The 70,216-nt window shown below is 47.5% G+C and overlaps 1 protein-coding gene across 1 annotated transcript; it reads left to right on the plus strand.

The window, feature by feature from the left end:
- Positions 1–1,678: 1,678 nt before the first annotated feature.
- UACA (uveal autoantigen with coiled-coil domains and ankyrin repeats) lies at positions 1,679–36,222 on the plus strand. Its single transcript, XM_064455979.1, has 19 exons — positions 1,679–1,855; positions 17,332–17,465; positions 17,966–18,054; positions 19,201–19,265; positions 20,229–20,286; positions 20,811–20,881; positions 20,988–21,094; positions 22,023–22,204; positions 22,619–22,656; positions 23,068–23,154; positions 24,308–24,415; positions 25,537–25,569; positions 26,058–26,156; positions 26,354–26,390; positions 27,281–27,333; positions 28,725–31,415; positions 32,427–32,579; positions 33,568–33,633; positions 34,371–36,222. The coding sequence occupies exons 1-19, from the start codon at positions 1,799–1,801 to the stop codon at positions 34,440–34,442; spliced, it is 4,200 nt and encodes a 1,399-aa protein (XP_064312049.1). The 5' UTR covers positions 1,679–1,798; the 3' UTR covers positions 34,443–36,222.
- The last annotated feature ends 33,994 nt before the right edge of the window (positions 36,223–70,216 follow it).

The following is a 70,216-nucleotide window of genomic DNA, read 5'->3' on the forward strand; positions in this document are numbered from 1 at the left end:
AAGAGGTGTCGGCTCCTGCTCTGAGGAGATGCTGGGGTCTTGGAGTTTCTGTCAGTGCCTTGAAAGCGTGGAGGCATCCACGGGGGAAAGGAGAGAGGCTGCCTGAAAGCACGGCTCTGAAGAAGAGAACACCGAAACCAGTAAATGGCATTCAGGGCATGGATGACTTTTCTCCAAAGAGTTTAAATCTGGGCTTAATCCCTTTTAGATGTGGTTAGGCTGGGGGTTAGACTCGTCTGGGGAAGGTTTTCATTTCGGAGCATGCTGATACTTCCCAGTGACCCTGCTGTGCACAAAATGACAGTATGTGTTTGAAGACACCAGGTATCTTTGCCTCTAAACAGGCCATCTACAGAGAAACCGAAGTGTTTGAATACACGGTTGGCCTGAACTGATTAAAAAGCAGTGACATTTACCTAGAGCTCAGCTTGTGTTAGAGAGATGTATCGATTGAATAGCTCCAGTCCTGCTGTAATAAGCAAGGTTTTAGAGTTTAAACACAATCCATGGGTTGTAATTAAACAGTCTCAAAACTCTGCGTGACTTTAAACTTCCCAGTGCTGTGGCATTGTGTGTGACAGGGCTGTGAGTAATGTGATGAAAAGGAGATGTTAAATAGACTTTGGGCTGAACAAAGCAGTGACCAAAACGAGCAAACTGCCACCCTCAGACATTCCTTACGCAGAAGCGGGGAGTTAATTACGTTGTTTTAAATGCTGCCTCTACTCAGCTTGTAAGATCTCTTGTGAATAAACGCCTTCTTTATTAAGGGGGGGGGATGTTTGCGAGGCCAGCGATCAGTTTGCATTTTCCACTCCTGGCCAGCGTCTGCCTGACTCCTGCCCTCTCCCTCCTGCCACCAGGCCTGGGTGCTCCGTCCGCCCGTGCGTCCAGCTCGGGGCTCCTCAGCACGGCACAGACACGGGGCTGTGGGAGCGGGGCCAGAGGGGGCACAGAAATGCTCCGGGGGCTGGAGCCCCCCTGCTGCGAGGCCGGGCTGGGAGAGCTGGGGTTGTGCAGCTGGGGAAGGGGAGGCTGCGGGGAGACCTTATTGTGGCCTTCCTGTGCTTAAAGGGGGGCTGTGGGAAGGATGGGGGCGACCTCTTTAGCAAGGCCTGCTGTGACAGGACAAGGGGTGATGGCTTTAAACTAAAGAAGGGGAGATTTAGACCGGATATAAGGAAGAAATTTTTCACAATGAGGGTGGTGAAGTGCTGGAATGGGTTGCCCAGAGAGGTAGTGGAGGCCACAACCCTAGAGACACTCAAGGCCAGGCTGAACGGGGCTCTGAGCAACCTGGTCTAGTTGAAGATGTCCCTGCTCACTGCAGGGGGGTTGGACTGGATGGGCTTTGGGGGTCGCTTCCAACCCAAACCATTCCATGATGGAGGCGATGCCTCCCCGGGGGAGAGCGACCGCCCTCTCTGTGGTACCCCTGAGAGGCCGTCCGGGCGCCAGAGCGGCGCACCGCCTGCCCCTGTCCCTACCCCGCCCGCGGCGCGCCCCCTGGCGGCCGGGCGGCTCCGCGCGGGATAAAGCTCCGCCCCCATGACGGATCATTGAAAATCCCTATTCCAAAACGAGGAAGTCCCACCCCCTGCTCCTCCCGCTGATTGGCTGCGGCGCCCGCTCAGGCGGTGATTGGCTACGAGTGCCGGGTGGGCGGGGCGGCGGGGTAGGGGTGCCGCGGCGGGCGGGGGCTGGCGCGTCCCGGCCGTGGCGGCGGCGGCGGGTGCGAGGCAGCGTTCGCATCGAGGGGGCGCCGGGGCCGCCCGCCCGCCTCGCCCGGGGCCGCACCATGAAGAGCCTCAAGTCCCGCCTGAAGAAGCACGAAGCGGTCATCGGGGGCAGCGTGGTGCGTGGCGGGGGAGGAGGGGGAGGAGGGGGAGGAGGGGGAGGAGGGGGAGGAGGGGCCCCCTCACTGGGGGCTCCTGTGAGGGCGGATGGGGCCGGGGCGTGCTGGGCCCTGGGGCTGGAGCCGTGGGGCTGAGCTCTGCTGGCGGGCAGCTCCCTGGGGAGGGGGGCAGGGAGCGCTGGGTGTGTGTGTGGGAGCTTGGAGGTAAGGGTGGGCTGAGGGGCGAGGTCTGGGGGCTCCGGGGGGTGCCTGGGAGCTGGGCATTGCATGAGGCAGAGCACAGGGGGTCCCGACTCCCTGGGGAGCCGGGGCTTTGCTGGGGGCAGAGGGCGTGCGAGAGCTGGGGTAACCTGTGGAGGGGCGAGTCTGTGGAGAGCGAACTCTTCTGGGGCAGGTGGGGAGCCCTGGCACTCGGGGGAGGTGGGTTTCAGTGGGTTGGGGGTCTGCTGGAGGGTTGGAGGTCCCTTGAGGTGTGAGGGTGAGGGCTTAAAGGGCAGGTGGTGATACCCTGGCGTGGTCTTTGCGTGGGGAGGAGGCACGGCGGGGGGGTCTCTGGTGGTCTTTGCGTGGGGAGGAGGCACGGCGGGGGGGGGTCTCTGGTGGTCTTTGCGTGGGGAGGAGGCACGGCGGGGGGGTCTCTGGTGGTCTTTGCGTGGGGAGGAGGCACGGCGGGGGGGTCTCTGGTGGTCTTTGCGTGGGGAGGAGGCACGGCGGGGGGGTCTCTGGTGGTCTTTGCGTGGGGAGGAGGCACGGCGGGGGGGTCTCTGGTGGTCTTTGCGTGGGGAGGAGGCACGGCGGGGGGGGTCTCTGGTGGTCTTTGCTTGGGGAGGAGGCACGGCGGGGGGGTCTCTGGTGGTCTTTGCGTGGGGAGGAGGCACGGCGGGGGGGGGTCTCTGGTGGTCTTTGCGGGGGGTGGTAGTCTCTGAGCGCTGGCGTGAGGAAATGCGATATGAGAACATGCACTACTCCTCGTACCCAGTCCCGTGTTCAGGCTGCCCTGGATGAAGTGCAGCTCGGAAAACAAGCGTGCAACTGCATGTTACCTCTGCCTTCAGTTTTGCTTTTTGGCCCCAGCAGAAATTAACACCTTTTTTTTTTTTTTTCCATAAGAGCCTTGGGAGCCAGTGCTGAGCTCCGACTGGCAACCTGCCCCGGGGCTTGCCGAGATAGGCGTGCATGGCGTTGTCAGTAACTTGTTCAACTTCAGTAATTTCTGTGGCAAAATCAGAGCGCTTATCCCTGTGCACCAAAGGAGGATTTACTTAGAAAGTGGACAGAAAGCTTTCAGAGTGGTTAGTGACTTTATGCAGTTGTGATTTCTGATCATCCAGTGTGGGAATAGCGGGTCTGGGGGAGTTGCAGCCTCTGGAAATGAGGCACCTTTGTGACGGTGCAATTGTCTGTGTCTTGTTCACTATGGCTCCCAAAACTCAGGCTGCTGTTAACTGGCTTTAAATGACCTTACTGGCTTTCATTTCGTACTTCATCCATCCCTGCAGATGACTTTTGATGAGAGAGGTCTTTAACTGAAGACAGCTTTATTCGGACATTACTTTGTGTGGTAAATCATCTTTAATTGTGACCGTGCAGTAAACGCTTCCCTGGGAGTCTGCTATGGCAGTTGTACTCCTAAGCTTCCTGCGCTGATTTGCTGAACTTGCCGCTGGCGACATGGAATAGCGGAAAAGAGCAGCTTAATGTGATACACTGACTTTTATCAGTCATCTTTTGAGATATTAGCTATCTTTAAAATACTCCTGCACATTTGTCTTGGATCTGAAACTTACCTGAAAATAATAGCTCATTTGAAAGATATGTAGATATTCAGGCTTGTAAAGTGCTGACTGAACTCGTCTGACAAAATAACAGCTCTGTGTGGAAGTGTATCACCGTGCTGAGCACCTCACTGTGCAAAGGAGTGATTCAGAAGTCTGTTATGATAATTTGTAATGTGTAGGCTGGCACTGGTTTATGTTATTCATTAGTCCTCCTAAACTTTAGAACTGTTTGTTATTTCAAAGTAAGCCTATAATAATTACATTTCAACAAATGCTTACAGCATCCGTATTTGTTTTTGAATAGACGTGGAGATTTTTCACTTCCGTAGGTGAAGGCTCAACAAGCCTCCCTTTCAAAGTGGGTTTGAGCAGTCTTCATACTTCTAAGAGCCAAAGCTTATTCTAAAAATATATGGAGGGAGATTACATTCCCTGAGATCCTTCTAAAACCTGGGGTTTGTACCCATGGCTTATTTCCCGTTTATTACATATTTTGGTATGTGATCACTGGCTAATCAAACACCAACTTATAACCTTCTGTATGGGGGGTGGAAATTCAATGGCATGGGTGGGTGTTAATAGTGAGGCTGAAGGGTGGATGCTTGGGTGAAGCTGGGTCCCTGTTTTGAACTGCTGGGGAGGGAAGGGAAGTGGGTGGGAATCCTGCCAGTGTGAGCTTTATAGATCCTGCTTGAAATGGGTGTAAAAGGGTTGCCTGTTTGAGAAAGTTCATCCCTCCCTCCTGTCCCCACCCAGTGCTATTTCCCTGGGGTGGAGAGAAACTTAATCCCTTCATCGCACTTCTGACAATTTTCCTCCAGGTTAAGGTAATAGTAACGTGCCCTGTGTCTTCTGGTGGTGATCTTTTGGAAGTGGCTTTATTACCTGTCTCGTGATGGAGCCATGAAAAGCAGCAGAAAGTAAAAATGATATTCCACAATTATCCCTAATGTTTTGGCTGAAAATGGAATTACCTGGTTTTGCCAAGTCCAGCTGGCTGATGGTGCTTGGAAAATAATCTGTGCAGCCTGTTGGGTAACTTCAGCGCTCTGGATAGTGAGATAAATGCTTGCTGTTTGCAGTGGTGCGGGCTGGAAACTTTTAACACTGGGTTCTGTGGAGCATGAAGCCCTGAGGGCATGGTCCTCACTTCCAGAGGTGATGCCTTGCTCACCAACATTTACAAGATAGATTTTAATGAATGTAGTCGATCCTATTGGGTGCCCACAGCAGCATGTGCTGCTAGGATTTCTGAGATTCCAAAATACGGGCTGATCTTATCAGCGTGCGCTTGTGATCTAGTTTGTGTGTAGGAAATGTGTTCTGCCGGTCAAGTTAGAGGTTCTGTCTGTAGCTGTATGACAAGAAGCGAATACAGAATGCTCACGGGTTGGTTTTTCTTGAAGATGGTTGGGGAAAGGTTGGTTTATTGTTCTACAAAGTTATTTTTGTTTCTGACCTTTGCTAATCGATTCCCGCTAGTGAGATTCTGTTGTCCTCTGGGTGGGGGGAAAGGTTGCCTGCTTATTTCTTTAACACTTGGAAAATAGCTGTGGAGGTGCTCTGTGAAGCTTGAGGTGCATTGTCTTATTGATGTGGGGGTTCTAACCTTTCTGTCCTTTGTGACGAGGCCTGGATTTTGGGGAAGGGGGCTTCTGGACTGCTTGCCAGAGGATGGCTGCTTACTGTGAAACATGGGATCCTTGGGAGCGCGTCGAGCGCAGCTGAAGCTGTATTGTGGAGCAGCGGCAGGTCTGCATCTCTCCGGAGTTGTTTGCATGTGAAGATGGGATGTCGAAGGCAGAGGTGGTGTGAGATATGCACGCGCTTCAGAGATCAGCAGCGCTGCCTGGAGCACCTGCTAGTAATGAGAATGAGCAGATGTAAAACTATGTGGAAACTTCTGTCAACCCTTTCTCCCCTGGGAGAAGTGATGGTGGCTTTTTTTTTAATTAAGACAAACTGAACATCGCACATAATTAGCGGAAACCATTGTGCAAGAAACAAAGGTAGATGTCTGAGCACTTGCCCTGTGATGATGATCTGTGATTATTAAATTACTATCTGAACAAGTTCTGTAGCTAGTGACAGCTGACCTCCTTCAAGGCTGTGTTAACGCTTCTTTTCCTGTAGAGACTGCCCAGTTCTGTTGAATGATGGCTCCTCCACTCCATAAGGCGTGGGACTCTGTGGGTTGGCCCAATACACGAGTAAACAGCTCCTACTGCCCTGTCAGCAGCAGAGCGGGGAGGTATCACCTCGTGTTCTGACCCGACTGCTTTTAGTAGGGGAATGGAAGAATACTGTCTGTTGTCTGAATGTGCTAATCGGCAACCCTACATCTTAGTACGAACAGTAGAATAACTGCTAAAAATTATTTGTAGCACCAGTGTGCTGTAGGATACACATGAGTAACTGAAGGAATTAAGTAAAAAAATAGATGTTTGGTACCCTAGTTTTAACCAAAGGTTCCAGATCACTTCTGTGTTGAATTTCTTAAAAGAAAAATCTTGTGCTGCTGGCGGTGCGCGTCGGTTCGTAAGTAAACAAGATTTTCATGGCATTTTGTCGCGACTGCTCTGTGCAAAGACAAAACAGTTTGTGCCAGCCACGCTGATCACAGGCTGTGACCTATCAGCAGAATTTTTCCAGCGTTGCTGCTGTTGACAGGAGCAAAACTACCATTCCCTCTCGCCTGCCTCCCTCGTCTCTGCTGTGGGCAGCCTACAGTGACTTTACGATGCCATCTTCAGGCAGCGCAGCCAAGGCTCAGCAGCACTCTAATATTCAAATGTCAAATCCCAGACTGACTGTGGTTACTCTTTAGAGTATGTTTGGGTTCCAGGAAGCTTTATTAAGGCTTGTGCTAATGTGTGTGTTCCTTGAAAAAATAAAAATCTTTGTGATTCATTTGCATTTAGTTGAATAGAATTAGGCGCTTGTTTGTGTGATGGTTGTGGTTGATGTTGAAGAAACACGAGGTTAGTCAAGACAGGCAATTAGTGGTTCAGCAAAAGCTTTGCGGTGCAGCCTGTTTACAGGTGCATTGTAATTGTCAGGCTCCTTAAAAAGGAGTATTTATCTATGCTTTATCACTTCTGGAATGTAGCAATTAAAAGTATTTTAAAAATGGGAGGTACAGTAAGTGCCTGCATGCAAGCTAAATATCCTTAGCTGATTTGCAGGCATAGTTTTGCAGATAAGGCTGTTTGGTTATCTGGTTTAAGTTCACCTGACCTTTTGCTCAGATATAGCTTATATAGTACTTTGTCAGTATTTAAATATTAAGGATTTGCTCGCTAATAAATATTGTAACATCTGAGAGACTGATACTGTCTCTGTATTTTCATTACTTAGTGGTGGCCTAACAGGATCGGGTCGGGCTGTGACGTGGTATTCCCTTCTCCGTGCATACATATGTGCTTGAGGCTGCTTCCCTGCATGCTGAATGCAATAGTCACGTCGTGCTTCATCACCCCCTGATATTTTCTGATGCTTTGTTATTAATCAATGGAAGTATCCAAATCAATCGGTCCTTGCCTGAGAGCTTGTCATTTCAAACTAATGGTTTGCCTCATGTCCGAGGAAGGCAGTGTGATAATGCTGCTTTTAGTGGCAGATGAAGGCAGATGGACTCTGACCTCGCTGCCACTTTCTCCCCATTTAAAGGGGAAATACTTTCTCCTGGGCACTTGCGGGGCAAAGCTGGGCTGCAGCAGGACCTGGGCTTCTGGGGCTCCCCGTTATTTTGAGGTGAAAGCTGTGAAGCTCTCGATGCCATAAAAAGGTGTAATGTTCTTTGGTGCGTGCAAGTCTGGCTCCAGTTACTGTAAAATGTACTTAACAGACTGTTTTAAAATGCAGCTCTAAAAGCACTGTTTGTTTCCAGAGTGCATAAGTAGTTCTGATCGCTTCTATTAGTGTCCAGGTTGATCTGGATGTCAGGGCTGAGAATTCGAGGACATTTTATCAGTAAAGTGCACTTGAATTGTATGTTGGCAATGAGGCATGAGGAAGTTGTGGTTCAAAACAATCCTAGCAGACTTTGCATCCTTCAGGAGCTGTATGCGGAGTTCTTTGACGCGTCCGCTCTACCTTGTGCGCTGTTGTAGGTGATGCGGGTGGTTTCTTCCCCCTACCCCAGCCATGTGGAAGAGAGTATCTGGCTGTGCAGGTGGGTCCATGCCGCTCCTTGCAGGTGGACATGTACTGTTTGACACAGGTGTAGACCCCTCATAATGGCTTTGAGAGGAGTATTTGATGTGTCGCAGGGATAGCTAGAAGTAGATTTGAATACTTTCTTGACCTTGATGGGATATGCTAACTCGTAGTAGGAAGGAAAATGCCCTAAGTATAAGGTGAAATCAGGAATGTTTATGATGAGTTTTTCGATGGTTACTGTTTGTTTTGCTTTAACCTGTTTGAGGAGACTGTTACCTGTATTAATTACAGGATGCAGTTACATACAAACAAGCTGTGCAGCAGCACAGCTGTTAATGTGGATTCTTGAGACGAGCACTTTGGGAGCAGCGCAGCACCGGAGTGGCCCTAGGAAGGCTGTTATTTTTGATCACTGTTTAGGCTAAGCCTCGCCCACTCTGTAGCATTCAGTGACTTTTCTGTAGATGGAGAAATTGCAGTAATTGAGGTGATAACATAACGTGCTGCGTGCGGGAACCTGCTGGGTGGACCAAGAACACTGTGTTCAAGCTAGGTCTGAATTTTTCCTTATGTAGACTAAACAGTACATCTTACTCCTGCAGTTTTAAACTCCAGAATGTTTTTGTGTGAATACAGACATATCCTGATAAGCGAGATACACTTATAAAATATAAAATGTCACTTCCCCCCTACACATCTGAGCTAATGCTTTCCCAAACCTGGTATCCGCAGTATTTTCCAGGCATCTGCAGATAAGCCAGAGTCTGCAAGATAGATGGTTATTAGCTGATGTGCATCTGGACTGTAGGGGGAAGCTACAGCTGGTGCATATCTTTAAAAAAAAAAAAATCCTTTCAGTAGTCTGACATGTCCTTTCATTTTGCCGGTCTGTGCGGTCTTTAAATATGTCAAACTACTTCAAAAGTGATCGTCTTGTGCCGTAAAATCGCAGGGCGTGGCTGTTCAGATGTTAGTTTGGATTGCAAATGGACTCTGACCTCCGTAGAACAAGCAGGAAAATGAAATGTGCAGGCTGATAGATGTGCCGGGCCTGCCCTTCTCATCTCTGCTCGGTTTACATGACATGTACATTTTTCAAGTAACTCCTTTGTCAGTGCAAGTCCACCTTCCTCTGCAGGAAAACTCCATGAGACCTAAACTGGGGAAATTAATGTGTTGTTAGAAAGAATGGCCTAAAATTAATAATTCTTGTCACTTCTTTGTCAAGAATTGTCCTATCTAATGGCCCTCACAGACTTTAGGAACTGCAGTATGTGTTTTATAACTACTTCCATGAAAGTGTGATGTTATTGTTTTTGTCCAGAGAATTTGTAAGACCGTTGGCGTATTTGTGGGCACTTGCTGTAAGTGGCGATGGCAGTGTTTTACCAGAGCTCTTTGCTCTCAGTGTGTTTTATGTGCTTATGTCACCCGCTAATGGCATTAGAGGGAGATGTGTCCCCTTGGGTTTTTTCCATTAATAGGATTATCTGCCTAGCCCAGCACTGATGGGGAGATGTGTTCGCTTTCACAGGTTTATGTCAGCTTTCAGGCTGAAAGGTTTAAGAACAGCTTTGAATTACAACGGGTATTTCTGAAGCGAGTTTAATGACTGCTAAAGATTGTCCATGTTTTATTTAAATATGGTGTTAATTTACATAGTGGTGTTCTGCAGCTCTGTAGGCAAAAGTGTTTAGAGACTCTGGATGAGGAGTTCCCAGCTCAGGCGGGAGTTCCCTGAGCAGGACTTCTATTTCAGCAACAAGTTTACTTGTCACAATTTGCTTCACTGCAATATTAAGCCCAGTATTTCTTGTCCCCCTGGCTTTGTATTGTCTTTGTGAAAAGGTCAGTGCCTTCTCAAATGGGAGTCGTACCTCACGGATTGTGTGCAGGCTGGTGACCAGAAATCTCTTTTGGGCTCTTTGCTGGCATGAAAAGTCTTGGAACTTCCCTTCTGGCTGCTAGAATTTCCCTCCGGAGACTATTTGGGTTGAGAAAAATCCCAGAAGAGCTGCTGGGACTAAAGGGTCATGGATTGTTGCTTTCCAGAGGTCTTCAGGGTTGGGTTCTTCATTTGTCTGTCCTGTTTGGGCCCCCATAACCCCAGTATTGTTCTCTCCTCTTGTGTCTCAGGCTCACTAATAAAGCACTCTCTTTGCTCGGAGCTCCTCAGTGGGGACACCAGGCTGGGTGGTCAGTGTGCAGTAATACTGTGCATGGCTTCAGGGACTCTGCCTGTCTTTTGGTTGGTTGAGAGGGAGAAGATGCCTAGTGGCTTCAAGCTCATGTTCCATAAGTATGGTGCTATGTTTGTTTATAAATATATATCCTATAACAATAATATTTAAACATTAACTTTGCTAGTTGCTTCTCAGGCAGTCAGCAGTGTACAGATACATATGTATTTTATATATTTTTTTGCAGCCTGTGAGAACTACCCTTGCTGATAGCACCCTGTGGCTTTCATTGCCAGCAACGGTGCGCCCTTTCCACTGCCTTCAGTAACTAGAACATCTCGTCTTGCTTTGCTCAGAGTAATTAGTCTGGGTACTGACTGTGCCCTGAGTGTAAATACCTCTAGTGGCCCTCATTAATGCTCTCACTGCTCTCATCTTTAAATACTTAATTGTAATGACGGTTGAGGACATCACAAACAGGCTTGTTTGCAAAGGCTGTAGTTTTAAAGAGCCTCCTATAAACTTTGGCTCTGACCTATGCTGTGTGTGCTCTTCTCGGCAGACGACCGAGTGGCAATATTGTTTATCTGCTGGTTGAGAGTACTGCGGTGTGCAGCACAGGAGGATGTATGATGTTACGTGATGTCCAAAGATACCTACAAGATGAGAACTGCAGATAGGGGGAGTAGCTTGACTTCTGATCTGCTCAATATCTGGTAAGATGAGGGGTTTTGGGTTTGGAGAGAATAGAAGTAGATAATTGTTCATGCAACATGTAGTGAAGTTGTACAGCCCTTTACCAAAGGGTGCTGAGGATGCGGAAAGCTTACCTGGACCTGAGGAAAAACTGGGGAAGTTAATAGAGCAATTCATTCAGAATTATTAAGCACGTGGATAGAATCCCTCTAGCCCAGGAAGTTTAAATCATTGATTGAAAGCTAGGAGAGCTTTTGGAAAAGTATTCTGTGCTTGGGCAGTTTCTGTTCTTTTTCTGAGCATGCTGGCATGTACATGTGTATCTGCACCGCTCCTGATGGCGTTACGCTACCAGATGGACGTACCTGCTCAGTACAGAGCCCTTGAACTGAGACAGACTAGATACGAGCTGATAGGAGCAAGTACTGCGTTTGGTCCTCGCCAGGTGCTGGAGAGGGGATACTCCCTTATCTTTGGAGACCTGGAGTTGGGAAGAGTTCCTGGCAGGCTGAGCATAGGTGAAAGAGGTGCCCTGGGGGTACAGAAAATGGGCAATATTGGCCTCAGCTAGGCATCTGGGGAACGATTGGCAGCATCTCCAGAGGTCTGCACTGCTGGTGTACCTGGTGATGGCCTTGTTCTGAAACAACAAATCTGAATTGGGTTCCAAACTTTGGTTACACTGAAAGAATGCAACGCAGGCATGCTTCATTAGTTTCTGCCCTTCAGCTCTCTGAGATTCAGCTGCTGTGGAGAACAATTTAATTGGGGTGAGTTTGTAGCCGGGCTGTGTTTACCAAAGCTGCTCAGTGCTGATGGAGCCATGAAAGCTGTTTTTCCTGACAACTGCTGTCTGTGCTTAGTCTGAGCTGGGCAGGAGTGGGGAATGCAGCTTAGCAATCCTAAATCTTGTGGTCTACTGTCTTGGGAGGATCTCCAGCATGAAGGGGCTGCCGGATGAGTGCAGCTCGTGAGTCATGAGGAATGTCTGCAGGCAGATAAAAATGGAGAGAAGTGAAACATTTGGGACAAATAAATCAAAGCCTGTTCACCTGGAAGGTGTAGGCTTACCTACATGGTTTCTCACCAAAGTGATTTCAGTTCAGTGGGTTTTTATTTCTGCTGTTGCTGTCGCTTGTGAAGTGTATTTACTTTTTTCCCCCAAAATGCCATTTTTGGCTTGAGGAGACAGACTCGGTTCTGGTCAGGAGATAACTGGAGATGACACAGTCATTGCAGTGTTTTCGAGCGGCTAATTGCAGAGAAGCCTTGGGAGGTTCTCTGAGAAACACGTTAGTGCTGCGAGGCAAAGGGCTGGTGCTCACAGCAAGTGATGTGGAATAGTTTAGCAGTTACTGGGAAAGAGCGAGTTTGTGCAGATATGAGTGAGTGATTTTAAAAATCTCTTTCCTGAGAAGACCCAATTATTAGGTTATTTGCAGTCTCTTGTGTGTGTCCTCCAGGGTGTGTGCGTGGCGTTTTTCTGGCTATGCACCATGTTTCTCTTCTGCAGACAAAACAGCACATTGCTTGTCGTGTTGACCTAGTCCTCTAAATTTGGCACTCGGGAGATCTCCATTTAAATTTAAAACTTGTGAGAGTCTACATCTTCCCTGCTGTTAATCATTATGCTGTCTATTTAATGTTTTGACAGCCTCTGTGACTCCTCTCATTTAACATGTTGGGAGACAGACTGGCAGCAGCAGTAAGCTGAAACCAGGTTCCATTCAGAATGGGTTTCATCACTGTAAAAGGAGATTTTTTTTTTAAAAACAGAGGCATGTGTGTTTTCTAATTTAAAATCGGTTACATTTCTGTCAAAATAGGATCATGCATTCCATCTGCTCGGCAGTTGTAACTGTCTGAAGTCTGATCGTGAGTCTGGCTTCGGCTTTGGTGCGGTGGAATGGGAAAAAATTACTCCTGCGAGTATTTCAGTCCTCCTCTGTTATTAGTGGCGATAAGTATGACCTTTGTTAATGTCAGTGGACAGTTAATTTGACTAATGTTTGTTATTTTAAAGTGAGTGTTTGCATGTCTGCAGAACATAACAGCACCGTAGTAAAGTTTCGTGCATGCTTGTCTTGTTAGTTAACATCAAATCTAAAATGCGTTACTCAGGGCATGAGCATGCGGGGAATGTATTAATAGCTATTGCTTTCTATCGCTTGGCTATCAAGTACTGGATTATCAGAAAATAGATCTGGGCTGATGAGACTGTCTACGTATTGTTTACAAGATATTTTAGATCTGGGCAATATTTACTTGTGAGTCTGAGTCACTCTGGCAGTCTGTCGCAACACAGAAACAAAAGCTCCAAAGCTCCAGGAGGGTTTTCTTGGGGATTGCTGGGGAGGGACAGGCTGAGCAGGCGCCGGCCCCGCGAAGGGCTTCGCCGGCCGGGCAGCCTCTGGCCAGGGGGAGCCTGTGTTTTTTTGAGAGTTATGAAGTCTGAAGATGATCCTGAAGATGGGGAAAATATACTTGGGGATCCAAGCTAAGTGAAGGATGGAGCAAAATGAATTCAGGGCGGTGCAGAGAATACGTTTCTTGAAGCAGCCTGCGTGAACTCTGGCTCGGCGCTTTGTGAGCTGCAGTGGTTTGTAACTTGATGCGAGATAAATTGGTTGCTTCTGGCAGCAAGGAGCTGCGCTTCTATGATGACTTCTTGGTTCTCTTGTGCAGCTAAAGACACAGTGGGTATCTTAGATTTCATATCGATGGCAGTAGGTTACAACTGCAAAAATGTGAAAGACTGAATTTTGTAAATGTTTTGTAACTGTTCCTTTTTAATCAATGAGAGTCATGTCTGGCTTTAACAGCGCTTCCTGTGAGGAATTTTCTTTAAATGTTAAATGCTTGAGTGGCAATTTTTGATTTAGTACATCCTAAGTAAATTGTATATACTTCCTAAGTGTTACAAGTAAAGGAAAAATGTTTCTATTAAGGTGATAGTAACTTAAAAAATGCTCTTGTTAATCAGAAGATCTACAAAATAGGAAGGAGGAATGCTTGATGAAGGGTTTTCTGTAGATTTGAGTTTGTGCTAGCAAGTATAAGCTGCAAGTATGAAACTCAGCAATCTGAACCTGCTTGCAAACACGCAAGATGCGATCGCCTTCCTCTAAGGATGTGAAATGTGTCATATGCAAAAGAACTTAGGGGGAGCAGAGCTTGCTGCTATGTATGTATAGTTGCTAAGGTATTTAAAAATAAAACACGAAACTTGCATAGTAAGGTAGCTTATAGCTGAGGAAGCTTTGCGAGCTGTGGGGGGATACCATCGCAATGCTTGCTGTGAGCAGCCGTGTCGCCAGCGTGAAGGCCTCGTCGTGCCAGCCAGGCCTCATCATTACAACTCCATGGGGCAAACCATTCTACAGATGCAGGGTGGTGGCAGTGGGGTTTTGTTTTTGTTGTTTGGGGTTTTTTTGTACCTCCTCTTTTACCTGGCAAACCCTGGCTCTGGCGCAAGGCGAGACCTTGCTTGCTGCAGCTCTGGGCTCTGACCCCTTTGAGAACTGGCAAAGGGGCATTGGCTCTTTCCATTGCGGGTCTTCCAGTCCTTATGTGAAATCTTGAAAAATTTCCATCTTTGCTAGTAAGACAGTCCTAGGGAGAAGGTAGTTCTGTTTTGATAGAATGCAACTATTTTTTAACATGAAGGTTGTGCGTAGCTTTTGGGTTTTATCCACTATTGTTCTTGCTTTCACATGAAGACTACTCAGACTTCCGCGTAGTGGGTTTGGTGCTCTTAAGGAGGCGGAGGAGTGTGCGATGAACCCAGCCAGCATGAAGGGTACGGGATTGATAGGCTGCTTTCTCACTTAAAGAAACAAAAATGTTCTCAGCTCCTCTGTTTTGGAAAGTATTATGTTTACCGGTTTTAATGCTCTTTATTCAGTGAGGCATGGAACTTCTGATCCACAGTGCTAAGTAACTTCATGCACCTACAGGCTGCTTATGTCTCCCCATTATAAGCAAGTTCTTTTGCTGTGTAGAGTTAGATTTGAATATAATACTCCTTTATAAGCCTTTTCTTCTGTTAAAAGCTTCTTGAATATCAAGTCATCAGCGTCCAGCTTAGCTGTGAGGTTTCTGTCTCAGAACAGAATTTCCCGAAGAGTGTAAAGCAATTCAGAAAGGATGGTTTGGCAATGAAGAGAGCAGGCTCCGTGTTTTGGGGTGGGATGCTTGGCCTGTGCCCAGAAATTCTAAATTTGAAGTAAACAAGGAAAAAGTGGGGGCGACAAATGTCTGAGAGTGAATATGTGGTGGTCTATTTATAACCGACTTGTACTCTCTTTGCACTGTACATTGCTTTGGTAATTGCAGACAACTTAAAGCTATAAACTTTGAACTTTTCTTCTGCAGCTCAACAGATGTTCATCTCCTGAATATCACACTTAGCTAGATTTTCACCCTTTGAACAGTCTGACAGAGTCAGGAAAAACTGTGTCCTCTTGCATATTTTTAGTGCCTCCATTTGATGTTAAAATATGAAAACTGCTTGGGACCTGCTGGAGCTGGGTCAGATCTATTTTTAAGAGTGGCCAGATTCAATGAGTTGAAAATTCAAGCACATTTCTGTACTGATGTTGTGTGTGCGCGCACACTGACTCGCAGCGTTTCAGCATTTGGATTCGTGCCGTGTGGGGTTGAGGTCCGGTCCGGCGTTGGATCGGATCCGCTGCCATCCCCCGCTGCGTGCTTGTGCCTTTCCTTCCTTGGTACCTGGCTGCGGGCCGATCAGGGCAGCGAGCTGGTTCAACGGCAGTTCTCTCCGTAGATGTTTTCTTACGGATCAGCTTGCTGGGCAGCTGCAGGGTGAGCGTGCTCTCCTGGCCGGAGGCACACGAAGCGGAGGGAGAGTGGCTGGGGAGGGGAGGGAGGCTCTTCTTGGCAGCAGCCTGCTCTTACGAGGGTTGGGAAGTGGCGTCAAACTCGGCACCCCTGTGAGAGGGTGAAAGAATGTTTTGAGGAAAAGCAACTTGTTGGTAAGGTGAAAATAAGAGTCTCTGCCTTTTGGTTTTCTGATGTTCTTTCATCAGTTTTAGTTATGCGTTGGGCATGAAAAACTAACTTTCAGGAAAGCTGGGAAGCTCAGCTGTTCTTGATAAATGTGAACTTAAGGGAGGGCTAAATTTAGTACATATTTCATGTGTTGCTGACTGTTGAATTCATGAAAACTGAAGCCTGCCATTGATCACATCTTGTAACTGTCCTGTTCAAAATATCTCTCAAAGCTTGGTCTCACCTGTTGAGTTCTCTGGCACCTTTACTCTGTCAGGGTTGATAGAGAGGAAAATTGTAGCAGCTGTGTTTTATCTGCTCACTTCCTTTTGAAACAGTTTGGGTTTTTAATGAATACTGAAAAGCTTATGCTGGAGATGATTACGTAGATTGGAAGTTGTAGCAGTACTATTTTGGGGTCTGTTACTTGCAGTTCCTCACTTATCTGTTCCTTTGTGTTGCATCTTGTTAATTTGTAATTTTTGAGGCATGGACCGATAATTAATATATAGAAATGAAATTATTGCCTTATTTAGAGAGTTACAATTCAGATGTTTGACTGTTTCAGTTGGCAGGGACCTACAATGATCATCCGGTCCACCTGCCAAACAAGATGAACAAGAAACTCTCCAGTTTTCAAACAGTTAATCGAGTTAATTGCTTTGTTGTTGTGAGAGGACAGTTGATGTGACTTCCCTAAAGGGAATGAGACAAAGAGACGGCTTTTCACATACATAGGTGCTAGAGAGAAAAGTGGGGGACAGTTCGTAATGTGCGTAGTGGAGAGACTAAAATGTGATAACTAGGCATTAGGGAAAATGCAGGTCCCCTCGGACATTGCAGTTTCCTTTCCTTTCCCTTTCCTTCAGCGGAGCTGTTGAGAGTTAGACGAGCACCAGGACAACAGCGCAGAGCTATAGCTGGTCTTGTGAGGGGTTCCCTGTCTGCGTGACTTCTGACATCCCTTCTGAACACACCAAGATGGTTTTGAGATGTTACAAGTTGCTCTTCTATAACGTGTGTATGTGTGAAGTACACATGCTAGCCCTTCTGTCGTTGTGTGATGTCCTTAGTTTATCACAGCCCCGTGTAGCGGTGTTTCATGTTTGTTGATCTACCACCGTGGGGGGAGAGGCGTATTTTTTTTGGTCAGGATCAAAGTATCCATGATGTGAGAAGAGAAAGTAAAGATGAAGTGAAAAGATAGCTTGTCCGGGCAGCCTCACATGGCAGGCAGAGGGACCAGAAGGAGGTGTCTAAAGACAACCTAGTACGAGAAACTGTTTGCAAGCTTTTTATTTGAAAATGAGGATAGGGATCTACTGTGCGTGGCTTTAGTTTTAGTCTTACTAGACAGAACAAAGCAGAAAGAGGAAAACCAGAGAGGCTCAATCCTAAAGGTCTCCTTTAGGACCAAAATGACTTAACCAGAGCACCGTACATCCCATGTGAACAGCCTGACTGAAATGCTGCAGTGTTGTTATACACAAATAACTAAGCATCTTAACAGGTACAACTCTGTAAACCGAGATAGTTTTGTTCCTCCCCCACTGCCAATTGCATACGATTCAGCCCCTTATTGCAGTTGCTTTAGCAGATCAATACTGTACCAAAAGCTGACTTTCTTTTCTAATTCTCTCATATTCAGCTGAACACAGACTGGAACAAATATGATGACAGGTTAATGAAAGCAGCTGAAAGGGGCGATGTGGAAAAAGTTTCATCAATCCTTGCCAAAAAAGGAGTCAGTCCTACTAAACTGGATGTGGAAGGGAGATCTGCGTAAGTAACTTCTGATATTCCAGTAGTGCTGTTGGGAAGCTACTGAAAGTTACTCAATTCCTAAATCTTGCTGCTCTAAAAACTCCTTTTAATATCTAAATCTATGTAATACATCATGTTAGATTCCAGCCTCATCTAAACTAGGATAGCAGATATCTAGAATGCCAAATGCTCATTAAAAAAAATCTTCACTTCAAAGTGAAGATCAGCATTTACATACTTGCTTCTGCCATATTTGAATGTTAGAGAAATGGAAAGCGCATTGGTTTTTCACCTGGCTCACTGATTCAGGGTAAATAATGGCTACTTCTCCAAAAAGTCATCTTGTTCCTTAAAATAAAATCTGCAAAACACTCAACTGGATTTGGAAGCGGTCCAAAGCTGGATTTGTACTGTGTAATGCTTTCAGTATGCAGCTGCTTGCTTTGACTTTCCTGGTTAATATTACCATTTTTGTCTATAACACAGATGTGCTTAAGCAAGGTATTTTCTACTTTTAGATTCCATGTTGTAGCGTCAAAGGGAAACCTGGATTGCTTGAACACCATCCTTATTCACGGAGTTGATATCACAGCCACTGATGCTGCAGGTAGGCTTCCTCAAACGTCCAAGTGCGACTTGCAGAGGTTCTCAGCTTGGTTTTGGTTGTGGAGTGGGATTAAGCTAAACTATAGGGTGGATGTTCTGCCTTTCATGGACATCCCTGTGGTTGGCAGAAAAGCTATCCTCTGTGTGACTTGTTGCCGAACTTAGCGGAAACTGGTTGTGGCCAGTAATACAGGTTCATGAGCGCCCCTGACGTGCAGCAGGACTCGTGAACTTCGGCTTTGTGCTGCTGTAACCTTGTATATAGCCTCCTCCAGTCTCTCTGGTGAGATCAGTATTTCTGGTTGAGAATAACAATATAAAAACTGTTTTAAATGAATTTGTGTTCGCTTAAATACTAAGGGTATTTCAGAGACTTGTAAGGTACGGTACGCGATGAGGATTAGAATGAAATGATATGGTAGGTGTTCATGTACCCATATCAAGCCCTTCAGAGTGCCTCTGCACTACCTTCTTGGTTTACGTGTGTGAGACTGGAGTTTATGTGAGGGTTATGAAAGAGGTAATTAAAAATGGATGCTAATTTTGCCTCACATGGCTTACCTTTATACATTTAACAAATGCTGCCTTGTTTTCAACTTCCTTACAGAAATAATCTAGCCTCCTTTCATATGACAGATTTTTTTAAAGACATATATGGAGTTGTTTGCAGTATTTTGAGATTAATTTTGCTGTTCATGAACTTGAATCCTTGGTTGCAGTTTGTCTAAAATAAGACTATTTAGCAGATAGTGAAGTATATATGAGATGACTTAGTTATAGCACCAGTGGCAATAAGGAGGGGAAGTGACCATTGTACCTAAACTGACGTGGGTGTTGATCTGAACTGTCTCCTGTTGTGTGGCATTAGCCTGCAAGGCTGATTTCACGTGTCTTGATGTTTCATACATCTAACGCATGAGCAGTAATGAAGCATATGGAATTATGGAGGAGGCAGAAGACCTTTTTTTTGTTGAGATGAAATAGGCTGCTAGTGCTTTAGTGAAGTACAACTTGATTTCTTATGAATTAGTGTTATGTGATTGCTCATAGACTTTGAGAAACAGCACAGGCGTGTTGAGTTTGGGTGGTATTTCTAAATGTATGTTCAAAATGGATCCTCAGTCGATGTTAATTTCTCTCTTTTTAGGTAGAAACGCATTGCACCTAGCTGCAAAATACGGACATGCTTTATGTTTGCAGAAGCTGTTGCAGGTATTGAAAAATCCAGCCTGTCTATTGTTATGGCCTTTATTCTTGAGAAGACAAAAGGTGCTTTTAAATATACTGACTCGAAATTGGGATATGCCAGTCATCTCTCTCTTTTTTTTTTTAATTACATTATTTTTTCAAAATAAGACAGTCATGGGGAAAAGGCCCTTTCGTATTAACAGGTTGTGGCTGAGAGAGTGCTAAAATAAAGAAAAGCATCTTTTCCTTTCTTCACGTAGGCAATCAAATCAAGCTGCAGTTTCTACTTAAAGAAAGTGGAGTTGAGTGTCTCTTAAAGCCTGGTGCTCCTTTTCTGAATACATTTGCATGTAGGAACAGTAACCCTGAAAGGTCTGCTCGAAAGTAGTGTTTTCTTCAAAAGATGGGCATTTAGCTCTGTAATGTTTCATTAATGAAACAAGAGTGGGGGGTTGTCTTAGGTTTGTGTGATATTTGTTTTTTCTTCATTTACTGCTGGTCAGCTTATGCTCTTTTGATTTTGTTTGTTTTGTTTTTTTTTTAATTTCTAATGGTATTTTTTCATCTTCTGTTTATTTGATGCGGGTCTCCATGCAGCTATAAATGGCACATTTTCTGTGGAGTGCCAGAACTAGTAGTGATACTGGTAGCGACGGACTAATGACAAGTAGTAGAGAATCTTAGCCCTAGTGGATGAATGTTTGAAAGTGTTTGGGAAGTCTGTGGTGAATTGCACGTGCTCTTTGCACGGTCTTAATTTACTTCTACAACTTTTGATCGATGTGTTTCAAGCATTAAAGTGCACGTACCCATAGCTCTTCCTTTCATGTGTCATGGATTTCCTGTGTCATGTATATTTGCAAACTACAAACTTAATTTTTTTCTCCTTAAATCATTTTTATTGCTTTAATTAAAACCTCAAAATATTTAATGTTTTGTAAGCGCAGTCTGATTCCGAACTGATAACGGGGGTTACTATTTTAACAGTACAACTGTCCAACGGAGAACGTGGATCTCCAAGGAAGAACAGCTCTTCACGATGCAGGTAAAAGGTTTTGCTTTTCTGGCAGCTGGAGTATGATGTCTAGATTTAATTGATGGATTAACTTTCAGATGGGCCAAATTCTTCTCTCTTAATTTTGGTGACAGAAGTAGGAGAAAACATTTTATGTTATGACACTTGTCCTCAGTAACAAACTTGTAACAGACTTAGCAGAGGTTGTAGGTCTGAAAGTCTCTTCTGATGCTCATAAATTGTCTAGTGACATCTTAAGCAATACTGTGAGCAGTATTGCTTACAGAGCAATATGTAATGATGTTAGTACATTAAGATACCTTTAATTCAGATTGTCTGAAGCCTTGTTTTGCTATGTGGTGCCTTGGACAGGGGTGTTCGATTCCATTCACGTGCTTTTGGGACGGTTGTGAGAGAACTAAGTTGTAGAGCCTTGTTGTACTTTAACTGAGTTGTACTAATTTTTGTGAAATAAATACACCCAAGGAGGTATTTGAGGTTACACGAAGGCTGTTTTCAGCAGTATAACTTGGTCTGTCTTTGTCTCTTGAAAGCTATGTCGGACTGTTCCTCTAGCATACAACTACTGTGTGATCATGGGGCCTCAGTGAATTCAAAAGATGGAGTAAGTTGCCACTCACAGCCCTCTCCGGTACAAACCCTATTAGAGGTCTTGTGCCTTCTCTGCTTTCTCTCCCTTTCCTTACTTCTTTCCCCCTTCCTTTCTTCAGGACGGGAGGACGCCACTAGTGCTGGCCACTCAGATGTGTCGTCCCACAGTGTGTCAGCTTCTGATAGACAGAGGAGCAGATGTTAATGCAAGGGACAAACAAAACAGGTAATGCCTGCAGAGGGTTGTCAGGATGCCTGCTGCGTGCAAAGGCTAGAAAGCTATCCCTTGGCTCTCAGGCTGCAGAATAAATATGCTAAATTCAGTGGAAAAGAACCTGGATTTAGTTCGCAAGTAGATGTGCCGGTTCAGTAACACAGATAAGCATGGCCTTTTTTTATTGCTTGTTCTTGCATCTAAAACACGTACAGGCTTTTTACTGCCAGCAGAGAAACTGCAGCTGGTTGCTTTAAGGGTTTGTCTGTCCAAAGCTGCATCTTGCACCCTTTGGGATCAATATGCAAGATGGGTCGTGGCAAAAGTGGTACTCTGTCAAGAAGTACTTGAGTCGCACTGGAGCTCCGAAGGGACCTTGAAGCGTTTGCTTCTATATTCATGGAAGGGCACTGGGGGGAAGGGTTTTCTGTTTGTTGCTGCTACTCCTGCCAGTTATTTTTTGGAGGATGACTGCCTGGTGGCCAATGGACATGAGGCAGCTGTGGGACAAAGCGTGGGAGCTTGCATTGTGTGCTGTGAAGCTGGCAAGTGGTTGGAAGGCATTGCCAGGGCTCCCAAGCACTTGCGTCTCCCAGCATTGCCTAAACTTCTTGTCTTGTGTTTGTTGTGTCTATTGAGATTTGTATCTACATAGAGAGGAAGCCAAAAGTCGCATGAGTCTTTCAAAGGCAGCAGGTTTATGCTGGGTTTCATGAAAATACTGCTGTTGTAGTGTCTAAATATTTGTTGAAAAGCGAACAAAAACATTGACTAAATGACTTTTTAAAGCTTAGTGTCCCCTCTTGATAGAGGAAAGATTCCTTGACTCAAGTTTCCATGATTAGACCAAAGTGTACAAAGGATTATTTCTGTAAGTGATTGCTCCGTTACAGCGTGAGATCCCCGAGTCTCTGAATGCAATCTTTCTCCCCGTCCTCAGGACTGCCTTAATGTTAGGCTGTGAATACGGCTGCAAGGATGCAGTAGAAGTTTTGCTCAAAAATGGTGCGGATGTTAGTTTGACTGATGGCCTCGGTCATGACTGTGCTTACTATGCCAGAATTGGTGACAATATTGACATTTTGGCTTTAATAAAAGCTGCTGTTGAGGATTCCAGCAAAGGTACGAAGAACATGGCTATAACAATCTTTCTTTCACTTGAACTGTCTTTCGGAGGGCAGCTGTAGTCCTTTGAACAAAAAGGCGATAAACTGCCTGGTTGGGAGGGGAAAGAAAGCTTTTGGGTTTTGTTTGGGTTCAGTAAAGCTTTTAAGATTAATGCAGGCTCTGATGCCTTGAGGTAATAACACTGCTGAACCTGGGGTCGCGGTATTGATCATAGGAGTTATTTAGCCTGATTTATAGAAAAGCTTTGTTCTTGCAAATGTTTCCATGTCTGATTAACTGGGGCGGTGGTGAATCTGTTTCTTGAAATGTCCTCCCAAGATCAAAACTTGATAGAATTAGCTGAATGTGGTGCATGAGTCTGAAAGAGATGCATTTTTTTAACTTCCTGTTTTTGTGGTGCTTTTCCAGCAAGAGACACCTTGAAGAAAGGGCAGCCTGAACGAAAGGTAAGGCTGCTTATACAAAGGACCTCCTAAGGTGGTGTGTCACTGGTGTTGAGAGGGTGATTAAGACTGAGTTATGATGCAAAACTAGTTCAGTATTTTTTGAATTCTTAACTTCATATGTAGCTGAGAAGATTCCCTCTGTAATCAGATGGTGTGTCTATTTCTATTTGAAAAATACTCGATGATCTGCATATTCAGGGTTAGAGTTTTGACAAGCATCCCACTTAGTGTCTGAATGAGCTCATGAGTGACTTCTTAGTGAGAAGCAGTCTGTCAAAATGAATGTTGGTAGTGTTGCCCCCCAGTGGAAGCTGAAATGGAGGCTGAGAGCAGCCCGCTGTCCCCAGAAATGGATGTCTGCAGGACACAACAGGAATAATATAAATTAATACTTTACTGTTGCAATAATAGATTACTAATATACCGCAGAAGTGGAATCGGCTGCACGGGCAGGAGGAGGTGAATGTCAAGCTGTATCAGAAGGAACATAGTGCTCAGGTAAGCGAGAAGGATTCCTGTGACTTGCGTATTCCCATGTGCATAATGAACCAGACATGCTAAAGACAAGATGTGCCTGTAAGTAAGCATTACTGATTCCATTAAGAAAGGTCATATATTGCTGTTTACTTAAAACTTAATTGCGTGACTGTGTAATGTGGCAATTATGCAGATAAGCTGTGAACTTCAGCAAAAAGAAATACTTGTTTGTGTAATAAGTAGTTGCAAGTCTCTTCATGTCTTAACTTTTCCTATCTCCTAACCTTCTGTCTAGTACTTTTGCCTGCAGTAAAATCATAGGGTCACAAATGAGGAAGATTTATTTTATTAACATTAAGTGTTGTACTAAAAATACCCTGTGTCATAATTGTTCTATTAACCAGTATTAATTTTCTCATCTCGTTACTATGTCATTACAGTTTTCAAAAAGGTAAACAACGTTTAAGCTATGGGGAACAAACCACTGAGAAATTGAGGCCTTCGTTCTGAAATGCTTTGTAATAAAAGGATAAAGATCTCTAAATGCAACTTCTCTGGTTTGAGCTAAAGTAGTTACCACAGTTAAGAAGGCGATGATCAGGCAAGAGTTAAACATGCTTTATTGTTTGCATGTGAGCACTGAACTGACTGACAGCGCAAAGACCTCTATCGTTTTCATGTGTTGGAGTCACACGTTACTAGGGCGATCCTCGTGGCTGCCGGAACAGTTAGCACGTTTAGAGGTTGTTACGCTTCCGTGCTCTTAAGGCTTTTTCATTACACCTTTGGCTGCAGTGGTTGGGTGTCAGGAACTCTTTTGACATTAGTTACTTTTACTTGTTAATAGACAGCAGATAAGCAGCCTCTTGAGTGCTGTCAGCATTGAATGTAATCTTACTCTGCTCATACTTTCAAAACCTGTATGTATGCTGCTATGGCAATGAGCTAGCTGGAGTCAAAAATCTTCAACACTCTGGAGCTTGTGCTTCTGTAAACCTTCAGAGTGAAACAGACCTGGAGTAAGGCCACAAAATCATTAGGGGTCTTGTTAGGTGAGGCTTGGTGTCTTTAGTATCTGTTAAAATTGTTGATTCAGATTCTTTAGTTCTCCCAATCTGTGTGTAGCGTGGTGGGTTTTTTATTTTATTAATTTTTCTTTTACTTACTTTTTAAGGAATTGGAGTTAGAAAATCAAGATTTGAAAGATCGAATGAGAGAAGCGCAAGAGGGGCAAAGGATGCTGCTGGATAGAATCAGTGGGCTACAGCTGCAACTGAACGAGGTAAACCTACTATTGGAATAACCTGTCTTGAAAGCTGTAATAACCACCTGGCACTGGCAGTGAAGGCTGGTAGAGGTAGAAAGGAAAGCACGTGTGATTAAGGTGCTGTCTTCACTGCTTTCCTGTGAATTCACAGAATCCTTTAAGTTGGAAGAGGCCTTGAGATCCTCAAGTCCAAGAATTATTTCTATGTGTCACTGTCATTTTCTGCTGCAGAAGCCTTTGGTCTTGTAGTAGTATTCAAAATGTGAGGCGACATGTTAAAACATCATTCACTGATACTCATAAACCTGAGCAATAATGTTTATGGCCCTACTTTGCAATGTAACATGAACCATGGGATGTTCTGCTATGTTGTAATTTAGAGAGTAAACTTCATCTGCATGATTAAATGTAGGTGGTGTGTGTCAGTACTTTACCTTAACCAGTTCTTATTTTCCAGCTGCTGTTGTAAGTGGAAACACAGAAAAATCTTCAATTGGCAAAAATAGAAACAAGGGTTTTCAATAGGGAATTTCTCACCCAAATTTGAAAGCATGTTTTTAAAAGTTCCCTCTTCTCAGAGGTCTAAATGACCAGCATAATTGAAGAGGAAAATAAAAACAGGATTTACTTTTTTCTTTGCGGAGACTCACGTTTGTTCATTCACTGTATTTTTGCAGAGGTGCATTTAAAAAGTGTATGCAGCTTCCCCTAAATGTAGCACATGGATAGAAAGACTATTTCTTCTCGTAATCATTGGCTTGTCTGAACTTGTCTCTTAAGCATTGCCTTCCTAAACAAACAAAAACCACAAACTGCTCACTTAATGCTCACTTTCCAAAATCGCCAAACTTCTACTGAAATCTGTACTTTCTGCCCCAGTAGAGTATGATTTAGATACTAGAAAACTGGAATATCTTTCCAATTATGCAAGTCAAGAGGCATGGCGCTGTCAAACATCCTTAACTTCTGCTTATTTTTTTCTCTTGCCGGAGGTTAGATGGGAAATGGAAGGGCAGCAGTCAGAAGCACGTAGCATTAGAAACTGGGGTAGACTCGTCAGCTAGTGAACTGTGTATGAGCCCCTGAAACATTATTGGAAAATGATTTGTGGGGGGATTTTTTTGTTATTTTTGCAGGAGCAAATGTTTGCAGATGATCTTGAAAATGAGGTACGATACATCACCTTAAAGTGTAATAGAACTATGAAATAGGGGAAGTGACTCTTGCATTTAAGTAATGGTATTTAAAACTGTCAAGAAAAGCTATACCTATAAATGCTAATGAAATACCTATTGATATGTACTCAGTTTATACAGCATTTCTATTGCTACAAATAATACATGTAATACCTATGGCTCATTTAAAGCAAGTGTAATATTAAAAGTATCTCTTTAATGACTTTCGGTAATGCAAGGCTAATAAATGCAAATAAATTAAACAATAGCAAATTATGTTGGTGCATATTCACTTGACTGATGCTTCAGGACTCCTCTGTAGAATAGCAGTGTTGTGCAAGAGCTTCAGAATCAAAACTTTCGGTGTCCTTTCAGTGCTGATCTTGGTTGAAGTTCTCCCTAAACTTTTTTGAGATTGCTTGAGATCTTATAAATCTGGCCATTCTTGTGGCTTTGGCTATTTGGCACTCTTTCTCTTTCAGAAAGATGAGTTGAAGAAAATCCTAACTACCAAGGAAAAGCAGCAGGAAGAAAGCTTAAGAACTATTGAAGCTCTCAAAGCTAAGCTCAAATATTATGAAGTATGTTAATTGATTTGAAATGTAATGTAGCAATTGATATTTACAGTAGTAAATACTTAGGCAATTTTAAATTGTTGAAAGTCTTAAATAGCTATCTCGTTGTAAAAGCTTGCCCTGCCCTTTAATCCCTAGCTTAACATGTAATAAAACTTTGAAATGAATTTTCAGTTTTATTTTTGTTTCTTGTTTTCTTTTAGGCTGACTTTGTGGGATCTGGAAGTAACTTCGGTAACAGTAAGTATATTTAATTCTTAGAACTAGCCATGCGTGACACAGTGTTAAAATACAGAGGTGAAGGGTAGAGTTTTTTCTGTCATCTCTTCCTTTTGTTGGTCTTCACTACAGCCAAGCCGAAGGTGTGTGCCCACGCCTCAAAGCGCAGACCTGAGTGCTAGGGCACTATTGATCAGTCTCGCTTACGAGCGACTGGTCTTGTGAAGGAAAGGTGCATTGTAACCCTGCACATCTTCTAATGATGTGAAAAACAAGCTGAGCAAGGCCCGTGCTCCAGGCTGAGTCTTCCCCTTTCCGTTCTTCATATCTTAAACAACGCTCACATCTAGCTTGTGACAAGAAAACTATGGTCATCGTGAAAGCTTGAGCGTAGGCAGGTTTGAAAGTTACTTCAAACACAAGATCTCAGTTTACACTTGTATTGGCAACAAATCTGTTTGCAGAAACTGAGGTCTTTTGCATCCAACTTGGTTACAGGCCTGTCTTGCACTTGTGTAACTTAAAATACTACTCTGTCATGAGCTGTCGCGAGAGCTGCTGGACTGCCTGTTGGGAAGGATCGCTTGTTTGGAGTGCAAGCAGGTGCTTTTCCCTGGAGTGTTCATGTGCAGGCCTGCAGCCAGCTCCAGGTGGCTTTCACAACTGCCAGGCTCTGTATTGTTATGCAAAGCATAGTAGGGGTATTTTTTTGGTTAGTGGGAGTTTACCCAGACTTCCTATGTGACTTAATTAAGGAGGAGTTGCTTTAATACCAAGTACTTAAACACCAGCCTGCAGCTTAGTGCAGTCCCATTGAACAGAATAAAATTAGGAAGGAAAATCATAGTTCTTGTGATGATGTTTTACTGTTTTTAAACAGAGACTAAGTGCTGTTTGCTTTGCCAATCTAGGGAAAGAAGATTTATTACTTAAGCAAGGCCAAGCGTTTGCTGTGGAATCACAGGTAATAAATATTTTGCCACTTGAGAGAATTCTAAGATAGTTATGCTTGGGAAAACTAAATATAAATGTACATATATTAAACATTGCTTCTGAATGCAAGATTTTCTGTAACACTTGCTTTATTTTTAACTGCTGGTGCCCTCTAGAGTTACGTATGTGACATAGCTCTAAATGCTGGGAAAATGTCAAAACTAAACGGTCTGTTATGAACATTCTTAAAGCTGGATCAAAAGGCAGAGTAAAGTGCAACTGGTTGTTCACCTCCAGAATTTTTTCCTATTTTAAATTCAGCTAAAACTTAGAAGACTTTATTTTCCTGCCAGCTATATAATAATTAGCTGCTGACTTTGTTTGCTGATAGATAGCTACCTTTTAAAGCCCCAATTCAGATATTAACAAGGTCTGTCAGGCTCTTACAGTGAATCATATGTGACAAGGATTGGTCCTAACTGACAAACTGTTCTAACACTTGAGTATTTCAGCTGGAATGCTTCCAGGTGTGAGTGACAGCTAGAAATAAATCTCAACATCCTATGCTTTCTTGCCAGATTTCACCAATATTTGTATGTTCTGCTGGTAACATAGAAATCCAGTCTCTTCTGCCATGTTTTACATCGTTATCCAAATGGTCTTAGGATTTTCTTTGTTCTTAGTTGAAGTTTAAAATTAGTTGATGTGCAATTCTTAAAAAAAAAAAAAGGGAAGCCAACCAAAAAACCCCAAACCATGTCCCAAGGCAGGAATTAAGTGGCTCTAAGCTAGTTACGACTGGAAGCTACGTACTGCTCTCTGGACCTTGGAACGCGATTGAGATCGTTGGAGCCAGCCTGTGCCATGTAATAGCCATCACGGCTCGTAGGGAAGTGAAGGTTGGCCGTGAAGACCACGTGGCAGGGGAGCAAAACTGTTTTTTGAGAGATTCTTTACTGGACAGTAAATTAGATGACTGTTTTCTTCAGTCTTTTCAGAGAGAAGGTTCTGTTAGCCATGACATACTCTGTTCTGGTTCCTTTTAAAATTTCTTTCACATGCTTGAGGCACAGGGGAAATATCTTAATTTATTGAATTTCTTCTAGCAGATGAGTGATTAAATATGAATAACAAGGGAAAGGAATGTACTGTACCTGCACTCCACTGTCAGTAGGGTCCAATTGATTGGGAAACAGTAATGTAGGGCTATATCAAGATTTTTACTGTTATAGGCTGAAATACTCGGGTTCTATAATATGGGCAAGAGTAGATGAGTGTGTTTCTAAGGAAAAAAGATCTCTCGGACAAATTTTGTGCTCATATCAACATAGGTTTGAGACAGTTGTACATATGAGCCGTCATAGACACGTGGCTTGTCAAACTTGTAAACAGGTATTCATTTGCGTGCCGATTTACCTCCAGTCCAGGTCTATGCTGAGACCCCTGGAGCTCTCCTTGCCTAACCAATCATCCAGTTCAGAGAAGGAGACTTTAAAGAAAGAGCTTGACAACGTGAGGACCTGCTATGGTGCAGCAAAAGAAGAAATTAGCAAACTGCAGAGAGAACTGTCTCACAAGGCATCTGAATGTAAAGCTCTGGCATTGGAGTGTGAAAGAACCAAGGCGGAATCTGACGGACAGATAAAACAACTGGAAGATGCTTTAAAAGATGTACAGAAAAGGATGTTTGACTCCGAAGGCAAAGTTAAGCAAATGCAGACCCACTTTCTTGCTCTGAAAGATCACCTGACTAGTGAAGCTGCTTCGGGAAACAGTAAGCTAACAGAGGAGCTGAAGGATCAGTTGAAAGAAATGAAAACAAAATATGAAGGAGCCTCTGCTGAGGTGGGAAAACTAAGGAACCAGATTAAGCAGAATGAATTGCTGGTGGCAGAATTTAAGAGAGATGAAGGAAGGCTAGTGGAGGAAAATAAAAGGTTGCAGAAGGAACTTGTTAAGTTGGAGATGGAGCGAGATAAAAGGGGAAGAAATGTCATGGAGTTAGAAGGGCAGCTCAAAGAAACAGCAGCAAAGTTAGCCCACTCTGTAACTTCAGAGAAATTTGAAAACATGAAGAGTTTGTTATCAAACGAAGTGAATGAGAAAGCGAGGAAGTTAGCAGAGATGGAAGGAGAGCACGAAAAACTGCAGGCAGAGATTCTGCTTTTAAAGAGGGAATCTGAGAGTCAGAAAGCTAAACTTGCTCAGCACATAAAGCCAGAAGACCACGAACAAATGAAGAGCGGGTTTGAGCAAAGGAAAGAGGAACTTGGGAAGACAATTTCTGAATTATCACAGAAGAATCAGTCTCTGCAGAAGGAACTTGAAAGATTGCAGATCGATAACAAGATGCTTAAGCAGCAAATCCAAATGCTAAAAACTGAAATTAAAAGCCAGAACGTGCCTTTAAAAATTCACGAAGAATTGAAGAAAACAAATGATCTGACTGTTGGTGACCTGACCAAAAAGCTTTTTGAAACAACAAAAAAGTACAACGAAAGCAAAGCGGAAGCTGAAAAGCTGCTGGCAGAGAAGAATAACTTAAGTGAGACTATCAGCCACTTCCAAGCTGTGTACCTGTCTCCAGAGCAGCACAAAAAAGAAGTGGAAGCTTTAAAATCTAATGGCGTTGAACTTGAAAAGCAGCTTGCTGAGCTTCAGCAGAAATATGATGATGAACAAGCAAAAGTGTGCAAACTAGTCTCTGAAAACACAGTCATGAGTGAGACTCTCAGGGATCAGTACGTGTTGGCTACAACACATGAAGAGATTAAAACGGTCATGAATAACACACTAGAAAAGACTAACAGGGAGCTGTCAGATCTGAAGGGAAAAACTGAAGAGATAAAGCAGGAATTCATGAGGGTAAATGAAGAAAATGGAACTTTGAAAAACAAAGTGAAACTCCTACAGAATCAATTACAAACCGAGTATATAAGTTTAAAAGATCATGAAACTACAGTGACTACTTTAAATAAAAGCATGCAAGAACTTCAGGAGAACAATGTCACCATTATGGCTGAGTATAAGAGGGGTCAAGAAGAAATTCTACAGTTGCATGCAGAAATTGAAGCCCAAAAGAAGGAGCTTGACACAATTCAAGAATGCATTAAGTCAAAATATGCCCCGGTTGCCTCCTTTGAAGACAGAGAACAAAGCTTTGAAGCCACAGTGAAAGAACTAAAAGCACAGCTGCAGGAGCAAGTGCAGAAGCGCAGAGAAAGCGAGGAGGAAATCAAGAAGTGCAAACAGGAGAACGAAAAGCTCAAAAATGGCGTGCTGTCCATCCAAAACGACTTGCAGCAGAACTATATCCTTGCTGAGAAGTCCCGTGAAATGGAAAAAATGTTTGCAAGCAAAATGGAGGAGTTGAATAAGCAATTGAGAGAATTGCTGCAGAAATACACAGGCCAAAAAGGAGAGAAGGAAGACCTGCAAGAAAGTACTGAGCAGCCCGTAATGATGCAGGCTCAGCATCTTTCAGCAGAACAAATTGAAGCCTTGAAGAAGGCTCTTGGCCACACTATAGAGGATCTAAAGGAAGCCCTCAGAAGCAAGAAGGAATGTTACGACAAAGAAACACTAAAAGTAGGAGAACTACAGCAGGAGTTGTCAGATCTAAAAAAATCTTCAATACCTTTGGTAGAATATACACAAATGAAGGAAATGCTGGAACAAGAAATTGTAGCAATCAAAAACAGCTTGAAAGAAAAGGAAGACGAAAACAAAGTTAAAAATGAGGAAATCGTGAAGTTGCAGTCTGAGATTCAGCTTACTCAACAAGCTTTAACAGACCTGGAGAGCAAAGAAGTGATTGATCTGTCAGAATACAAATCCATGAAGAGTGCTCTGGAGGCCCAGATTAATAGCATAGCTGAAAATCTGTCCAATCTGAATAAAAAGTATGAGGAAGCATGTGAGGAGGCTTTGCAAGCGAAGAAGAGCGAGCTTTCTTTAAAGGATGAAAAGGAGATGCTTCAGTTACGGAGTTGCAGTATCGAGCAAGAAATCAAAGACCAGAAAGAAAGGTGCGATAAATCATTGACAACGATTATTGACTTGCAGAAGAGAATACAGGAATCTGCAAAGCAGGTGGAAGCCAAGGATAACAAGGTAGGATGTGTCAGTTAATGCTCTTGACATCAGTTTAGCAGTAAAGACCTAGACTTCAGATATAGCTACTTAGGTTTTCAAGCATGACTTTGTACTGAGCATGAGGTACCCAGGACTGGCCCAAATCTGCCAAGAGGAAGGCCCATTTGGTAGCATTACACCCAGTTTTTCTAATTCCTCGTATGTTTCAGGCATCACTTGTTGTATTTAAACTCTAGAACTTCCAAGCAGAGGTTCAGACTTCTGGGGCGTGTAAGCTCATTCTTCCAGCGATTTGGTGACTTGAATGTTTTCAGTTCACCTTTAAATACAAAAAAATATTCCTGGCTTAGTTTCCCTGTGTTGATAGACTACTTGTGCACTCTCTGTGTGAAAGAGGTTGTTTGCCCCATGTGAGGAAAATTTTGTGACCAGTTGGCTTTTGAAATGCCTCAGCGGGGCTTATTATTGATCTTAAATACATCTGATTCACTTTAGCAGATTGTTAGTATGAAAATGCTTTCTCACAGTAAAATCTAGGAGTAAGAAACAGCACTAACTCTGAATCTGGAAGATATTTGACAGAGATTTAGGCAGGTTATGTTGTTGAGAGCTATGCTTTGTGTTAAATGTTTGCTGTTGGTGTTCCTCCTTTAGGTAGGTTATATTTGCATGTATGTTAGAGCTGTATTTGTTTGGCATCTGTGGCCTGCCGTCTGACTGTTCATTGTCCTCTTTAGAAACTGGACCTAGAATATCTTTAGAGCATAAGTTGTTTGTTGCTGGCTGACCTCCAGGGTCCGTGCCTCCACAGGTTTCAGTGCAAGGAAGCAGAATGTGAACCAGTGATAGCATGCCATGGAAAAGAAGTCCTCTGTATTTGCAAAGCCTCGTAGCCAGTGTGATGGCAAGCTGGGACAAAGACCCTTCGATGCTTGCTGGTCTTCATCAGACTTCAAAAAATGTTAGAGATTAGTTTTTGGTAATTGAGAAATCCTTAAATGAGGTTTTTGTGTGCTTTTCTTTTACAAGATAACCGAGCTGCTTAATGATGTAGAGCGGTTAAAACAAGCTCTTAATGGCTTGTCTCAACTTACTTACACCACTGGGATACCCTCAAAGAGGCAGAACCAGCAGGTTGAAATGCTCCAGAACCAAGTGAAAACACTGCAACAACAGCTAGCTGTAAGTAATCACGTGAGGTGGTGTCTGACATGCAGTAGCATTGCTTACACTTTTTTTTCTTTAAAGAAAGTCACTGGAGCACTGGGTGACTGCAGGCTTAGACTTCAAAAGTAGAGCTCCCTCAGCACTCTCGGGCAGATCTCATCCGGCCCATAGACTCATGTGTGTCTAGGTGGTGTAGTGGGTCGCTAACCATTTCCTCTGGACTCTGGGGGCTCTGTTCTGCTCCTCATCCGTGTCTTCCAGATCAGGGGGGTGTGTACCTGGAGAGCAAATGGTCTTACTATTAAAGACTGATGCAAAGAAGGCATTAAGTACCTCAGCCCTTTCCTCATCCTTTGTTGCTATGTTTCCTCACGTATCTATTAAAGGCAAAACCCACCAGTTATGTATTTTTTTTCCTTGAAAGAGAGTGAGGTGGTCCTTTCTTAATGGATTTGACTGTGTTCCCTTTTCTGCAAGCACTGTGAAGTCTATTGCTTATCATTAAGTACTAACAGTAAAGGGGAACGCTCTATGGTAAGTACCGTGGGTTTGTGCCCACATGCGATTGTGGCCCATCACTTCACTCAAGCTCATAATTAAAGCCACGTATGTGAGCAAAGTTAGCTCTTCGTAAATCTATACAGAAGTAGGGTATGTTTTTAACAGTATTTGCAGGGCTGACCACAAAGCGTTGGTAACATTGGGTGATCTTAACCAAATAGCTAACCCTGTTGATGAAACCAGTTTCTTACCTCAGCACCTGGGCTGGCACACTAGGTCTGCCTGTCTCTGATAGCCTTTTTGCTTTGCTGCAAGTAAGCAATGAAGTGAAGCAGTGACTTTTTTCTCGATTAATGGAGGGGATATAGCCACCCTTAACCTTGAAATTCTGCTTTGGCTAGTCTGTAAGTGCACAAACCCAAGCCCACAAAGCTGGAAATAGGCAAGAGTAGATGTTAGAAACTTGTTGACTTCACCTCCTCTTCCTGTCTTCTTTTTATAGGATGCTAAAAGGCAGCATCAAGAGGTAGTTTCAGTTTATCGGACACATCTTCTTAGTGCTGTACAGGTATGATAGTCCCAAGTTGAGATTGTTTTATTCTGTCATATCGATGTAGAGATTATTAAGACATGTTTCTAACTGCCACACTGGAAGACCTCAAACTTGAAACTAGCACATAAGGTACCTGTTTTCACGTTGAGAATTTTAATTGAGAACGGACCGATCCAACAAAAAAGCAAACACGCCGCAGCTGTACTCTTATCGTACCATCTTCTTACCACCATTTGTCTACGTGTTACTATACAGAACGGTCACCTGCTTCGAAGGGTGATGGTGTCTGGTGATGGGAGCATGTTGTTAATTCTGTATCATCCCAGGTAACGCTGGAGAGAAATTGAGTAGAAGTTGGAAGCTTATCGCAGCCTTCTCCAGTGGCTCTCGCTGCACAAGGAGCTGAGCGGCTAATTCAAGTCTTGTGACTTCAGATACTTAAGCATGCAGAAGAGGGAGCGTTACTACAGCAGCAGGCTGTGGAGTCCTGGGGATGGGAAGAGTAACTTTTCCCACATCCTATTTTCATAAAGGAAACTGCTGTGACAGGCAGACCCTTCTTTCTGTCATGAGGAAAAAAAAATAGCAGGATTCCTGAAGTATTTTAGATTTTTCCCAGTGTGGTGAAAATACAGCAATGGGTTAAGATTTTTGGGTAATTTGAAGAATCTCCTGATGTTAGTTAGTAATGGATGGTTGACACTTTATGGGACTCTTAATTTTTCTTCTAACTGAGTGTTTGCTTGCTCTAGGGTCACATGGATGAAGATGTGCAAGCTGCTTTACTACAGATCATCCGAATGAGGCAGGGACTTGTTTGCTGACGTGCTTAGTGCCATTGCTCATGAAGGCTGCTGCGTCTTGTAGGAGTGCTGTGATTACGGTAGTGATAACCTTCACGAGATTTATGTCATTATGATAACATAGCTGCAGTTAGAACCTTCAAATATGAAACAACTTACAGAGCTGAAATATTTTCTCCTTGTAAAACAGGAAAATAAGGCTAAGTTTCAGATCTGACACTTCTTTCATTAGATTAATAAAAGATGTAGAACGTCTCTTAAATTTGGTGTGCAAGCTGACTGTCAAAATGATGACATAGTAGTTAAATTATTTTAATGTCTGATTGACCACTTATTAAAGTAAGGCCTATACCCAGAATCTTCAATTTGTCCTATGACTTGAACTCTCGTGGGATGGTTAAAAATAAAACTATGCTCCAATGAGCTTGGCTAAGTATTGTAGCTGTCTATCTCCTTTAATGACTGGGAGAAAGTGGCTGTTTTGTCACAAGCTGATCGAGACATACTACATGCTTAGCAAGTCGGCTGCAAAGGTAGATGAAAGGGATTTAGGTGTATGTTGTAACTTGGCTGGCCAAGTTACAGACTTATATTTAAATATAAGCTTAAGATGTAGTGCCTTTGCTTTATGCAAGACTTAAAATTCAGGTTTCCCATCAAAACACTAACTTTTTATGTTTGCCTCCCTTCCCTTCTCCCCCAGGATTTTTCCTGAATGCTTTTTAGTATTGATTACTGTAGGCTAAAATAGTGGGACTGGAGTGTCATGGTTTGTAGAGCAGCATTTTGATCGAAATGCAATAGTCCTACTTCTGTATAATTTCATTCTTCATTAAGCCTAACATGGGTGTAGACTGAGCAGCTCATTAAGCTGCACACTAGGTAATTCTGGTATTGGATTTTCAAACACTATCTCATGGAAGTTTAAGGTATTTTCCTCTTAGCTGTAAATTATGTACTATAATCTTATTTATGGGGAAAGATGCAAAAAGTAAGGATTAATGAAACGAGAATTTTTATTTGCTTGGAATCTACCTGTTAAACAAGACAGGACTTCATTTTTAACTGAAGGGTGGCGTTCCCATAAGTAAGTTTTATGAAAGAAAACACGAAATTTGGGGCTATTCAAGGGAAGCAATTGAAAAAATGAGCCTGATAAGGTATGTGGCTGTTTGTAAGAGCAAACAGTGTAAGTGCCAGCTTCGGTCTGTGTGGTGGAGAGCGTTTTCGTGTAACTAGCAATTAGGAATCTGGCATCCTGATGCGAAAGAGACAAACTTCCTCTTCCATGTTCCTGAAGAATAAGGACTTGAGTCAGAGTGCTGACTTCTCTGCTTCGTGTTAACTGGACTTCCCAACAAGCTGAACCTCACAGGCTTGGGTCTCGCTTTTTTAGTAGTGTTATGTTTGTTTCCTTTTTTGTCCCTTTTTGGGCTCTCTTGTAGAAGTGAAGAGACGGCTGCCACAGAGGAGGAGACAGACCTAGTGATGAATGTGCAAGGCAGTTTTTATTATATAAATACACTTAATATATTTACTTAATATGTGTCTGTAGTTAAACAGATCTACTGCTGCTTTCCTTTAATTTCTTAGAGGAGTATTACAGAAAACATCTCAGTATGTATACGTTACTTTTTAGCCCATTCTTTTATGGTTACATTACTTGAAACTCTTATTAGAGAGAGTTTGTTTTGAGATACTAACTCTTTTGATATTGTATGTTTCCTTATTGAGGAAGCTCTATGTATGGTTTTCTAAATTTCTCCCATATTACATTATCAATAAAATGTTTTCTTCTTTTTTTATTGTAGTGGTCAATTCTGTAAAAGGTAAAGAAATGTAAGTAGTTTGGTGAACTAGCCTGGATAGTGAAGGATACTAAACTCACTTGAGTGCTCTCGAATACCAGGTAACACATTGTTTTTTTTAGATGCCCATGGGGACTACTGGGTTTTTTCTTTATTTCCAGAGTTTATGGTTGGTAAAATTGTGGTGAGGTTGATCGAGACTCAAAGCTTCAACCAGGTAGTTCTTCAGAGTGGGCTCTCTGGCCACTTGTACTCCCAGCAGGGCAAGCTGGCTCTTACGTCAGTCATTGGGTTTGGGGGTGAGCCACTGGAGTTTACCACCGCTTTTAATGAAAGCATATTCACTTAATAGCTCACACTGCTTAGCATGAAATCAGGTCACAACCTTCGCAGAATAGTTTCTTGGCACTACCAAAATCCATGTGTTTGGTGGAACTTGAAAGTGAAGGGTGCTCTAATTCCACTATTAGCTTAATTTAATTTTCGGTGGTTTGGATTATCTCATCCAGCCCGTGGGACACCAAAATGAGTCAGGTGGTTACGTTAAGGTAGGAACAGTGTAAGTGAAACTTCACTGTATTTAAACAATGACTGGAAGGATGGTTTATTCCTTGGGCCTTTGAAGGAGTTGCCTGCGTTCTGAGGTAGAAAGCAGAGGCTCTTTAAGGTTCTTGTAAACCTCTAATTTGACTTTGGGGGAAGAAAAAAGTATATGAGTATATATGCATTTGAGTTTTCTCTGAAGAGGAACTTGCACTTAGGTAGACCTGTTTCAAGATTTGATAGGTGTAAACCTTCCCTCTGCCAGGAAATACGCTCTGTCAGCTAATCTACAGGGTATTATAAAGTGCTTTTCACTGATATTTCTGATAGCTTTATATATTCAGGTGTGCTGTATGGGTGTTTTGATCTCTAACCATGCTTTTTCTGCAGAGTAAGGCTAATTATTTAAAAGCTTTTTCAATTATATTTACATCTTTTATTTTTTAGTGGACGAAGTAATTTCTTTCTGCTAGAGTATTTTACTTTTTATGAGGGGGGGAAGATGAACGTGCCACTTAAACACCAGCTTGAACCATCTTCAAAAGCAAGTGGCTAGTTGAAAGTGTTGCTGTTATTCCATTCCTCGGCCCATACCACAACGGCTACCTGGAAATGCTGAGGTTGTACACTTGGTTCTTTTATTGTGTTGAGACTTGATTATTGTATTAAAGCCAAATTAAAGTGGCTCAGATCTGAGGTTTCTCATTATGTTGAACGACTTCAAGGTCACTTTTTTTTGCAACTTCAACCCAATGCCATGTTACTTGAAGCATGCATATGAGTACTGGCTTCACCCACAGCAGCACATAGATATTTTTAAAGGAATAATTAAAATTGCCATCTTTCTTTGAAATGTGAATTGGTAGCTGGGGTTGGGAAGTTGGATTTTGGTTTTAGCTTTTGTTTTTGGTACTTAAAATGTTTCCTTAATACTCCTCTGTACTTCCTGTTAATATCGTACTAAACAGGAGATAATTGTTAAGAAGTTGCTACTTGATGGGGGGGGAAGGAAAACCCACCAAACCCAGCTGTGCATATTCTGGAGTAACATTTCAGTTGCACGTCAGCAAGTGGCTTCCTTCTGGGGGAGCGGTGCCCCAGAGCTTTTGCCAGCTTGGTGGCACTAGGCTGTTGTGGAACTGTAATTGTGTTTACCTTCCCCTTTGCGTAGCACTGCCCTTGGGAAGGAAGTCCTACCTGGACTTTCAGGTACGTCCCGGGGGAGAAAGTCCTACTTTAGAAGTAAATGCAAGATAAAGAAATGAGATACTAAATCTAAAGTTCCTTGGGAACGCTGTAATTCAGTATTTCATGTAATACACGGTAGCTCAGCCTCTCTTTTTACCTTGGTGTTGGTGATACTATAAAATCATAGCGTGCAAGAATAAGCTTAACGTTTTGAGTTTTAATAGGTGTGGATCGTTTAAATACTGTACAAATGGGGACGTCTTGAGGCTCAGAGTGAATGAACACGTCCCTTGGCAACGCTGCGTATAAGTTTGGGGTTTTTTTGGCTCAAGTGACTCATGAAGGTGAAGGTAAAATCTGGGCTGTGCCTGCATATCCGTGAGGTCCCCGTGGCAGTCATAATCCATATGTTTGGTAAAATCAGCCGCGAGGTACCACTTGCCTAGTGAAGGAAGCTTTCGGTGTTCGTGCATTCGTGGACAAACATCGCTGGTAAATGAAAGGAAGAAATGGGAGGTCACAAAAATGTCAAATGTAAATGAAATGCATCTGAGAGGTTTGAGGGATGCTTCACAAGGGGTGTTTTGTGAGCTGTTCCATGAAACAGTAAAGCAACTCTAACGAGGTAACGCGGCTTATCGTTGATTGCTGGCACAATGTTCCTATTATGTAATAGCACTTTATAAAGTGAGTATGTGACTTCTTTTTGTTTTGAGTAACTGACTTGGAAATACCTCTGAATCCTGGAAAGTTTATAGAGATTACTGGTTTTTTTAATCTAATGCTTGTATTGCTCTGCCAACTCAGAAAATTAACTTTTAATAGAAAAAACATACATGTAATTCAGTCACAGCTATTAGATCAGATGGATTTTACATTAAGTGAAAAAGATGTTGAGCATTTAAGGGCCATTAAATTGTGAAGCTTTTTATTGTTGCACTTGTAGCCTTCAAGCCAGCGCTCCGCTGTGAAGAATATTTATTTTTACATTTGCAAAGTATGCGAGATGATGGGAAGGGAATACATTTTAAAGGAAAACAGGACACGAAAATGCGATGTTTTTCCACTCTGTGAACAGCTAGTTTTATTTCATAATAATTAGTTTTACACTTCATTAAATGTTGGGCTTTTTGCTTACATGCTCTTAGAATACAGTGGAGAAGACTTTAACTTGACGCCCTGCTGAGAATTTTAAGAGTTCTATAATATAATGGGGATATTTCAAAGGAAGACAGGATCCTTTTAAAGGTTCCTCATCTTGAGGGTCAGGTGTCGTATGAGAATTACTTTGGGTGTGAAGACGCTTCTAGTCGGTGTCTGGTCTCGCCATGCTCCTTGCTGGAGCTGAGGTCTTGTAACACAGCGATCAGCTGGCGAGTATAGGTCAAGTGAAGCCGTAGTGTGATCTGGTCGCGACAGACTTGGGCAAGTGTCTCTGCCTGCAGGCACGAAGGGGCTTGATGGGGAGGAATACAAATGCCTTTGGTTAAAAAAAACCCCCATAAATAGTTGTTTATAAACATCACGGCTGTGACAAAGGGTGACCGCCTGACCACGCAGATGTATTCCAGCTGGCAAATTCCTCAGAAAGAAGTAGTGGAGGATTTTTTTTGAGGGAAGTAAGGATGGGAGAGGTAAAGTAGATGATCTTTTTGTCAGTGAGAAATTCACTAGGAAAAAGTAGGAAGAGAAACTTTGTGGGGGGAAAAAAGTGCCAGTTGTGGGATACCAGAATAAAAACCCTTCCAGAATGTGAAAATGGCTTGAGCTTCAGGGAAACAGCCAAAGCTGGGGCGTGGTTTTTGTGTGTGTGTATAGGAAGCCAAGGGATGAAAAGGAATACATGATGCAAGTAAGAGTAATGGACAGGTTCTTAAAAGAAATGGGTTGAGAAATACCCATTAAGTATTTATGGGCCTGACTTGAAATTATGAAACTGGAATATGTTCCAGCTGGTGAGCTGTTACAGGAATATACTGGAAATGGCAGAATGGGTGGTGAGGTATGATATTAAAGCTACCAGTGCATGGCCTAAAATCAGAGAGAACATTGCCCTCTAGGCTTGAAAGCTACAACGAGGAGAGAGCTGACTGTGGGTGGACCCTAGCGAGTTACATCACATTTTGAAAAGCTTTAATTTTAGCTCAGGAATGAATTAAAAGGCAGTGGGCCTTCCCCGCTCTGACTGCATCCGTGCAGTCGCAGCTGAGATGAACCTGTGAAGATGCTGGTTGCTGTTGGTAGTGCTTGGGTCAGGAGATAAGAGACCTGTCAAGCTGTATTTAAGAAGTTGGCAGACCGCATCTCTTGGAGCAGGACACGGTGTCGGCTTGTTTAGTGGGGAAATGCAACATTGCTACTCGTGTGGTAAAGATGGAAAAACATGGAAATTCTCAGCTGAGTTTTGCCCAGTAATATGTGAAGAACTACCGAAGTCTTCAATTCCTTTCAGTGAGACAGGGAAGTACACGCACTTCTGCCATTTGTATTTCAAATCTGAAGTGAAAATTACTCCAGAAGACCTGCTTCTGCTCAGAGGATGCTGAAATGATGTACGCATGAGCACTTTCTAGTGCTGGTATGGCATGTGTTGAAAACAGCTACAGAACAAATCAGCCTGTGTCAGGGAGTGTGCTTGGTTGAGGCATAAAGCTGGCGAGCTTAATTCCTTGGAGATGTGTTCCTGGCTGGCTGTGCGGCCTGATGAGGCACAGAGCTCCCCTCTCCGACAGCGGCAGTTCTGCGGCGCGCAAATGGCCTCACGCCTGCAGCGCTTCTTGCAGCGGCGCCTGCATTTGTCGTGCCTTCTAATGGGCGAGGAATTGGAAAGGGCAGATTGCAGTTTGAAACGGAGCGGGGAGGAAGCATACTGCTGAAGTGGGAGCTGCTTTCTCACCTTGTGTGCCCCTACAGAAACCAGACGTCTAGGACAGTTATTTGCTGCTGGATGGACAGACTTGGGGTCTTGAAGCTTTTGCAGCGGACTGCAAGGGAAAGTGCCCGCAGAAGTGCACGTTCAAAGGGTAGGTGATAGGTATAAGACCTTTAAATGCTGATCTTACAAGAGCTATGCATTCCAGCATCAACTGGATTCCAGCTGTAGGGCCTGTATTTTCAAATGGTAATATTCACGTTGTCCTCTGCCCAGAAGAAAATGACCATTTAGGAATCCTGGGCTGTTGGCAGCTTGCTCTGATCTGAAGCTCAGGGTTGCCAGATCCCTATAAATCTGAATAAAAGACAACTGTGTGTATGCATCGCAGCTCTCAAGTCTGACACTCTCAAGCTGTTGGAGGTTTTTCTGGAGGTGCTGTGTTGATATCTTCCACACGTACAAGGAGTGGGTGTGATGCACTCGGAAAACATGGGACCTCTGGTGTTCATGTGTATTTTTGTACAAGGAATCCGAGGCAGAAATAAATACAGTAACCCTCTCCCAGCAGTCTCCTCCCAGCCATGGCCAGTTAAGTCTCTCACTTCCTACTGTTGCTAGAAAGTGAAGAAAATCAGTGGGCACTTAAGAAATGGCACACGGTGATAGGAGGGAGTTCTCTGGTGAAAAGCAGAAACTTGCAGGAGGTTAGGGTGGATGGGAGAGCAGGGCAGGGTTCTCTTAGGGTTTCAGATTTACCTGGGGAGAGTGAAGGAAGTACAAAAATACATTAATTTAGGTACCTTCGAAGAATCCTGGCACTCTTCTGCTATTTTTTTCTCTCTTCTGAAGGAGAGTATAAAAAGAGCAGAGGGAGGAGGATGCAATTCCCCTGTGCCCAGGAGAGAGGACTCCTGCCACTCCCCAGTTCTTCCCCTGGGTAGCTGTGGGGAGGGGGCGGCTGGTAGGAAGAGGGACAGGCAATTGCTCACCCCTCCAAGAGGGTCCTCAGGGGAGGAGGAACTCCACTCTGGTTAAAGATTTGCCCCAGCTGAATGGATGAAGACTTGCTTCTCAGACCCACTTCAACAGATCACCAGCTTCAGCTTGCACAAGTCTGTCTTGTTCTGTTTTAGAGATGGTTCCTCTGAATCCCAGAGTCGAGGCTGTCGGCAGGCGTTCGCTGCTGTCCTTGCCAGAAATGTGACCTTGGAAAGCTGAGGTGAGATTATTTAAACACCCCCACAACACACACCAGCACAATCCCCCTGGCCCTGGCCCACACACCGAACCCTGGCTGGCTGAGGGTTTACTTGTGGCATCTGGTAGAGCATGTGATTTAAAACTTCCCGGGTCACCTTTGCAGTATCTCAGATGCAGTTGATGGGGAATCCAGGGACACATTTTAAAGTAAATTACATGGAACAAATAAACCAATCTGCTTCTAAAGTGCTCTTGTGCCTTTGAAAACACTGACTATCTGCTGCGGTTTTTAAGGGTATTTTTATTCGTTCTAATTGAGTTGACCTTAAAAAAAAAAAAAAAAAAAGAAAAAGGCAACAACTGAACCAAAAAAAAGCCACCCCAGTGATGTGGGTGTCTGCTTAGGAGATGTTTGTTTTTAATCTACGCCAGCCTGCTCAGACAGCCGCAGTGGTGAGGACGCTGCAATTACTCCTTTGCCAAAGGCTTTGCTGCACCCCAGGGTCGGAGCTCTGGTGGCAGCCAGCGCCGCTGCTGCGGTGTGCGCTTGGCCAAGAACAAGCACGGAAAAGTCTCTTTGGAGCGACTTTGGGCAGTTTGTCCGTTTGCTAGCCGGGACAGAAAGGGAGCCCCTGGGAGCATCGGGCTGGTCAGGGCAACCTGGTCTCCTCCTCTTTCTCTTCCTGCCTTTTATATCCAAGCCTGCTCTTAGCCTCCTTGCTCTGAGGCAGAGGTCCGCCGTTCGCTGATGTATGTGCTTGTTATCGATGTCTCTTGGGCTTAGGCAGAATTCATAGCAATGGCTTTGTGCTGTGGGCTGTGTTTCAAGTGTTCCCGGCTGTGGGCTAGCGATCATTAACAACGTGCCTGTGTGCCATCAGATCACCTGGCAGTACAAATTTGTCTACCTCAAGCATGATCCTGTCATCATATTTGTCAGACTAGCTAGAACAGGCAGTCCTGAGCTCATGCTGGCTTTGTGGTTTTGCTGCCAGCTGTGGGATAACAGATGGTACCTGCTCTGGCATAACCTCGTCTCTGCAATCAGATAACGCTAGGCTGAGGACAGAGGTTACCTGATCTGGCACAGAGCCTGCCAGGACAAAGTTGATGTGCCAACGCTTCAGGAATGTGTTTGAACTGGCTCAGGGAGTTTATACTGGATCAGCACTTCTGGGCTACGTGCTTACGGCATGTTTTCCTCCTGTATTGGATACCTCAGAGCTGAAAAGTGATTAAAACGCCTAAAAGAGGGTCTGCACTGTAGTCCATCTCTGGTTGTTGCGTTGCAAGCTGGTTTTATGCCCAGTCTCTTCTTGAAGCTGGGTGAGATTTGGAAATGTTTTCTCCTATGCGGGTCTGGGTTTGGCCACACGGTTATTCAGATGAGCTTTTCTTATGCTAATGGTAGCTGGTTTCTTAGCATCCTTTCTGAGACCAGGAGAGGGCTGGGGAGAGAGGGAAAGCTGTGCAGTTTTCTAGATTCAAGATAAAGAGCCAGCGGGGCTGTAGACCCTGATTAGCAAACCTGCTATTTCAGCAAGTGACTGCTGGGGGGAAGAGGAGGCATCTCGCTTGTCACGTCAAGGTTCCTATCAGGTTTGTCTCCGAAAGATGCATACTTTCCCCTGTTAGTTTCAAATGCATTTAATTGCAGTGTACTTACAGAGCTTCTGCCCGCAGGCTCTGGCAGAGATGACGTTCTGCCCTGTGGCTCCAAGGTTGTTTTGTGCCAGCCGACTTTCTTAATTGGCAGCATTCGCTCGGCACCGATACGGCAAGTCATAAACTGTATAACTAGTGCTACGGGGGAGGGAAAGCTGGCAAGAGGATTCTGGCTCTACCCTGATACAAAGCGCTTACCCAGGAATGTGCTTACCTGGTGTATTCCCATCTCAGGCATGAGATGCTGTTGTATTTCTGTTGAAATAGAGATGCCTGGGAGAGGTTAAAAATGCTGCAGGTGGCCTTTGCTTGGGCTACGGGAAGGTATAACATTACCTTTGTCAGCGGGCTCGCCTCATCAGGACAGAGCATATGTGACTGGCTTAACTGTCCTGAAGTTCTGGGAAGGTGCTGTAGGGGACAGGAGGTGGAGAAGTGAACACCACAAATAGGCTGGAGCTGGGCAGCAAGCCAGCTTTAACTTCTCAGGTGGACCAGTGTTCGATGTGTCATCGCGTGGCTGAATGCGGAATCCCCCGAGGCTCAGTACCGGGGACCCGATGGGCGCTGAACCGCGCAGCGCCCTGCCCGGCGTCGCTCCCCGGGCGAGCCTGGATCCGGCCCAGGCGCAGCGTCTCTGCGGGACGGCGGCTCCTCCGCGCTCCTCTGGAGCGGGCTAACGCTCCACCTGTCAGACCTCTGCAGCCTGGGCTGCCACCCTGCGCGGCCGCGCAGCCCCTCACCTAACAGGGTATCCCTAATAGGGTATCCCAAGCTATTGGGCCATCAAAACAAACCTGAAAACTGTGTGTTAATACTGTTTGTGGAAGCGGAAAGGGAAAAAGTGTCTCTTCATTAATTGCGGGTCATGGGAAGCTCAGACTAGCGATGGCCTGGCTAGACGGGTGCTTTCCTAGCTTTTATAAGCTTCTGAAAAGAGCCGGGTGGTTTGAAGTGCTGTAAGCATTGCCCAGTATGAATAGCAGACAAATAACAAGGTGGCAGGCGTCCTGACTTTTGCCAGCATCCAGGATGAATGAATAGGAAATGAACGCTGTTAGGCGGAAGCGTTTATGTAGGAAGGAAAATGCCTGCTGCGTGGTGTATTCTGTACAGCTGGTCAGAGGTATTGTGAAGAGGCGTTTCTTCTCCGAGTGTTTGCGTGGGCACTTCAAAGCTTCCCACGTTTGCTGTAGAAATGCTGCGTGGCACGAAGGGAAAGAGGTGGAGAGTAAGTGGGAGATGCATCCTTTTAAAAGAAATAAGTAATTCTAAAACTTGTCTTAAAACTAGAATTTCCATAAATAAGCAATTTAGGGAAACAAGGGCTTCTGAATACTTATGCTTAGGGGAAGACATGGCAATTAATTCTAACGTAAAGGTAGTTTGCCCTACCCTGATGTAACCGGGTTTCATTGAAAAAGAGGGGGTAGTCGTGTGCTGACTTGGCAGAAGCAGAGCTGCGCAGGCCTAGAGAAACCTTGTGCTTTGGGATTACTCATGGTTTTTAACATTTGGCACGAATTTAGCTGAATTGTGCACGCTCTGACACGCTCCCTGAGACCGGGCTTTGGACTCCCACAAACCGTGGAAATACTTCGGGGAGGAGATCGAGACTGAAGGCTCCAATTCCATTCAATAACCTCCTTAAAGCTGTGATTAAGCCTCCCTGACCCTGTTCCATGCGCAGTTTTCATTTGAGTGTTTCACGTGGGTAACTCTTGGCCTGCGTGGGGAGAGCTGATGAGCGAGGTGCTTTGCAGGGCCTGTGTCTAGCACCTTAGCCAGGGCAAGTAGCTTGTGCAGGCTCCTGCTGGGGTTTGGGGTTTGGCACGCCTGGCAGCGCGATGATCTCCCTTGCAGCAGGAGCAGGTTGGATGCCTCTGTCGACCGCTCTGAGGAGGAGGTTGTTCCGCTGAGCCTTGCTGCTTGCATGGCTGGTGCTCGTCGCTTCTGACCCGAACTGGTTCGTGGCCGGCTTTGTACCGGTTCTGGTCTCGCACCGCCGTTGGCCTTCAGCACAGAGGCCGTTCTGCATTCCCAGTGCTTACTGCCGCGATGCCTCTGCGCTTCTGCACAGCGCTCCAAAGCTCTTTGGGTGGTGAGGCTCTTCTAGACTTGTAAAACTTTGTTCTCCCTGGGTGCTGGCAGCCACTCAACACCATCTCCGCGGTGTCTCAAGCACGCACCAAACAACCTGCTCTCTGTTAACTCCTGGTGATCCTCAGGCTGCTCTGCGAGCTGTGAAGGACGCTGGTTGCGTGCTAGGAGCAGTCTGACACAACCACTTCAATGCTTGCTCCCTGCTCATCTCTTGTACGGGGCCTTTGTGCTGCCTTTTCCATCAAAGGTAGGTAGTTCCATGGGTATGGCATCAGGTGCCTTCTGGAAATACAGCTGCGGCTCACGGCTGGCCTTTGGAGGATCAGCACATTAAAGCCAGCCCTCTCGGGGCCGCCTCGCACGGCCCGCTGGGGGAAGCTCCCTCCGTAGCTCATCCCCACTTTCCCGTTTATCTCCATCCCATCAGCTGTTCTTTGAAACTTGCTCTGCAGTACTGCCTGGGAGCTGCCCTGACCTCAGTGCTTTCTCTCATGCTGTCACTTGTGGGTTTTCCTGTATAGGCTGGGCAACAGAAGTGATTTTTGTTTTTTTATTTTTTTTTAAATAACCAAACCACCCGCATTCTCTAATCTGCTTTGGAATCTGACAAGCAGCAGATGGCTCTGTGCTCTCTGAAGCACCCATCCTCTCCATACCAAGGAATAACTACGTCATGTTGTTCAACAAGCCGCAGAAAATAATATTTTAATCCAACCTTGCTTCCCCCTTCTTCCTCCCACCCACCCGCCCCCCCTGTGGTTTGTTGTTTCACTCAGTAGCTTGCCATAACGCATTTAGTCTCTGCCTGCCTCTGATTGGAAACACAAGACATGGCTTCATTACAAGTTCTATGGCTTCCCCCTACACTTAACATACCGTACAAATTGTTTGCTCAACTTTGGCATCTTGCCTCAGAGGAATTTTTGTCATTTGAAGGTTTTAAATCAGCTATTTGAGCCACTCACGATTGTAAATAATAGGCTATTAGTTTATAAGAGACATGCTTGCTGGCATTTCAAACCTCTCAGAGGGATCACACTGTCTTGGAAACCCTGTAATGCCTGTGGAACTGAACACTGTTAAAAAGAAACCCCAAAACACTGCCCTGGGAAAATTCATTTATAGAAAATAAGTGAAATGAATAGACGTTTTTAGCCACATGTTACTCATTTTCTTTTTATTGCTTTAACATGTCTTCACTGGAACATGTTACCATCGGAGGCTGCTGGTGCCAGCTGTACACCTGGCTCAGGCTGGAAAGAAACGGAGTTTGGCCTTTCATCTTTTCTGTTTTCTGTTATGGTTGGAACCAAGGATTGGCCCCAGATCAGACAAAGGGTGAGCTGAAAACCATCCTCAGAGCCGGTTTCTAGAGGAAGCCTTATAGGGTTGGGGGGGGTGTGTGGGGGTTTTTTTTCTTCTTTTTGGAGCTCTTGTATCAAGTTTATATACTGGCAGAGGCAGGAAACCATTGTGTACAATATGGCAAACAGAGCTAGCAGGCAGCCAGGCCAAAGGCTATAAATTATTATTTTAATTTCTTGGTTTATGGTTTCTTGTTGACTCCAGATCAATAGGAAAAAGGTGCATTGAGCCACCTCTTTTAATTAAAGGGCTGCTGTGATCAGGCTTCAGTGAGGGATGGAGAGAAGTGTGAAAAGGATGTGCCTGGAAGCAGATGCTGGTTTCCAGCGCGGGGCGCGTTGCTTTCCTCTTTGCTGTGTTGGTTGCTTATGTTTTCTAGAGGCCAAGTTTCTTGAGCAGAAACCCAACTGCAGCGCAGCACGCTTTACGAAGTTTCCTTCTAGCCTGTTTTGTGTTTGCATTCTCACATCCTAAGCCAGCGGACCTTGTTTCCCGTAGAATAAAAAGGCAGTGTATTTTAGTGGAATCTTCTGCTTATTTTAAAATAATTCCAACTGCATTTCACCCTAAACTCAGGACACTTTCCCCACAGCGCTGAGAAATCATTAGCGTTTTGCACCTAACAGGTGGAGCAATATTTTTCTTTCCGAAGAATTTCCAGAGGGAATTGCACATCTGTAACAAAGCTTGTATTTTTCTGCTCATCGCCTTCAGACATGGCCATAATTAAATGCAGATATTAAAACCCAAGCCTAGTTTATGTTCCGTAATTCTTAGGAGAATGACCCATCATATGATACTTGTTTGAAGTCTTATTTAACCTTTAATCATTTGATGCTGAGTCTGGCTTTGATTTTGCTGCAGGAAAAAAAAAAAGTGTATTTTGCAAAATCTTCAGGAAGGAAATATGCCAATCCGGCGGCATTTCTCATTGTGCCGGGATGTTACGTCTGAAGTCTCTTAGGTGATAAAGTCTGTGGAATGAGGGCTTCTTCCATTTTCCGTGCTTGGGCTTTGCCTCTTCTAAGGCCAGTGTCAGAATAACTTAAATGCTGCTAAAGCTAATCCATGTGCTGGAGACCCGGGACAGCTGAGCGGGATGGCTTGGTGCACGTCTCAGGTGTGGAATTTCCTCAATACTAAGCTGTGCTGAGTAGATACTTGAGGAAACACTTACAGGTGTCCAGAAAGGCAGAACTAGAAATGTGAAATCTTTAGCACATTCCACGATAAAATTGGAGCCAAAAGCTCTTCAGAGGCATGTCTCCTTGTTTGTTTTTGCCGTATGGGAGGTGCTGTTTAACTGGCATCGAGCTGTTAGATAAGTCAGCCTCCGCCGTGCCAAAGAGCGAGGTGAAGAATTCCCCGTGCCCGCTCCCACCCAAGCGCCTGGTATGGGAGGTTGTGCTGACGCCTCTTCAGGTCACTGTGGAAAAATCCACCTTCCACCGTGGGTTTGGTTCAGTGCCTGGGGAGCTGAGCTTCCCACCGGGGGTGGAAGTCCTTGGGCTGTTTCGCTGCTTGTGGAGGGTGGGCAAGGGGCCAGATGCCCTGGATCAGACCAGCCTTGCTACACCCATCTCCTGAGCAAACCAGGGTTTCTAGCACCTCCGACCTCCTGAATTCTTCATCCCCGTGCCAGTGGTTGCTTTTCATTGCAGTTCCTTCCCTATAACTATCACAGCTGTTTCCTTCTCCAGACAATGAGAAATAAACTCCCCTAGCTCCAGCCAAAACCAGATAACTGCTGGTAAGTGCCTTGTCAGCAGGGACTACGACAGGCGATGGTGCAAGTGAAACGGCAGCTCGCGGAGGGAGGGACACGCTCCTAGCCAGTGTTGGAAGGCTCTTCCCCTCCTCGTTTGAGGGGCTGAACCCTGCCATCTGCGGTGGAGCAGGTAAAGCTGTCAGGCCAAGGGGAGCGTGGAGCTGGCCTGGGGACCCCTGGACTGCGGTGACGTGCTCGGGTCCAGGTGTCGCCCGGAGGCTTGGCCATGGGGTGTGCGGCTGGTGGACACCTCGATGGGAGGGTTATAGCGGGCATGCGCTCCCCGAAAGGTTTTCTTCCTGCCGTGTATGAGTACTTGGGCGGCTCACCTGCAGATTGGACAGGAGAACCGAGAGCGGTGTTGAGGGGGGGTTGGGGGAAAAAAGGCATACTGGGCTTGATTTGGGGAATTCAGGCTTTATAAGTTGGTACATTCTTTCCTCCTGGGGCTGGTTGGACCACATTGGGGCGTCTTTCGGCCCCGACTTAGAAATACTGAAGTAGGCTTGTGAGTGCTGCTTGTGAGTGCTGCTTCTGAGCCCTAGTGAGCCGGGCATGTGCCCAAGAGCACGCGGGATCGGATCCACAGTCCCGTGAGGCTCCTAGAAGCCCTCTTCGGCTCGCGACCTTTGGAAATGTTTACTTGCCCTGTGCCAAAAGATCTGCACGGGCAGACCTGGTTCTCCTGTCACAAAGGACCTCTCCGTGGTAAGCTGAGAAGCTGGGGGAGACGCTCGGCTTTCTGGACTGGCTGCGGGCAGGTTTTGGTTTGGTCCCCGAACGCCTCTTTGCTTCAGCTTTCTGTCCGCGTGCTGCTGTGCCTCTCCGGGGGCCCGGGAGGATAAACGCAGCAGAGATTTGTGAAACTGAATGCAGTAGAAATTGGGACGGGCTAATGCTGAGGGAGCTCTCTGCTGGCATCTCGAAGCACCAGGCTGCCCTTTTTGCACATACACTTATTAGTTCTCTTTTGCTTCGCTGAATGATCTTAATTGAGTGATTCTCATGTTAATAGGAGAGGCTATCACATTGCATATTGCGGCGGCGTTCTCTGCTGGCTGGGCTTCGAGTTACCAGGCGTGTGCTGTTCTGCTGTGGTTAAACACACGATTTTGAAGATCCTTCTGCTTCCCGTGCGCCCTTTGCTTGTCCCTTTGGGGACGGGGGGTGCAGGAGCCCTGGGCTGCCGACGGCGCTGCAACCTGCAGATGGTGCCAGAGCCGTGGACAAGAGCGGGCTGGTCGCTCTCTGCCCTAACGCTGCTTTTGGGGGAATACTGTGCTCAGCGGCACAGAGGTAATACGAAAGTAATACTGGGAAGTAAGTGGAAATTGAGAGGAAACCTCTATCAAGAGTGTTCCGAAGTTCAGGGAAAGCTGTTATAAAACCTACTGCTTCAGGTGGTTGAGAATATTACCTTGAAGCAGGAGCAGCGTTGAAAACAAGACTAAGATGGTGGAAAAGTCCCCCACTTTTATAAAAGAAGTCTTCATGGCTTCGTCATTCTTCTGCACTGTATCTGCTCTAGCACCAGTTAGGTCTGGTCCTGGACCCTGTTTGTGCAGTGAAGGGTGATGGACGCAAAGAAAGCAGCAAGGTTTGCTCTGTGAAGAATACCTAAAGGAGGTGCACACCCCCCATCAGCCTTGTGTGCCGGAGGCCGAATGCCAGCTCACTTACCCATCCTGTCTGGTGTTTCGGCTGTTCCATGAGCATCTCCCCTGGTTCTGAATGTCCTTGAAGACCACTTTCATTAATCCCTCAATATGAGAGGGTTTAACACAGTTCTGAAAAAAGCTAAGGGTAGGCGGGCAGGCAATTGAATTATTCTTTCATTGAGAAAACAAGGATGCCTGGAGAGCAGCAGTATATCTGCTGTGGTTCATAGCTATGACAGGGCTGCAATACTTGATCTCTTAATTTCCAAAGATGTCAGATTGACTGTTTGCTTCCCTGCAAAAAGCACTTGTAGTTGCTAAGAATTGGGGGTCAACTACAGGTTCTAATAAAAGAAATCCCTGGTTCCTCCCGCTGCAGGGGATGTCTGCTTCCAGCACAACCCTGCCATAAGAGCTCTGTTCACACCGGACTCAGCCGGACCTGCTCAGGCAAGCACGATCTCTTGGGGAAGCACTGATTGTACAGAATTGGGGTGCATCTCTCCCCTGAAAGAGGTGAAGCGTCCTGCCGTGCCCCCCAAGAGCAGAGCCTCTTCCTACTGATGTCCAGGGGCAGTGTCCTTGGAGGAAGCTGAGACCAAATGGCCGCTGCACATGGCACTGGGTGAGCTGGTCGTGGGTAGTGCCCAACCAGCCTCTGTGGACTCGGCTTTCTTAGTCGCAGCATGCTTGTAGGCAGTGCTGTGCCCCCTGTGTCCACCGCGCCGATTCCTCTGCTGAATCCCCACTGAGCAGGCCACGTGCGATAGGGATGTTAGAGGCAGGGACTGACTCTTGTCTGGCTTTGCAATAGCCCGTGGACATAATTTCTTTTCTGTGGACAATCCAGCTGGCTGCTGAATGGGGTAGCATGGATGGCATTTTCCTTTTCAAGTCTGGTGTCTGTGGAGACTAGTTTCTTCGTAGGTGATAACTTTACAGAGGAGACTAATGACCACATGTTGATGAAATACTGCTGTGAGCCCATCTGGAACTGACCCGCGTCTTTGGGTAACAGCTGGTGAGCAAAGACAGCAGAGGGAGCTGCCCTAGCAAAAGTGGAAGAAGTTGACCCCTTTTCTCCCTGACAGGGCTGTTAGCTTTTTAGGATCAAAGCTTTTCACATTTCGTCCCTGGACTTGAAGAAGCTCAAGTGTTTCCACTGCAGACATTAGTGATTCTGGCTCTGCTCCCTGCCACCCATCCCCAGATCCACTTAGCGAGCATTCTCCTTGAAACTGTAGTTTACAAAAATAAAACCTAGATTAAAGCCAGTACAGCTGCCCTGAGGTTTGAATCAATGCTGGTATGATGTGTTGCCAAAGAGAGAATTACTCAGGAGTGTGGATTAGAGCTGTTTGTCTCCAGGAAGATGTGGTCTTCAAAGCCAGGGAGTTTTCCCAGCTATAGCTGGTGCATCTTCAGCTGCGAGGCTCTGGTGCCCTTCTCCATGGGCACCAGGCTGGCAGCTGTCTTGTTTTTATCTGAGCTGCTTCATCTTCTTTCTTCCGATCTGGTTCAGTATTCTCCCATGCTCTTACTAGAACTTGCTGGCCAGGACTGCCCTCCAGCCTTCCCCGTTGCTGTCTCTCACCAGCTGTAAAAACTTTGATACTTCAGAAAATATTTTTCTTCCTGTTGGGAGAGAGGTTAGATTTTTTTTGTGTTGTTTGCTCGTTCCAAACAATCCACGCTCCTGCAGCACTGTTGAGGGTCCGAATGCTCCAGGAAGGCTTAGAAACTCCAGTTCTTAGCAGCTGCTGGGTCTGGGGAAAGCGGTGCTGCTGAGCTCTTGCAGGAGTTGTCTGTGCAGTGCTCGTGCCATATGGCAGCATCTCAAAGCAGCAGTGCATGGGCTCATGTGCTGGCCTGCACGCAGGGAAGGCTGAGCGATCGGAAGAGCAAAGGGCTCAAGTCAAGGCTGGTGTTCAGCAAAGCACTCGGGGCCAAGGTTTCCTCCGCCCAGTCCCCCGACTGTGCGCGTTGCCTCTGGAAGGGGCTGCAGGCATTGGTGGTTGGTGCCCTCTCCCAGCTGCAGCAGAGGCAGCCCTGGCCGCGTGGTCTGCAGCAGGCCCTGCCCGTTGCACGGTGAAGGCAGGGTGATGCTGGTGTCCCAGAGCTCCTGCGCTCCTGCACGTTGTGCCGCTGCTCTGCACAGAGGCTGCTGGCGCCTGCCCTTGTCCCAGCAGCACAGGCTGGGCTGAGCGTGGCTCTGCAGCAGACCTGGGTGGTTCTCCTTTGCTTGGATGGCTGCAGCATCGACCAGAGGTGTGCCTGACCAGGATGTGAGCTCCTGACCAGGCTCTAAATATCAGCTCTCTGTAACTGCCAGATGGAGAGTCTGCCTCGAATTGGGAGGGGGTTGTTCAAGGAGCCATCTGGCCGTGTGCAGGAGGGGAGGCAAAGCGGAGAGGGTCATAGTACTTGTAGAAGTGATGTGAGAAAGCGAGCGTGCCTGCTGTCACCTGTCCCCTGCCAAGGCTAATCCCAACCTTGTCCTGTAATACGTGTAACCCGGGACCTCGGAGTGTACCCCCCGCCCAGGGCGTGAAGAGCAAACCAGTGAGTTTCCCAGGCGCTCAGCACTGGCTAGGGTGCTCAGTCTTCGTGCTCAGCTCCTGGGTCTAGAGCTGAAACCCTGCATGGAGGTTTGGAGCCCTGCCTTGGGTTGAAGCTCGTTGTTGATACCCAGTGCTGGTGCACCCCGTAGGGCTACGTCAGAAATGAACACTGCACTTCTGACTGCAGGTTAGACCAGGTGCTGTTGGTAGGAGGGCTTAAGGGTGGCATCACCGCACTGAGTCATGTTGCTTCCCAACTCTGAGCCCAAACCCTGTCGCTGCCAGGCATGCCATGGAGCCTGGCCTCTGTCTCAGGGCAGTGTTTGTTCTCCAGGGACTCTACATTCTCAGTTTCTAGAGCCTAAACCCTCCGTGGCTGTGATTGCTGCCTTTGAAGCCAGCCAAGCCTTCCATGGGCAGTCTTTGGACAAGCCTGGGCTCTGGCTCAGCACTTCTGATGTGAAGCGTTCTCTACCCCTCGTATCACCTGCATTTTTGGGGATTTGTTTCTAAAATGTGTTGGAAGAACGGGAGGAAGGTAGCAGTCCTAGGGGAGTTCTGGATGGTGACTCCCGTCATACCATCCTCAGGTCACGCCAAGCTGAAGCCCTCAGAAAGCAGCTGAACCGTGTGTGGTGTCTGATGGGAAGGGAGCTGGTCTTTGGAGCAGGCTGGTTGGAAATGGTGGAGAGGGAGGTGCTGGGGAATTCTTCAGAGTGTTCTCAAAGAAGAAATGATGGAGGCAGTGGTGGGTGTTTTGATGGATTCAGGCTTTATTTATTAATGTTCCATTTTTGGCTTGTTTGTCCATCTCCTTAACAAGGTCATGGCTGTAAAACAAAAATAGCATCCACAACGGATTTCAGTCTTGCCTATTAAATCTCTTTTAAAGTGCAGTCTGGATCTTTAAAAATAAAAATCCAGCCTGGCACAGAGCAAGGGTGAGCCACCAGATTCCCCGCTGAATAGAGAATTTCTTCGAACAAATGTGGACCTGCTTCCTTCTGTGTCGAGACCCCAGGATGGTTTAATTTCTGTGTCAGTGCTAATTGATTGGAAGCAACAATTTTGCCAGACAAAGCTGTAAATTAGTTTCAAATGGGGGAAACAGGCCACCCACTGCCCAAATATCATATTGCAGTAACAACATTAAACATAGAGCAAACCATAACCCAGGGAAGGAAAACCCAAGTGAAACCAGATTTCCACTCATTCCCTTTCCCCAGGAAAGTGGAACCAGATGGCTTGTGGCTTTGATAATAAGAGAGACTGATTCTTTCAGATACAGCTTAAGCTAAGTATCACACAAAGGGATGGGCTGAGAAGCAAAACCTCACAGGCATGAGTTCTGCCTCTGGAGACCGTCGGCATGTGAAACCCTCCCAATAAAAACATTACAGAAAATTGTCCTCCTAATTGCAACTGAGCCCTTCTTGCTCGGATGGCCCCTCTCATCGCCTCGTGCGAAATACCAGCGCCGCTCCCACAAGGTTCAGCCGCTTACGCAAATCTCTCCTTGCATTTCATGCAAGGCGGCGGGCGCCCGCCCTGGCTGGGGGCGTTTGCAACGCGAGAGGTTAGCGGTGCTTCCTGGAGGCAGCTGTGCCATAACCGGTGCCTGCACCCCACCTCTGCAGCCGGACTTCTGGACTGATCCAGGGCGAGGAGTGCTGAGTAGCTCTGAGGTTGGGCCGCAGCTTCGTGGCGGAGCTCGAGCTGACTCAGAGTCTCCGCTGAGCGGGAGCCCTGCCTTCGTAGAGCTGTTTCCTGCGTCGCTTGCTGGGCCTGACGCTGCAAGGGCCTGTGTTAGCAGCCCCGTGCACGTGGTGGGCTGCTGGGTTTCAGCCACAAGCACTGCGCTCCAGCGAGAGCTCCCGTGTTCTTGGTTTGCCTGCGTTAAAGGGTCAGCTTTGTCGGCCTGCTGCTTGCGTTACCTTCGGGGCTGGCTGGAAGCCACCGGCAGGTCCTTCTAGAGACCGGGTGGGCTGGGTTGAGCATCAGCACACCAAAACCCTTACCTGATCCAGGTCTGATGCCCTGGCATTCAGAAGGTAAAATTTCTAATGGGTAAAGATCTCTTTTGGCTTATTGTCCCCTTGCGAGACAGAAGGAAGGAGCCCATCGTGGGGAGACTTTCTGTCATGCCAAAGGTCGCCCTGCCTGTGCTGGGCTGCCTGCTTCATCCGTGTTTGCTGCCCTAACGGGGCGCTCTGGCAGCAGCAAATGCTGCAGCGTGAAAGCAGGGACACGAAAGCATGAGGTCTGGCTCCAGGTCCGGTGCAGTTACGTGATGATCCACGTACTCCTGTAGTGCCTAGTGCTCTGTTACTGGGGCAGCACATTGGTGGCCTGGGGACAGCTGAAAGCTTGGTCTCTGCCCTAGAAAAGCTGGTTGAATTCCTTACGACTTCTGTGGAGTTTGGTTCTGGGCACAGAGAACTTCACCTCTTCTGGGAAGTCCTTTCTCCAAGATGGTGCCTCCTGACTGTCACGGTGCCTCCGGGCTGTGGAGGGGGCGACGGGACCTGAGGGGAAAAGTTTTCTGCCTTTTCCCCATTTTTGGGTTTTATGTTTGGCTTTAAAATACTACTTTTTTCCAAGCCAAGTCTTCCCACAGCCGCCCTGGGAGTTGGCTTGGCAGGGGTGTTCCCTTGTGCTGGAGGGAAGCAGGTACGTGGTGAAGTGAGTCGTGGTGGAGCAGAGACGATGGGCTCCTGTTGGCAGCTTTTGGAAGGCATGTAGGCTGCCTGGTAATGGGTTCAGGGGAGCTGTGATGAGGGCTTTGAAAAACCATCAACAAATAATTGCAATTTCCTCTTCGCCTTGTGGTAAGGCTAGATCCGAGCCTGAGAAACCGCTGTTGCTTGCCGTAATGATACACAAAACAGAAATCTCCTCCTAACCCAGTACAAAATGCTGTGCAATCACTTCTAAATCACTGTGGGTTGCTTTAGCCACAGATGCAAAGTCTGACGTCCAAATGCACAACAGAAGGTGGGTAGGAAGTGCTACACAGACCTACATATGTGTGTATGCTGGTCTCTCCTGGTTGCGGAGGGGTTTTTCTTTCTCTTCTTCACCCAGAGTAATCAGGGAGGAGTAGTGTTTGTGCATGGATCTGCTGGGCTCTCTGCCGTGCGGTGAAATGCTGAACGATGGATGAGGCTGGAGGAAGGTTGGTTAACCAGGCCCTCGAAGAGATGGCGTGAGTGCTGGCGGTTGGTTTCTTCCCCTTGTCTGTGCTTGCGCTGCTCTGCAGGCTTCGCTTCGGTCACGCGTGGGTGGCAAAGGCAGGACACAGCTTCTTGCAGTTCCTGTATCTCCTGCATGCCCAGAGGGAGGGCGGTCTGGCTCCCACAGCACGGGTGCTCATCTCGGCCCCTGTGGGAACAGGGCACTCCACCTCTGCATGCTGTCCTCCTCCCAGCCTCTCCCCAGGGCTACGCGGACACCTTTTCCCAGTTGCCTGTCTGGAGGCCTGGTGATGCCCTGGCGATCGCTCCTCCTGCATCCCGGCCTCTGCATCGCAGCTAGGTCACGCCCTTGGAAAAAACCGCGCACAAGTGCACTTGTACTCGTGGCAGCTGGGGCCAGGCTGTGCCTGACAAGCGGCAAAGCTGTTTCTCTGTTCCTTTGGCAAAGTGCTTGTGAAACACAGGATGACACAGCCTCGGAGACGGATAGGAAATTCCCATCGCAACTGGAGAACACCCCGTGGTCCTTGAACTTGTGAGGACTAGCAGCTATCATTATGCATGCGGCATCTTCCCCTGGGTGCCTACAGAATTACAATGCTGGGTTCTCCCAGGCTAATCACTGTTTTGAACAACAAGATTGATTGCTTTCTCTTTTAATTATTTGCAGATCACTGAGACTTTGCAAAATGCTCTAGGTGACATAAACCGCAGTTTAGTGTGTTAGCATTTGCTCATCCTGGGGATTTTTCAAGCTTAGCCACCAGCAGGGCTGTGGGAAAGGAGGAGTGCAAACAGCTATGTCCTCTAATGACCTGACTCGCATACATGCATTATCGTCTGCCTTAATGTGAAGCTTTGGGGAGCAGACCGGGTGTCTCGTCCCTGTCCCCGATCCCTTTCTGATTACTGTGGATGAATTCAAGCACTTAACAGCTTTTGGCTGGTAATTTGCAGCTCAAAACTGTCGGTAGCAAATTAGATTGTGCCCATTTGTGTGACAACCTGGATTCATGCTATTCAACACGCTGCTTCCAGGCGGCAACACCTCCAGTACCATCTGCCCGAGGTTGTGGGGCTCTTGGCTCATCCGCGCTCCCTGTGCCTCTCCGTTGGAGGGTCACTCTTCTTCCTTCATCTCTGCTGACCTGGAAATTGTTTCTGTGAGTGCTTTGTATATGAGTTGTCTGGCAGAGGCTCTGCCTGGGAGTCTTTGCGGCGTGCTATTTAAACCTCACAGATCTGTGCCTTCTTAAAAGGTCACAATATCTGCATAGACTTTTACAGCTAAAGCTGCTGGAGGGCTGGGGAAGATATTGTGCTTGTCGAGTCACATTGGGCGGAGAGCAGCTATTCCCGTCCTCACACAGAAATAGCTCTTCTTGTTCTGGGGAGGATGCTTCGCTCCTGGGCTCCTTCGCCTGCCGTGGGGTACGCAGGCACCAAGTCAAAACACGGGGCTAGTCTGAGGCTTCGAAGCCACAGCAACGCGATCTCCCCTAGGGCTCCCGCTGAACAGCGTGGTGCAAGCCCGGTAGTTGTTCAACTGACCCGAGTCCCTTCCAGCATCCCACCTCTATCGTCTGGCTCCTTCTGGCCTCTCAGGAGCCAGATGTGGGGATTCAGCCGCCCCTGGGGTGGCCCCAGCTCCCGTCCGGAGCGGGAGGACTTGTCCCAGGCTGGGTAGGAGGATGCCGAGTGCCACCTCATCCACCTGAGTGACAATTTTTTGAGCTGAAGAAACAAATGAGCTGAAGGGAAATGTACGTCTGCTATATATTTCCAATTAGAGCACAGCTTGGTGCTGATTAGATCTAGAAGTTACATCAAGAAAGTGGAAAAATGTAAATAAGCAGTATTATTTTTTTTCCCCTTGTCCTTTCGACAGATGGAGCTGCGCTGATTAGATTATCTGATCTCTTTCTAAAGAACAAATTGTTGATGGGAAGCTATCTTTGTGGGTTCGAAGCACGCCCCGCGCTGACTCCGCTCCGGCTGCGGGGATGACGCTTTGTTTGTTCCCCATGTGCCGAGACGCTTCTGCCGGCCCCGGCAGGCAGCCGGCACAGCCCGGGCACCGTCCCCGCGCCGGTGTCAGCAGCCACCGGCCGCTCCTGCTGCTGCCGGCCTGGCTCCGTCTGCTTTTGGGAGTAAGGTTTTTCTTAAATGAAATCACTTCCTCGGAGTAATTACATCAGCTAATTAAGGACCTAATTGGCTAATTAGAGCAAAGTGACAGTTCCTTCGCTGCGCGGGGAAGGAACACTGTGTAACGGCAGGAAATCTGCAACGCTCCTCGCTGCTAGTGCCCGCGGTGGTGGAGACAAGTCGGGGAGATGCTGGGCGACACCGTCGCCCTGCGCCGTCCGTCGGCTGCCTCGTCAGCCGTGTCTGGAGGGACACAACAAGAGCTGCTGTTGCAAGCAAGCAGTCTGCTCTGCCCGGCGCCGGGGTTGAGGGAACGTGGGCGGCCGCTGTGCTGGATCCGTGCAGAAGGTCTCATGGGGAAGGGGGACATCAGGTGCCATCAGCCACCAAAGGCGTTGTCGGAGGCTGTGGCTGGAGCGTGGCAGAGTGCTGCTCGCCTGAGCCCGTGCTCCCCTCCACTGGGCTTGGCTTTGCTGGTGTATCTCCTGGTCAGAAAGGTTTGGGAAGGACCGAAGGGAAAGGATGGATTTTACTTCCTCCATCTTCTTGTTTGCTTCAGACAAAGCGAGACGCGAGCGCTGCCCGAGTCTGTGGTTTGGTTTGGCTGCGTCTTCGGGAAGCCGTTGGATGTGGTTCGGTTCTTGAGGGCCTGGGGTGGGAGCTGGAGACCTGGACGCCGTTCTCTGCTCTGGCACTGTTTTGGTGTGGCCTCGAGCGAATTTCTCCACAACCCTAGGCCACTTTTTCTACTCTTTTGCCAGCTTTGCCTTATAAGTAATCTCCTTGGAGCAGAAACATGTCTGTGTTTATCCACAGTAGAGCTCAGATCTTGTTGGGAGCCACGTACTCTCCATCTCAAAATGACTTGGGTATCTAAATACTGCCTTACTATTTCTGTGAGCATCCAGATCTGAAATTTAAGTTCTTGTTCATGTGTGATCTAATGGCTAAAGGACTGTAAAGCCTGGCTGGCACGTGTGTTTGTGCCGCAGGGTCCCGAGGCACCAAGGTATCCGTTACCTGTTATTCCCAGCCCAAGTATTCCACGTGCTGAATAGCTTGTGCCTGCCTCTGCCTCGGGATGCGCAGCCTAGCTGTCCCCGTTGCCATATCCAGGGACCTCGGTGCAGTGAGATCCACGGGGGCCAGAGCAGCCATCTGGGTCAGCTTCTGGGAGAGCAGAGGGTGGTAGGTACCTTCCTACCAACCGCAGGTTGCGGCATGCACCCCGGGGCGGCCAGGGGCTGGCCGTGCTGACCTGAGGTGCCTCCAGTCTCCTGCTTGAAAAGGTCACTCTGTGTGTGAAATAATTGTATATGATCAAGGCCCGAGAGACCGACTGCGTCTCAGCTCCGCGGGGGCCAGAGGGGAGCCTGATGCGTGTTCAGCCTGGCGGAGACCCTCCGCTCGGGGCTGCCCGCGCTGCATGTTGGGATGGGTGCCTCTGCTCAAAGCAGCGGATTTTGTGCACGTTCTTGTCCGTGGCGTTGCCTACAGAGCGTCTCTGCGGCTCCTGCCTGCCCCTGCCTTCGCTGCCTGTTTAGTGCGTGCAGGAGGGCTGCGGAGGGAGCCCCGTGAGCTTCCCCTGCCCCGCACGGTGGCAATGGGAATAACACGAGCAGCCTGTTCGGTACCTGTGCAGTCTCCCTGCCTGGCAGGCTCGTTCCCGTGACTCGGGCACATGGTCTCCTCATTGGAAGCACTGAGGATTTTCAGGTTGTGTGCTACAACCTCATGTCATAGAATCATAGAATCATTAAGATTGGAAAAGACCTCCAGGATCAAGTCCAACCATCAACCCAACACCCCCAGGTCTCCTAAACCATGTCCTGAAGTGCCACGTCTGCATGTCTTTTAAATACCTCCAGGAATGGCGACTCCCCCACCTCTCTGGGCAGCCTGTGCCAGGGCCTGACCGCTCTCAGGGAAGGCATTTTCCCCAATACCCAACCTAAACCTGCCCTGATGCAGCTTGAGGCTGTTTCCTCTCGTCCTGTCACTAGTAACTTAGGAGAAGAGACCAACACCCACCTCACTGTAACACCCTCTCAGGCAGCTGCAGAGGGTGATAAGGTCTCCCCTCAGCCCCCTCTTCTCCAGGCTAAACCCCCTCAGCCGCCCCCCAGCACACTTGTGCTCCAGACCCTGCCCCAGCCCCGCTGCCCTTCTCTGGACACGCTCCAGCCCCTCCAGGCCCTTCTTGTCCCGAGGGGCCCAAACCTGAGCCCAGCACTCGAGGTGGGGCCTCCCCAGGGCCGAGCACAGGGGCCCCATCCCTGCCCGGCCCCTGCTGGCCACACCAGGGCTGACACAAGCCCGGGGGCTGGTGGCCTCCTTGGCCACCCGGGCACTGCTGGCTCATGCCCAGCCGGCTGTCAGCCAGCACCCCCAGGGCCTTCTCCGCCGGGCACTTCCCAGCCCCTCTGCCCCAGGCCTGGGGCGCTGCCTGGGGTTGGTGTGCCCCAAGGGCAGGACCCGGCACTGGGCCTTGTTGAACCTCATCCAGTTGACCTTGGCCCATCGATGCAGCCTGTCCAGGTCCCTCTGCAGAGCCTTCCTGCCCTCCAGCAGATCAACACTCCCCCCACCTTGGTGTCATCTGCAAATTGTCTGAGGGCGCACTCGATCCCCTCATCCAGATCATTGATAAAGGTATTAAACAAGACCGGCCCCAACACTGAGCCCTGGGGAACCCTGCTCATGACTGGCCGCATCTGTCTTTATGCATCGATGCATTCTTTCATCCTAACGCTCTAGATAAGGCAAAATCACGGCCCAGCAAGAGCCAGAGGTGCTCCCGAAGTCCATCCTTCCATCCCTCTCATTTCCTGGAGTGGTCCCGAGCTGCGTTTGGTGCCGACTCTCGCTGAGCAGAGGAAAGCCCGGCCAGCGAGGCGGCCGCGCTGCTGCTGCAGAGCGGGATTGCAGCTGCGGGTATGGCAAGCCCAAAGCCCCAAGCCAGCTTGGTTGCAGCGACTGAATTTCATGTGAAAACACTGCAAAGTGGAATTTCTCACGATCTTCATCCGACAACAAAACCAGCAGGCCGAGATCGCTCACAAACGCGCCCCTGCGCGCCCCGTGATGGATATAACCTGAGATGGGAGTCCGGACCGAGGGCCAAAGCCAAGAGAATTTTGTGTGGTTTTAAGTTTATTGTGAACACTTCACCAGGTTCTAACATATAGTTACTTGTTCTGGTAACTGCTTATTCAGTATTTAAATTACAGCAAAGGATACTCCCTCTGACGCTGTAACGCAGTCTGCAATCTTCCTCTTGCTTTATATATTTGCCACGAGGTACCGTGCAGCAACACCACGGCCCTCTCGGGGGAAAAGTTCAACCTGCTGCGAGATGTTTTTGCAGCTGGAAGAAAAAGGCCTTGTAACGCTTAAGGATAAATCGGTTTCAAAGTATTTTTGTAGCGCATAAAATAATATTTCATATATAGAGATCAAAACAGGCAAGGAAAGGATGTTAAATTCCTCCAGTAAATTGCTCGGGGAATTTTTGTTTGACCCTTGTTTCTACCGGAGGAAAAATCTGACTGTGACCACGGTGTTAAACGCTGAACAAACGCCTCGAGCAAGGCTGCCTGTGGTCTCCGGCGGCTCGAGGGTGAAAGCGGGCGCAGGCGGGGGCTCTCGCGGGCGGGCAGCGCAGGGCACGCCATGCCTTGCTCCCTGCGGCGCAGCCCTTGCGTCGAGGGGGACGCACGTGGGGGTGCGCCCGGCCCCCTTGCGTGGCCAGGTGGGCTTTCCTTCGCCGTCGTGGGGTGATGCGAATTCCCTCGGGAACGGGCATCTTCCTGGCAGAGGGTTTTTAAATGAAAAACACCTTTCTTCAAAGTGGTTTCTCACAGGATCTGGGTTTTCTGGGGAGTTTGCTCGGCTCACCTAGGAGAAAGCAGCGCTCCTGGACAAGCCTTGTTCTTGTCTCTCTTACTTGAAATATAATTTTGGTTTCTAAAGAAAAAAAAAAATCAGTTTCAAATCAACGTTTTGACTTGAAATGTCATTTTGTTTTTAATTGAAGAACCAGAGTGAAATAACATTTTAAGTCAAAATGTTACTGTTTTGTTTAGACATCTCCCGTGGGAAAATTTAAATGTTTCATCAGAGCTGACATTTGCCAGTGAAAGAATCCCAAAACCTGGGGTTTTCCCCAAACAGGGGCGAGAAGGTTTGCTGGGTGTTTGAACAGGCTCTGCAGATGATGCGGGTTCGCGAGGGGCGGGCAGGGGCGTCCCCAGGTGGGTCATTAACCAGGCCCACTCGGGCTGCCTCTAAGAGCAGGGAAGGCGTGGATTGAACGCTCCTGCGGCGGAGGTGAGCGGGTCACCAGGCTAATGCCGTGCTATTAAGCTGCTGCATCTCAACCAAATCCTCTGGCACTTGAAATAATGAGCTGTGCTTATTCAGTGTGTTTTATACGCCCTTGCTTAGATGGAGAGATCCTGCCCTTCCTCCGCTCATCAGGCGGGGAGCGGTCCATCCCGAAACCTGTGGATTTCACTTACTCCGTTTCAGGGGAACGCTTAATTACTGCAAAGTAAAGGTTTGCGTTGCTGGAGAGCCCCGTCTGCAGAAGCACCCACCGGTGCAGCAGCGAGACGCCCCTCCCCAGATCCCACTGAGCCTGGACCACAACTCCACCTCTTCTTCCTCCCTGTTGGATGGAGGCAGCTCAAGGTCAGACAGAGACTGCAGGGCAGGAGCCTTACCCGAGAAGGCTAGAAGAGATTTTGACGAAGTAGATCGTCTCAGTGGCGACATCAATGAAATGGAGATGTTCAAGGGTGGGAGAGGGAAGAAGTGCCCTTGGGGAAGGGGGTCTCCTGCGGGGCTGAGCACTGCGTGTGCCTCTGGAAGCCTTGGGGCTGGGCTGCTCTGGGTACGGCTTGGAGCAGGGGAGGACGAGACGCGAGCTGTGCTAATGTCCACCAGCACGAGCTAGTTCATCACTGCGGCGCCAGTTCTCTCTCCCTTATGCTGAATGCCTTCGTGCGGGTGATGTGGTCCTGTGGCTGTAGCACTGCCGGGGGCTGCTCTCCCACCGTGAGCAGGCAAACTGCCGCCCGATGTTACCGGGGATCTGGCGCGAGGGCAAGGTTCAAGCTGGCCGGAGCATCTTCAAACCACCAGCTCTGGGAGGCGTTTGCTCACAGTACCTCCATTTTGATACAAGCTGCTGTTCTGTTACCGGTATCAAACGAAGCAAAAAAAAACATCCCCAACAGAGAAGAAAAGAGGACCCTTCCCCGCTGCCTGCTTTTCCTTCTGGCCAAATTTGAGAAAATGCCGTGAGTCTTTGAAGACACCGAGCGATGGCTCCAGCAGCCGCAGAAGCAGTTGACAGATTTGCTTGAGTCTCCTGAAACAGCCGAGTCCTGGCCGGCTCAGGTGGTTTTGGCTTCTCCGCACCCGTGGATACATGAGCAGGCAGCCCGCCGGCTCCCGGGAGCCAGGGATGCTGCTGAGCCTCTCAGGAGGAAATGAAAAATGCATCGATTCTTATTCTCAGACATCTTGCCCAGGGGTTAATGCAGCGTCTGTTTTTTCCCCCCTTTAACCAGAAAGAAAATAACTTTCAAAAAGCTTTGGCGTTCGCTTCTGCCTTGGCAGCGCCTCCGCCGTGGGAGCGTGCTGGAGGGATGGGCTGGTCTGTGTCGGCGAAGGGGCTGTGGAGGGAAAGCGCTGGGCTGTGGAGCTGCTGCAGGACCGTCTTCAAAGCTGGAGAGGATCTGGCCCTGAGGATGCTCCCACCGGCACGAAGCAGCCAGAGGTCAGCCTCCCACCCTGCCTCCGGGCGCAGCCTGGCACCGGGCCGGGGTCTGGGGAGCGCGTTGTGCCTGCAGAGACACTGGGAAACATGGCACGGGGACAAGGGACTTGGGCTTGGGCATCACTTCAGGCCATTCAGGGCCCATCTTCTGCACAGAAACATGCTTGTAGCCTCTAAACGAGATTCCAGTTTGGCCAACAAATGCTGCCAGCCCAGAAAAACACCCGTTTCCAGCCTGGCCCTGGCTGCTCTTGTGCTGGGCCCTGGGCACTGCAGTGCTTCCTGATGCGGTGGGAGCATCGTGGCCCTCTCTTCTTCCCAAGACACAGGTTTTCCACTTCTTTTCCTGTTTTTGTTTTGTGACAATAAAACCCCCGCGGCGGTGCAGAGCTCTGCAAGCAATCCCTGCTGGTAAAAGCACATCAATCCGCATAGCATCCACCGCGATCCAGGGAGGTAGCGTTGTACTTGGTCTCCGTTGTTTAGCTTTGAGGTGTTCGCAAATACTAAAATTATCTTTAATTATTGCTCAAAACCAACCAAACAACATCTCCCGCGCACATAAAACCCCGCCGCGTTAAAGTGCCGGGCTCCGCGGCAGAGCCGGCTGGCAGGCGCTGCGGTGTGCCGACATGCTTTGCATCCCGGCTGCCAGCAGGACCAAAACCCTGGAGGGGCGATTAGAAGGAGGCTTTTGGCTTGTCATTTCGCTCTTGTGGGTTGTCAGGCTGCTTTGTCTGTCTGTTCGCATTCGCAGGGGTTTTCTCCCCCCTCCCCCGCCTTCCCCATCCCCTTTCCACGAAGCTTGGAGGAAGGAGGCGGCGCTGCTGTGACAGTGCCAGGGCGAGCGCTCGGCCCTGGGAGGACAGCAGGGCGTACTGATCAAAGGTTGAAGCTGAGCAGTTGGTCCTTTTGGCTATAGCACACGTCTCTTAATTCCACTTGAAGGTCCCTGCGAGCGCGCGCTCGCGCTGGCTGCCAGTATGCGACCGTCATCTCGTATTAATAACGCAGCGGGGCTCGCCGAGCCTCCTCTCTGCGGGGGATGTCGCGGCTCGCGCCTCTCGTGCGGAGCATCCTCCCCTTCGGCCGGCCGCAGCCCGCCGTTTCGGCTGGGGGAGGCTGAGCTTGGGCGAAGGGCGAAGTTCCCGGCTTCGGCTGGACATTTCAAGTTTCCCATTACCCAGAGAAACCACAGACCCGTCTGTACTTTAGTTTAATTGCTGCTTTTCTGAAACACTTCAAAGAATGTTTCTAACCACAGTATGTGGCACATATTATTAGATTTGTTTTTGGAATATAATGATAAACTGTTGCCATTATGGAGGTAGACGTAATTATCTGAAATCTATTTTAATCTATTCTGCCTTTTAAATATTCTATGTTCCCTTTTAATAAGAGGTAGCATCCACCCTTTGATGTTATAGCGGAGGTGTAGAAAGCTCTCCTCTCCTTGCTGCAAATGTTAATTGAATAGCCTCCCTTTCTCTTCATTAGCTGCATTAGCTTGCATTAACACCTTTTAATATCTCTTTAAAATCTTGTTCAATTTACTTTCTTTAATCTTTTCCTTTCCCAGAGTGTTGCATCACTTTGATCCTCATCTTCTTCTTTTCTTTGATGACAACTTGGAGTTTAATTTGTATTTGAATTGAAATGGAAATTTCCTAATTCCCCAGAATTCCGCGTGCATTTTACACGGTTTTGGCATCTGCGTTAGCAGCTGGTGCTGCCCATGCAGGGGGGGAGCCGGGAGGAGGGAAGAGGGCAACCATCGAGACCGCTGCCCGAAACGCAGCCGCTGCCCTCACGCCCCCTCCTTGCGCGCACACACGCAGGCGGGCTGCTTTGCGGTCAGATGCCTTGAGGATCACAGACGGCGTTAATAAAGGGCTTTCTGCAACGCCTCCTTCTCAGGGGCCTGGTTCCCAGGCGCCGGGCGCTCTTGGTCGTGCCGTGCCGTACCGAGCGGTGCCAGTGCTCAGCACCACGCGCACACTTCCCCGAGGAGCACTTGCAGGAGCAATCCTCCGCTCCCTCCGCATCAGCGGGGCGGCAGCGCTCGCAAGCAGCCTGCGGAGCCTGCAGAAGCCCCCTCGCTGCTTGGCAGCCCCCAGATCTGAGCTGGGCCAGACAAGATCTCCTGGGCACAGGCACGAAGCCATTTATCACCGCCTGCCCTGCAGGCACGACGAGGAGATGCTTGGTTAAGCCTCGCGTGGGGTTTTGCAGGGGAGCAGGACGGGTGACACAGTGCTCGTCCCCTCGCCGCCCGCTGGGCCGGCGGGGGTGCGGGCAGGGGAGCCGGGGTGGGCAGCACGGCCGGGCCCCACCTGCCCGTTGCAGAGCTGCAGGCTGCGCCCTGCAGGACCCGGCAGGGCTGCAAAGTGCTGGGGCTCCTTCACCAGGTGTGGGCATCTTTGTATTTACTGTTCAGTGGCCTGAGATAAACAGCGTGGCGAAGGGTGCTGGCTTCTGCCCTGCCTTCTTTTCGCAGGCAACCTTACGGAATAGGACCTGGGAGGCACTTCAGCCGTCTCAGCCTGGCTCATGAGTGAGTGATATCTCAACTTGTCTTCTAGTCCTGCACATGGTGTGGGGAACGAGCCATAGCAACTTCTGTTTTAGCACTCAGGGACCTTTCTTTGCTCTTCCCCGATGCCTGGGGATTCACTCGCAGTGCATTTCTGCTCCTGAGCTCCGAATGGTGGAGGATCCCGTTCACTGCAAACTGTTCCCGGTGCTGAGTATCGCTGCATCCCGCCCCGTTCTCCAGGGGTGGATGTGGTCACTGTAGGTATGTTGTAGACCTTTAATAGAGGCGTTGGTATCCTTTCTGGAAGTGACCGTAGCATCACCTTAACCTCAGTTCTTCCTAAATCATTTGGCCTTTTAATTACAAACTCTCTCTGATGTTGATGAGCAGTCTTCAACCTGGACCTAATGCCTGGGTAACGATGTAGTGATTTCCCACTCCTTTGCTGATGGGCAGCACGTGGGGGATCTCGGTGCCTCTGAGCCCCGTTGGGCAGCACGTGGGGGATCTCGGTGCCTCTGAGCCCCGTTGGGCAGCACGTGGGGGATCTCGGTGCCTCTGAGCCCTGTTGGGCAGCACGTGGGGGATCTCGGTGCCTCTGAGCCCCGTTGGGCAGCACGTGGGGGATCCTGGTGCCTCTGAGCCCCGTTGGGCAGCACGTGGGGGATCTCGGTGCCTCTGAGCCCCGTTGGGCAGCACGTGGGGGATCTCGGTGCCTCTGAGCCCCGTTGGGCAGCACGTGGGGGATCCTGGTGCCTCTGAGCCCCGTTGGGCAGCACGTGGTGCATCTCCGTGCCTGTAAGCCCCGTTCTGCTGAGGATCAGTGCCGTGAGCTGTGCAAAGAAGCTGTCTGCAGTGTGCAGGAGAGACCTCGGCCGTCGGCAAAGCCAGTGAGTGTTACTGGGGGCTCGTGGCCACCAGAAACTGGCATCTTTCTCCTTACGCTGGCGAGCACCGGCGGGGCTGCTGCAATCCACAGGCTCAGACCTGGAAGCTGCCTGGGGCTGAGAGGGCACGGCGGCAGCTGCCTGGGAGTCATGGGCAAGCTCCTTAGAGGTGTCTCGCAGTCAGTAGCATTCCCGATATTCATATCTGGTTTTTGCTGGTTTTCCTTCTTGTTTTTCACGTGGACAGCGGTCAGGCTGGTGAGGCTGACTATAATGAGAACTGAATGCATGCATTATGAGGCCAGGAAGGTTTATTGCTCTCTCTGCAATTAAATTAAACACCAGCCATGACACTCAGGGAACATACGGACGGTTAATCGAGTTCTCCGTGCCTACCGCCTCCGCCGTGCTCTCACCCTACGGATCCCCGCGCTGTGCCGGGGCCCTGCGGCTGCCTCCGTCCCCACAGCGCTCTGTCACCGGCAGCAGCGGTGCTGCCAGCGGGGCCCGGCGTCCTGGCGCGGGGGAGCCCTGCGCCGCGACGCTGCCGCCCCGGGGGCTGCTTTGGTGGAGGTGCAGAAAGCTTTCTCATTTTTTACGTTTCTGTTTTTTAGGATTAAAGTGTAATAAATCAGCTTACTCTTTAGAAATAAATTATTTTTTAAAGACTTTATTCCTGATGCTCTTCCTCAGAGCACTTGATATCTATTAAAAACAAACTGGCGTGGATTTTAACTATAACATCAGAGATGAATCACTTTTTTCTGAGCGGTTTGAATAGTACCTGTTGAGTCCAACAGAAGAGATCATTGATTGATACATTATTCGCAGGCTTGATTTCTTGATTTCTACAAATATTTTCTTTCTTTGTGTGCATTCACCCTGTCCTTCAGATGAATGTCTTTGACACGGGGAAGCCCGTTACCGTGGGCTGCTGGGTTGCATGGCTTGCGTCTGGGTGTGCAGCGGGTCGCTTAGCATGCAGAATTAATAAGGAGCAGAGACGAGCCTGCGACCCTCCCTCCCACCTCCCCCAGGCCCAGTATCGGAAACACGGCGGTAGTTCCTGGCGGTGCCGGGGGGATGACTTGTCTCTGCGTTACCCATCCCTGCAGTTGCCCTTGACGTAAGGAGGGAGCAGAAGCCCCAGCATCCACAGGACCTTGGCATCGTGTGCGTTATCCCTTATATAGAGCCGCAGGCTGACGTAGGGAGTGTGGCCCGGAGCTCAGCTGGGTGCTGGACGTGCTCCGGCGCACCCCGCCAGCTCGTTGCCCTCCCTCCAGCCCTTTCATCCGCCTTCAGGCTCCCGGCCCTTCCTTGGAGCACGCTGGGGGAAGCTGCCGGTCCCCCGCAGCCCCCCGCGGGGCTCGACACCTCCGTCGCTGCCCGCTGGCAGGTCGGAGCGCGAGGACGTGGCGAGCGCTTTCAGCAAACCCGAAGGGATGCTTGTTTTTCAAATGAAGCTGTCCGCCTTTGCCGAAGCTCGACAGCGGGGGAACGGCGTTGTCCCTCCTAAAGCAGACAAACGATCTCTGCCTCCAGGGTGGAAATGAATTGGTCTCAGATCTCCCCGGAGAAGGCGTTGGGGTCGCGGAGGACGGTGCCGTACCACGCTGCCCTTGTCAGATGGCTGTGTGCTCTCGCCTCTGCGGCTCTGCCTCAGAGAGATGGGAATTTGCGGGGTGTTTTGCGTCTTTTTCCTTTTTAATCCCTGTAAAGGAAGCTCTGATTTTTGAAGCATTGCTCTTTTCCTTCTCTTCCTTTTCTGGCAAAAGGAGCTTTGCTTGGAGGCTCGTGCTTTGCAGATGCTCCTGGGGAAATGGGAGATTTGTCACTTCCGAATAGCTGCGTTTTCACCCGCTCTGTGTCGTCCTCCATTTAAACTAGAGGCAGCGTCTAAAAGCACCTCCCAGGCTGGCGGAGAAGAGCTGTGTAAGATGGAAGGATACAGGGAAGTGTCTTTAAGGGATCATAGCTTATCAGTGAGAACAATAAACTCCCCAGCTTGGGAGGTACCTTGATGTCAGGTTACAGAGCACGACCTTCCCCCAGGCACCTGTCCCTGAAACGGCAGAGTACGAGCGTGTTGCAGATGCGATTGTGAAAGAGTGAGTCAAACCGTGTCTGAGAGCCAGAACTTCCAGTGTTTTCTGTCCTTTCTCAGCCAGAGACCTGCTCCTCCTCCTCGCCTTAGCTGGGGTGCATGCTCTCCTGGGCACGCATGGCCTCTTGGATGAAACACTATGAGATTGTCTCCATGTCAGGCTGAGGTCTTCTCAACTCTCGTGTTGGTTTTGGGCTGAAAGGAGCCCGGGGATGTTACTTTAAAGGGCTCTTGGCAAGTGCCAGCTATTTGGGACAGTCAACGGGGGTGTGCCATCACGGCTGAACCTTGCACCTCATGTCGTCCCCTCCCCGACCGGGCCTGCATGTAGGGCGAGGACCCGTGCCCAGCGTCACCTCCAGCAGATCAGGCTCACCTTAGTCTCGTTGCTCCGTAGCCCAAGG

The sequence above is a fragment of the Phalacrocorax carbo genome, chromosome 7 (genome assembly GCF_963921805.1).
Source record: "Phalacrocorax carbo chromosome 7, bPhaCar2.1, whole genome shotgun sequence".
Classification (NCBI taxonomy): Eukaryota; Metazoa; Chordata; class Aves; order Suliformes; family Phalacrocoracidae; genus Phalacrocorax; species Phalacrocorax carbo.

What these genes read in the sequence shown, in the direction of transcription:
- UACA (XM_064455979.1), top strand. Translation starts at nt 1,799, where the DNA reads ATGAAGAGCCTCAAGTCCCGCCTGAAGAAGCACGAAGCGGTCATCGGG. An exon ending in CAGATGATCTTGAAAATGAG is followed by an intron (nt 25,570 to 26,057) that starts GTACGATACATC and finishes TTTCTCTTTCAG; the next exon opens with AAAGATGAGTTGAAGAAAAT. An exon ending in CTAAGCTCAAATATTATGAA is followed by an intron (nt 26,157 to 26,353) that starts GTATGTTAATTG and finishes GTTTTCTTTTAG; the next exon opens with GCTGACTTTGTGGGATCTGG.